We start from the raw sequence: 72,089 nt of genomic DNA on the forward strand, positions 1-72,089 counted from the left end.
TTTTTTTGGCGTGTCTCTGTCCAGTTCTCCCAACATCATTTGTTGAAAAGGCTATTTTAACTCCATTTTATGCTTCTTCTCCCTTTGTCAAATATTAATTGACCATAGAGGCATGGGTTTGTTTCTGGGCTCTTCATTCTGTTCCATTGATCTTTATTTCTGTTTTGATGCCAGTAGCACAGTTTTGGTTATAGTGGCCTTGTAGTATAGTTTGCTATCAGGTATTGTGATCCCTCCTACTGTGTTCTTCTTTCTCAAGATTGCTGAGGCTTTTCAGGGTCTTTTTTGGTTCCCTATAATTTTTTTGTATTAACACAAAGTTTATTCTTGTATTACTTTTTTATTTTTTATCTTTGTGGTAAATTGAAGCTTTTTATTTTTTATTTTTTTATTCTTTATTTATACAGTTTCACTTTTTCCTCCATTGCTCACACCCCACCTCACCCACCCCTTCTTCCATAATCCATTCAGCTCCCATTACCCTGTTGTCCATGTCCATGGGTCATTCATACTAGTTCCTTGACTAGACCCTTCTCCTTCTTTCCCCTCATTTCCCCCTCTTCCCTCCCTCCTGGTCACTGTCAGTCTGCTCCTTGTTTACCAGCCTCTGATTCTATTTTGCTCACTTGTTTGTGTTGATCATTAGTGTCTTGTGTTAGATGGTATCATGGTATTTATATTTCACTGTCTGGCTTATTTCTCTAAGTATAATACTCTCCATTTTCATCCTTGTTGTCACAAATGGCAGGAGTTCCTTCATTCTTTCTGCTCCATAGTATTCCATTGTGTAAATGTACCACATTTTTTTAATCCACTTATCTCCAGATGGGCACTTAGGCTATTTTCAGCACTTGACTATTGTTTTTTTTTTATTTTTATTTTTTATTTTTTTAATGTTTTTTATTGATTATATTGTTACAACAGTTCCAATTTTCTCCCCCTTGTTCCCCTCCACACAGCACCCGCCTCCCCCAGCAATCCCCCCCAAGTCCATACCCCTGGTTCGTAAAAATTAACTATCCCCCCCCTCTCAAATATTAGGACCCTTTGTAATCTTGTAAAGGACAATGGGCAAAGGTCTCAAGCTCCTCTAGCTGTTTCAAGCTGGACATGGTCGTCGTCCTACCTACCCTTGGGTCCAGAAAACCCTAATAAGAGTGGGGGTGTGGAGGGGAGGGTGGCCTTCCCACATGGGGAAGGATCGTGCAGACTCCAGGTCAGTTGGCTGTCTCCGGTCAACGGCGTGCTTGGTTTAACAGGCTGGTGTCCTTGTTGTGTTCTGGGGGCAACAGATTTGGCGAAAAGGGTTAAAAGACATCATTCAATCCATAACTACTAGATGATAAAAGGCAGGGATTAATTTTTCAATGTTCCATATCAGGGAAAAAAAAAAAAAAAAAAAAGCTTCTTTGTAAGAAGGTGTGCTAGGCACATCTCGCCTGTCCAAAACCCTTTTGCCCATTATACTTAGTTTGGGCTGAGGTAAATAGTTTAGGTTTTTCCCCCTCTCAGACCTCTGGGCCTTTTCTGTCCAAGCCATTAAGATAGAAAAGAGAAACCCGTTTTAAAGTGAAGCCCACAGACCCACCCATTCTTCCCCAACCCAGCCATTTAGTTCAGCCAAACCGTTGAGTCTCAGGAGGCAGCGCTGCAGAGAGGATTAAGTGAGGCTTATGCGTACAGATAATCACTCAGATAATGCGATCATTGTCTTATGTCATTTGAAAACAAAAAACACGTGTTAATTTATGTAACATAACCCGCAAACAAGTCTCTAAATCTGGAGAATAAACTTTTAAGACGGTTAGTTGCCCTGTTTTATACTCTACTACTGATCATTGTGATTTTCCTTGAATAATAATTTTTCTCCCTAAGGTTACCCTCCTTGTCTTTAAAGGGACTACATTAAGTCCATTTTTAATTTATCCTGTTCGTTTGCATAAACATAACAAGAGCAGCAAATGATCACTTATGATCTTTAGTTCTGCTTTGCTGGAACTTACCCAAGGAATATTTGGGGTGACCTTCAGTCTGTTCTTCAGGGCACAGAAGCTGTGCCACATACCTGGCATTCATCCTTGCCTGTACACACCTGTTTTTTCCAAGTCTTTCTGGTCTTTCCTTGTGCCTTAAGGTCCCTTCTAGCCATCTTTCAGGAAAACAACCTTCGTTCCTTCCCTGGAAAGATTGCTGTGGACCGCACAACCAACCATGGTACCAGGCCTTTTATCTCACGGGCTTTTATTACCTTTGAAAGACATTCCCAGTTCCTCAGGGCTTTCTGGTAACAATCTGAGCCCAAGTATGTTTCCTTTAGGCTTGACATTCCAGTCAAAGACTTGGTCAAAAAAAAAAAAAAAGAACCTCTGTTGACAACTGGTCTTATTAGTTCTATGCAAAGGAACTTATGTCATTACTTACTTGTTTAGAATGCCGAACTCTGGAGGGATCAAACAGGGAGAAAAATATACAACGTGAAGGAAAAGCTTTGTCCTAATATTCACTGAACTGGCATTTCCATTCTTCATATTTTCATTTTTCCCCCACTAAAAAATTTTTGTTTGTTTTTCCATTACAGTTGTCTCACTTTTTTAGCCCTCTTGTTTCCCTGCACCCTGTCCCTCCCCTCCCCCACATTTAGTCCCCACTCAGTTGCACCTGTCTGTGGGTCATTCATATATATATATATATTTTTTAACTTGACCCATCCCCTTACACCTTTCTTTTCCTCCCCCCGCCCCCCTTGTTACTGTTAGTCTACTTCTTGTTTACATACTTCTGGTTCAATTTTGCTCATTTGTTTGTGTTGTTCATTAGTTTCCTGTAATAGGTGACAGCATAAGGTATTTTTCTTTTGTTGCCTGGCTTATTTCACTAAGCATAATTTTCTCTAGTTCTATCCATGTTGTTGCAAATGGTAGAAGTTCCTTCTTTCTTTCTGCTACATATAATTCCATTGTGTAAATGTACCACAGTTTTTTGATCCACTCATCTACAGATGGGCATTTAGGTTGTTTCCAGCACTTGGCTATTGTAAATAGTGCTGCTATGAACATTGGAGTGCATAGGTTCTTTTGAATTGGTGTTTCGGGATTTTTTGGATATAATCGTAGCAATGGAATTGCTGGTTCAAAAGGCAGTTCCATTTTTAGTTTTTTAAGGAAATTCCAAACTGTTTTCCACAGTGGCTGCACCAATCTGCATTCCCACCAGCAATGCACCAGGGTTCCCGTTTCTCCGCATCCTTTCCAGCACAAGTTGTTTGTTGATTTGTTGATGATTGCCATTTTGACTGGTGTGAGGTGGTATCTCATTGTGGTTTTAATTTGCATCTCTCTGATGGCTAGTGATGTTGAGCATACTTTCATATGTCTATGGGCCCTCTGTATGTCTTCTTTGGAGAAGTGTTTTTTCAGGTCCTTTGCCCATTTTTTAATTGGGTTGTCTGTCTTTTTGGTGTTGAGTTGTATGAGTTCTTTATATATTTTGGAGATCAATCCCTTGTCTGAGATGTCATTGGCAAATATATTTTCCCATATGGTTGGTTTCCTTTTCATCTTGCTGATGTTTTCTTTAGCTGAGCAGAAACTTTTTAGTTTGATGTAGTCCCATTTGTTTATTCTTTCCTTTATTTCCCTTGCCTTAGGAGATATATCAGTGAAAATGTTGCTACGTGGGATATCTGAAATTTTCCTGCCTATTTTTTCCTCTAGGACTTTTATGGTGTCACGGCCTACATTTAAGTCTTTGATCCATTTTGAGTTTATTCTGGTGTATGGTGTGAGCTGGTAGTCTAGTTTCATTTTTTTACATGTCCCTGTCCAGTTCTCCCAACACCATTTGTTGAAGAGGCTCTTTTCACTCCATTTGATGTTCTTTCCCCCTTTGTCAAATATTAGTTGACCATATGAACCTGGGTTTATTTCTGGGTTTTCAATTCTGTTCCATTGAAATATATATCTGTTTTTATGCCAGTACCAGACTGTTTTGATTACAGTGGCCTTGTAGTATAGTTTGATATCGGGTATTGTGATTCCTCCTAATGTGTTCTGCCTCATAATTCCTGTGGCTATTCGGGCTCTTTTTTGGTTCAATATAAATTTTTGAAGTATTTGTTCTAGGTCTATGAAATATGTTGCTGGTATTTTAATAGGGATTGCATTGAATCTATAAATTGCTTTGGGTAGTATGGACATTTTAATGATGTTGATTCTTCCCATCCATGAGCATGGTATACGCTTCCTTTTATTTGTATCTTCTTTAATTTCTTTCTTCAGTGTTATGTAGTTTTCTGTGTACAGGTTTTTTACCTCTTTGGTTAAGTTTATTCCTAGGTATTTTATTTTTCTTGTTGCTATGGTAAATGGGATTTTTCTTTCAGTTTCTATCTCTGAGTTTTTATTGTTGGTGTATAAAAATGCCTTCGATTTCTTAATATTGACTTTGTATCCTGCTATTTTGCCGAATTCACTTATTAGATTGAGTAGTTTTTTTGTGGAGTCTAAAGGACTTTCTATGTACACTATCATGTCATCTGCAAATAATGACAGTTTTACTTCCTCTTTTCCAATTTGGATGCCTTTTATTTCTCTTTCTTGTCTGATTGCTGTGGCTAGAACTTCCAAGACTATGTTGAATAGGAGTGGAGAGAGCGGACATCCTTGTCTTGTTCCTGATCTCAGGGGGAATGCTCTCAGTTTTTGCCCATTGAGTATGATGTTGGCTTCAGGTTTCTCATATATGGCCTTTATTATGTTGAGGTATGCTCCCTCTATTCCCATTTTGCTGAGAGTTTTTATCATAAATGGGTGTTGTACTTTATCAAATGCTTTTTCCGCATCTATTGATATGATCATGTGGTTTTTGTCTTTCATTTTGTTTATGTGGTGTATCACGTTTATTGATTTGCGAATATTAAACCATCCTTGCATCCCTGGGATGAATCCTACTTGATCGTGGTGTATGATCTTTCTAATGTGTTGCTGGATCCGGTTTGTCAATATTTTGTTGAGGATTTTAGCATCTATGTTCATCAGCGATATTGGTCTGTAGTTTTCTTTCTTTGTTGTGTCTTGACCTGGTTTTGGAATTAGGGTTATACTGGCTTCATAGAACGAGTTTGGGAGTCTTCCCTCTTCTTGTATCTTTTGGAATAGTCTGAGGAGGATAGGAGGTAGTTCTTTCCTAAATGTTTTGTAGAATTCACTTGTGAAGCCATCTGGTCCTGGGCTTTTGTGTGCTCGGAGTTTTTTGATTACTGCTTCAATTTCGCTAGCTGTTATTGGTCTATTCAGACTTTCTGCTTCTTCTTGATTCAGTTTGGGCAGACTATAGTTTTCCAGGAATCTGTCCATTTCCTCTAGGTTGTCAAATTTCTTGACATACAGTTGTTCGTAATAATTTCTTATAATTCTTTGTATTTCTATGGTATCAGTTGTGATTTCTCCTCTTTCATTTCTGATTTTATTTATTTGGGTTCTCTCTTTTTCTTGATGAGCCTGGCTAAAGGCTTGTCAATTTTGTTTATCTTTTCAAAGAACCAGCTCCTACTTTTGTTGATCTTTTGAATTGTTACTTTAGACTCTATGTCATTTAATTCTGCTCTGATCTTGATGATTTCCTGCCTTCTACATGATTTGGGCTTTGCTTGTTGTTCTTCCTCTAGTTCTTGTAGCTGTAGGGTTAAATTTTTTATTAGGGATTCTTCTAGCTTTTTTAGGTAGGCTTGTATTGCTATGAACTTTCCTCTTAAGACTGCTTTCGCTGTATCCCATAGGTTTGTGGTTGTTGTGTGTTCATTATCATTGCTTTCCAGGAACTTTTTGATTTCTTCCTTGATGTCATTGTTAACCCATTCATTATTTAATAGCATGTTATTCATTCTCCATGAGTTTGAATGTTTTTGAGTTTTTTCCTTGAGGTTGATTTCCAATTTTAAGGCATTGTGATCTGAGAAGATGCTTGATATAATTTCAATTTTCTTGAATTTATTGAGGCTTGTTTTGTGTCCTACCATGTGGTCTATCTTTGAAAATGTTCCATGTGCACTTGAGAAATATGTATATTTTGCTTCTTTGGGGTGTAAACTTCTATATATATCGACTAAGTCCATTTGATCTAAAGTGTTGTTCAGTGCCTCAATATCTTTGGTGTTTCTTTGCTTTGAAGATCTGTCCATTGTTGACAATGGGGTGTTAAAGTCCCCTACGATGAGTGTGTTGCTGCCTATATCTTTCTTGGAGTCTTTCAAAATTTTCCTTACATATTTGGGTGCTCCTAAGTTGGGTGCATATATATTAATAAGGGTTATATCTTCTTGATGGATTTTTCCCTTAAGTATTATGAAATGCCCTTCTTTGTCTCTTTTTATGGACTTTGCTGTGAAATCTGTTTTTTCTGATATAAGTATTGCTACCCCGGCTTTTTTTTCATGTCCATTTGTTTGGAATACATTTTTCCATCCCTTTACTTTCAGTCTGTGTAGATCTTTTGTTCTAAGGTGGGTCTCTTGTAGGCAGCATATATGTGGGTCATTCTTTCTAATCCATTCAGCTACCCTATGTCTTTTAATTGGAGCGTTTAATCCATTTACGTTTAAGGTTATTACTGATAAGTACTTATTCATTGTCATTTTCCCCCTTTGTACTCGTGTTCTTCTCTGTTTCTCTCTGTTTCTTTATCTTCTTAGAGCAGACCCTTTAGCATCTCTTGCATTGCTGGTTTGGTGGAGATGTATTCTTTTAGTCTTCCTTTGTCTGAGAAACTCCTTATTTCGCCTTCCATTTTGAATGAGAGCCTTGCTGGGTAGAGTATTCTTGGTTGTAGGCCTTTGTTTTTCATTGCTTGGAATATTTTTTGCCATTCCCTTCTGGCTTGTAGTGTTTCTGCTGAGAAATCTGAGGATAGCCTTATTGGAGCTCCCTTGTATGTTATTAGTTGTTTCCCTCTTGCTGCTTTTAGGATTCTCTCTTTGTCTTTGGATGTTGCCATTTTAATTATGATGTGTCTTGAGGTGGGCCTGTTGGGGTTCATCTTCATTGGAACCCTCTGTGCCTCCTGGATTTGCGTGACTCTTTCTCTCCTCATGTGAGGGAAGTTTTCTGTCATTAGTTTTTCAAAGAGGTTTTCTATCCCTTGCTCTTCTTCTTTTCCTTCTGGAATTCCAATGATACGGATATTGTTACGTTTCATGTTGTCCTGCAGCTGTCTTAGAACCTCTTCAGTCTTGTTCAGTCTTTTTTCATTTTGTTGCATTGTCTGGGAGTTTTTGTGTACGTTGTCCTCCAGCTCGCTGATCTGATCTTCTGCTTCCTCTAGCCTGGTTTTAATTCCTTCTACTGTGTTCTTCGATTCAGAGATTGTATTCTTCATTTCCTCCTGGCTCTTATTGATAGCTTCCATGTCCTTTTTGATGCTGGTATAATTCTCAGTCAGTTCCTTATAGTTCTTCTGGAGTTCACTGTAGTTTTTCTGGAGTTCTTTGTAGTTTCCGCTGAGCTCATTTAGCTTCTCCATAATCCATATTTTAAATTCTGTATCTGATATTTTGCTCCCCTCTATTTCATTTAACACTCTTTCTGGGGATTCTACCTTTATTTTTGATGAGGGGTTGTTTCTCTGTCTCCCCATTTTTGTGATTCCTTTTGTTTGTTGGTGCTTCTTAGAATGATCAGTTCTTCCTGGATCTGCCTCTGCTAGCGTCAGATCATGTACCAGACTGGCCCTAAGCAGCCTGTTGGAGACTTCCAGGGATCTACTGCCTTTGTCTCTCTTCTTTAGTTGTTACTATACTCAATGTGTGATCAGCCATCAGGCTTAAGGACCGTGGGTGTGGCAACTTAATTCCTGTAGGCAGGGCTTTTATTTCCCCTTACTATGACACCACTTGGAGGGGGATGGTCTGTCTGCTGTACTGGGGCTGAGTCAGCACTGGCTGGTCCTGGGAGGGGGTTAGTGTAGCTTCCACTTACTCCTCCGCCCTCCTGGATCTCCGTCTCTGTTGTTCTTGATGATATTTCTTTAATCTCTCTGGTTGTATTTCAGCTACTTTTTGGTGGATCTTTTTCTCTGGTTAGTTGATTGAGAGTCACTCTGCCCACCGTGTCTTGAGATCTTTTGTGAAGGTGCTGCTAAAACATAATTACACAACCCAGGCAAGAAACCCACACCCTCCAATGTCTCCCCCAAATACAATCCCACTATAGGCTGCAAATGAGCCCGTGTTAATATACTTGTGGAGATACTGGGACTCTTATTTCGTAGGAGAAACAGAAAGGAGTTGTTTTAAATGAAGGAAGGGTAATTTTTGAGCTGGAAGTTGATAGAGTATTAATATTAGCAATTGGGATTAAGGTTATGTAAGAGAGCAATTAACACTTACACTGTCTGTTTGAAAAGGAGGGGAGGGTTACAGTGTGGAGTGTGAAAGTTGAAGTGTATAGTATTAGGATTATATAATCGGTATATACTATATGATTAGCGTGGGAGGTAGGGTAGACACAACAGACATCCAGGTAGACACACAGCCAGAAATTGAAAGAGAGGGCTGGGGAGGTTAGAAGGTAGGAAATAGATTGAGAGAGAATTTTTTAAGGATAAAAATACAGAGTAGAAAATAGCAAGACAGGAAGGGAGAGAGGAAAGAGAAAGTAGAGAAGAGAAGGGTAGGAGAGAGAACAAAAGAAGAAGGGGAAGTAGAAGAGAGGGGACTGGATTAAAATTCTTTTTTAAATTATATATTATAAAAAAGATTAGGAGATTAAAACATGATATAAAGTTGCAAGATAGAGAGAAAAGGTGAATATAGAGAGAGAGGAATAGGAGATAGGAAAGCAAGAGGATTTGGGAGGAAAAGAGCTCAGAGGAGGGAAGGAAATCAGGAGGAAGAGGAGATATTAGGGAGGGGAGGATTGAAATTGAAGAGTTGGCAAAAGATAGGATGAAGGAGAGAAATACAAGAGGTAGGGAAAGAAGTGGGGGGATGGGGTAGAAAAAGAGAAGGGGTAAGAATGGGAGAGTAAAGGGAGAGGGGGATAGATTAGAATTATAATTTGAATATTAAGAGATTAGAATATAAAGTGTAATAGGGAGAGAGAGAGATTATGTATAGGGAGAGAAGGAAAATAAGGACAAGAGATGAAAGAAAAATGAATGTAGACTGAAGGGGGACAAAATAAAGAAAGAAATTTAATAAAGTTGTAGGTGCGTAGCGCAGAGAAAGGAGAGGGTCAGAAAGGGTGAGAACTTAAAATTATAAAATTAACTGAGAATAGGATGCAGGGGAGAATGCTAAGGGGAGAGAAGGGAGGGAAGGGGAGGGGAAAAAAGGAGCGAGAATAAGAAGGGACTGACGGTAGGGGTAGTTAGAGAGAGAGTGAGAGATAAAAGAATGAGGATTTTAACTCAATTCAACTTTTATGCACAGTCTCTGGGTATTTTTGGTTTGTTTTTTTTTTGGTTTTTCCTTGCTTCCTTCCTGAGTCTGCTCCTATTCAAAATTCCATGAGTTTCAAATCTTTTCTGGTTGGTTGGCTGGCTGTGGGAGGGTTCTGCTTGATTCTGGGGTTGCTAGTCTTTTTTTCGTGGGCCTACCACCGCTCTGTTGTGAGCTGCGTTCAGTTGTCCCCTCCTGAGGCACCCTCAGCCCTCCTCAGGCTTGTCCAGCTACTCCTTCCCTCTGTTGGTCCAGCCTGTGCCTGCCAGCAATCCCCGCCCTGCCTCCAGTCCTGTCTCTATTCCCAGGCTACAGCTTCTGCTCTCTTCCCTGTCTATATGCCTGCGCACCTACCTCTCTCCCTGTCTCAAGATCGTCCTTTTGTTCTGCAGGACTCTGGCACAGTCGGTCAAAGTGCCGGGCCCAGTGGCCCTTTCCTGCCCAGGGCCTCTCCCCTAGTCTGGAGCTTTGCAGTGGCTTTCCTGCCTGTGCTCTTCTCCTTGCCCCAAAACTTTCTCTATTCCGAGCTACCGCTTCCGCTGGCTTCCCTGTCTATCGGCCTGCGCGCTCTATGTTTCTTCCCGCCACAGCACCGTCCCTTTGTTCTGTGGGATTCTAGTGTGGTCGGTCAGCGCAGCACTCTCCTTCCCCGGAGCTCTCTGCCGGTCTGGAGCTTCGCAGCAGTCCTTCCCTGCGGGCCCTTCTCCTTGCCCTAAAACCGTCTCCCCTCCAGAACCTCCACCTCCGCTCTCTTCCCTACTTACACACCCTGCACGTCCTATTTCTCTCTTAGCCCCAAACCTGCCTTTTGTTCTGTGGGATTCTAGCGCGACTAAAGAGCAAACAGTGATTTCAAGAACACAGTTCTCCCCCGGTCCGGAGTTCCGCAGCAGCTTTTCTGTGCGGCCAGTCTCCTAGCCCCAAAACTGCTCCTTTGTTCTGTAGGGCCCTAGCACAAGTGCTGGGCGCGCCCGGGATGCGGAGCTTTCCGTCGGAGGTTGCAGCTGAGGATGTTTCTCTCTAGACTCAGGTCACACAGTTTCTCCCAGTCCTGGTTGTTCACTGTTCTCTCCCTCCTCTGGCTTTTTCGGCCAAATCCTCTCCCTAGCTCCCTACAAGAATTCACTCCCGGCTAGTGAGCTCTCCGGCTTGATACTGCAAACGCACGGAGTCTCAGAATGACTCAGCCTGCAGTTTGTGATAAACCCCTCCACCCCCTCCACGCTGCTCCCATGATCTCCTCCCCGTTCACGTTATCAGATATTCCCACTCACTCAGTCATTCCTCCCCGAGTTTGTTCCTCCTGGATTGTCTCCTTAACAGGAGCGAGCTGAGAACACTGTTCCTACTCCGCGGCCATCTTGGTCCCCCCCTTGACTATTGTTAATAGTGCTGCTATGAACATAGGGGTACATAGGTTCTTTTGAATTGGTGTTTCAGGATTCTTTGAGTACAACCCTAGCAATGGGATTGCTGGATCAAGAAGAAGCTCCATTTTTTTTTTTTTTTTGAGGAAATTCCATACTGTTTTCCACAGTGGTTGCACCAGTCTGCATTTCCACCCACAATGCACTAGGGCTCTCTTTTCTCCACATCTTCACCAGCACTTGTCGTTTGTTGATTTGTTGATGATGGCCATTCTGACTGGTGTGAGGTGGTATCTCATTGTCATTTTAATTTACATATCTCTAATGGCTAGTGATGTTGAGCATTCTTTCATATGCCTATAGAACTTCTGAATGTCCTCTTTGGAGTAGTGTTTGTTCAGGTCCTTTGCCCATTTTTAAATTGTTTTGTCTGTCTTCTTAGTGTTGAGTCTTATAAGTTCTTTTTTTTTTTGTCCCAATTTTTCTCCCATTGCTCTCCCCTACCCTGTTCCTCACTCCCACAGTCAATCCCCACCCTGTTGTCTATGTCCATGGGCCTTTTATACCTGCTCAACTAGACTTTCCTTTTTTTTCCTTCATTATCTCCCTTCTCCCTCCCTTCTGGTTTGTTCCTTTTTTTTTCTTTTATTTTTTGATTTTTCAATTACAGTTGTCCCATTTTTCCCCCCATTGCTCCCCCCCACCCAACCCACTCCTCCCGCAATCATATCCCTCCCCGTTGTCCATGTCCATGATTCATTTATACATGTTCCTTGACTAGACCCTTCCCTTACTTATCCCCCTTCTCTCCCTCCCCCCTCCCCCCTATTGACTACTATTCTACTCTTTGTCCTATTTAGTTCGTTTGTGTTCTTTAGTTTCTTGTATTAGGTGATATCATGTGGTATTTTTCTTTCTTTGCCTGGCTTATTTCACTAAGCATAATTCTCTCTAGTTCCATCCATGTTGTTGCAAATGGCAAGAGTTCCTTCTTTCTTTCTGAAAATACCATGTTCTTGGATGGGAAGAATCAACGTCATCAAAATGGCCATACTACCCAAAGCAATTTACAGGTTCAATGCAATCCCTATTCAAGTACCAATGACATATTTCACTGACCTAGAACAAATACTCCAAAATTCCATATGGAACCAAAAAAGACCATGAATAGCAAAAGCAATCTTGAAACAGAAGAACACAGCAGGAGGAATCATGATACCAGACATAAAACAATACTACAAAGCCACTGTGATCAAAACAGTCTGGTACTGGCATAAGAACAGACATACAGATCAGTGGAACAGAATAGAGAGCCCAGAAATAAACCCAGGCCTCTATGGTCAACTAATCTTTGATAAAGGAGGAAGGAACATAAAATGGAGTGAGAAGAGCCTCTTTAACAAATGGTGCTGGGAGAACTGGACAGGGACTTGCAAAAAAATGAAACTAGACCACCAACTTACACCACACACAAGAATAAACTCAAGATGGATCAAAGAGTCTTATAAGTTCTTTATATATCTTGAAGATCAAACCCATGTCTGAGATTTCATGGGCAAATATGTTTTCCCATACTGTTGGTTCCCTTTTGACTTGCCTATGTTTTTTTTTGCTGAGCAGAAATTCTTTCATTTGATGTAGTCCAATTTAGTTATTCTTTCCTTTATTTCCCTTGCGTTAAGAGATATATCTGAAAAAATATTGCTACATGGGATATTTGAGATTTTTCTGCCTATGTTATTCTCCAGGACTTTTATGGTGTCATGGCTTACATTTAAGTCCTTGAGACATCTTCAGTTTATTCTGGTGTATGGTATATGTTGGTGGTCTAGTTTCATTTTTTTTGTGTGTGTGTGTGTGTGTGTCTCTGTCCAGTTCTCCCAACATCATTTGTTGAAGAGGCTCTTTTCATTGCATTTTATGTTCCTTCACCCTTTGTCAAATATTAGTTGTCCATAGGGGGATGGGTTTATTTCTGGACTCTTTATTCTGTTCCATTGATCTATATGTCTGTTCTCATGCCAGTACCACATTGTCTTAATTACAGTACCCTTGTAGTATAGTTTGATATCAGGTATTGTGATTCCTCCTACTCTGTTCTTGTTCCTCCAGATTGCTGCAGATATTTGGGGTTTTTAGGAGTCATATAAATTTTTGAAGTAGTTTTTCTAGGTCTGTGAAATATGCCATTGGTATTTTAATAAGAATTGTGTTAAATCTATAAGCTGCTTTAGGTAGTATGGACATTTTAATTATGTTAATTATTCCCATCCATGAACATAAAATATACTTCCATTTATTTGTATCTTCCTTAATTTCTTTCTTCAGTTTTTTGTAGTTTTCTGAGTACAGGTTTTTTACCTCCTTGGTTAAGTTTATTACTAGGACCTTAATTTTTGTTGTTGCTATAGTAAATGGGATTTTTTTTTCTAGTCTCTATCACTGATATTTTACTGTTGGTGTGCAGAAATGCCTTTGATTTCTGAATATTGACTTTGTATCCTGCTATTTTGCCAAATTCACTTATTAGGTCAAGTAGTTTTTTGGTGGGGTTTTCTATGTACACTGTCATGTCATCTGCAAATAATGATAGTTTTATTTCTTCTTTTCCAATTTGGATGCCTTTTATTTCTTTTTCTTGTCTGATTGCTGTGGCCAGAACTTCCAAAACTATGTTGAATAGGATTGGATGTAATGGACATCCTTGTATTGTTCCTGATCTTAAGGGAAATGCTTTCGGTTTTTGGCCATTGAGTATGATGTGGCTTCAGTTTTCTCATATATGGCCTTTATTACATTGAGATATGGTCCCTCTATTCCTATTTTGCTGAGTGTTTTCATCATAAATGGTTGTTGTACTTTATTAAATGCTTTTTCTGCATCTATTGTTATGATCATGGAATTTTTTCCCTTCATTTTGTTTATACGGTGTATTACAATATTGATTTGCAATTATACCATCCTTGCATCCCTGGGTGAATCTCACTTTATCGTGGTATATTATCTCTTTAATGTGTTGCTGGATCCAATTTGCTAATATTTTGTTGAGGATTTTAGCATCTTTGTTCATCAGTGATATTGGCCTGTAGTTTTCTTTCTTTGTTGTGTCTTGACTTGATTGTGGAATTAGGATAATATCAGCCTCATAGGAAGGGTTTGGGATTCTTCTCTGTTCTTGAAGATTTTGGAATAATTTGGGAAGTCTGTTAGTTTTTCTGTGAACGTTTGGTAAAATTCACCTGTGAAGCCATGCAGTTGAGGGCTTTTGTGTACCAGGAGTTTTTAAATTACTGCTTCAATTTTGCTTGTTTTTATAATTGTATTTAGGTTTTCTGATGCTTCTTTATTCAGCTTTGGAAAATTGCATATTTCTAAAAATATATCCACTTAGCGCAGATTTCAAATTTCTTTCCATATAGTCCATAGTAATTTCTTACAATCTTTTTTATTTCTGTGGTATTTTTGTCACTACTCCTTTTTCATTTCTGATTTCATTTATTTGCATCCTTTCTTTTTCTTTCTTGATGAGCCTGGTTAAGGGTTTGTCAAATTTATTTATCTTTTCAAAGAACCAGCTTCTGGATTCATTGATATTTTGAGTTTTTCTTTTCATCTCTATGCCATTTAATTCTAATCTGACCTTGATTTATCCTTCCTTCCACTCACTGTGGGCTTTGTTGTTTTTCCTCTAGTTCTTTTAGATATAAGGTTAGGTTGTTTATTTTAGTTTTTTTTCTTTCTATCTTCTAAAGGTAGGCTTGTAATGTTATGAACTTTCCTCTCAGGATGCTTCTGCTGTGCCTGATAGGTTTTGTCATATTATGTGCTCATTTTCATTTGTTTCAGGTACTTTTTGATTTTTTTCTTAATCTCATTGTTAACTCATTCATTATTAAATAACATTATTCAGCCCTCACGTATTTGAATGTTTTGGAGCTTTTTCTTAACGTTTGTTTCTAGTATCATGCCATTGTGATTCAAGAATATGCTTCATATAATTTCAATTTTCTTGAATTTGTTAAGGATTTTTTTTTTTACTACCCTGTGGTCTATCCTTGAAAATGATCAATGTGCATATGAGAAGAATGTATATTTTGCTTCTTTTGGTTCAAATTTTCTGTAAATATCACTTAATTCCATTTGATCTAGTGTGCCAATTAATGCTGCCATATGCAAGTTGATTTTTTGCTTGGAAGATCTGCCCATTGTTGACAGTGGTATGTTAAAATCCATTATAATTACTTTATTGCTGCCAATCTCTTTCTTAAAATCCTCTAAGATTTTCTTTATTAATTGGTGCTCCTACATTGGGTGCATATATGTTTTTAAGGGTTGTATAGTCTTTTTGGACTACTCCCTTAAATATTATGTAGTGACCTTATTTGTCTCTTGTTATGGGCTTAGTTTTGAAGTCTATTTTGTCTGGTATAAATAAGTATTGCTACCCAAGTTTTCTTTTCATGTCCATTTGTATGGAATTTTTTTTTCATCCCTTCACTTTCAGCTTTTGTAACTTTTGTTCTGAGGTAGGTCTCTTGTAGGCAGTATATTAGCATTTTGTGTTTTTTAATGCATTCACCTACCTTAGGTCTTTTGATTGGAGCATTTAGTCCTTTTACATTCAAGTTTATTATTGATAGGTGCTTAAACATTGTTATTTTCCCCTTTGTACCTCTGTTCCTCTCTCTTTCTCTTTCTTCTCCTTCTCCTTCTTCTCCTCCTACTCCTCTTACTACTACTACTACTTCTTCTTCTTCTTCTTCTTCTTCTTCTTCTTCTTCTTCTTCTTCTTCTTCTTCTTCTTCTCCTTCTCCTTCTCCTTCTCCTTCTCCTCCTCCTCCTCCTCCTCCTTCTTCTCCTTCTTCTTCTTTATCCTTTCTTCTTCAAGCAGTCCCTTTAGCAGAAATGTATTCCTTTAACATTTTATTTTAATCTAGGAAACTCTTTATTTCACTTTCAATTTCAAATGAGAGCCTTGCTGGATAGAGTAGCCTTGGTTTCAGGTCATAGCTTTTTATTACTGGGAAAATTTTATGCTAATCTCTTCCGGCCGTTAGTGTTTCTGTTGAGAAATCAGCTGATAGCCTTATCAGAGCTCCTTTGTAGGTAACCAGCTGTTTTTCTCTTACTGCCTTTAAGATTCTCTCTTTATCTTTAAATTTTGCCATTTTAATTGTGATGTGTCTTGATATGGGCTTTTTTAGTTCATCTTGATTAGGAGTCTCTGTGCTTCTTGAACTTGGTTAACTGTCTCTGTCACTAAATTAAGAAAATTATGTGTCATTATTTCTTCAAACAGGTTTATATACCTTGCTCCCTTCTCCTGCTATCCTTATGATGTGAATATTATTATGTTTCATGTCCCAAAGCTCCCTTGATCTATCCTCATTATTCCTGAGTCTTTTTTAATCTTGTTGCTCTGACTGGGTGGTTTTTTTCTACCTTGTGTTCCAACTCACTGATTCAATCCTCTGCTTCATCTTGCTTTATTTTTATTCCTTCTGTTACAGAAGTGGGGGTGTCCAAAAAACACCAGAACTTGTGGCTGGGGGATGGGGAGAAGGAAGCAGCTTTCAGAATGCCTTCACATGCCTGAGGCTAGGGGCTAGTGTCTTTTTTATGCAAATGGATTTAATGCATGAAAGGACCTGGAAGATGGGAGGGGTCTTGGACCAGGGGATGGTATGAAGAAAGCACACAGAGCCTGCGTGAGGTTCTGTGAGTGATCAGAACTGGGGACCATGCTGACTGCATTAGAGGATACAGTCAGGGATTTAAAAATAAGTGGCAGACATTTTGAGGAGGGAACTGACCATGCAGTTTTGAGAAGAGAGAACTCCATGCAGTTTACAAGGAAGCTGAGAATCCACAAGGTTCTGGATTAAAAGCTGGTGAGCACCATAACACAGACAAGACCTTCCCCAATCAGAATTAAATGATTGGCAGCTACTGGTAAAGCTGAACTGTGTCTAGAAATTAGAAAAATGGTTTCTCTAAGTTTTCTAAAATTAGCCTGGTTTGGTAGGAGGAGGAAGAAATATATGTTTGTGGGTGTTTTAAGGAACATAAGACTTAACTGCAGAAATCTGCAAATAGTCTAAATCTATATAACTATTAAATAAACAATTCTTTTTATTTTCACTAAACTCTGGTATTGAGAGTTATAATTCTGGTGGTGGGCAATTGAGTCCCTAACTAAACAGCACATGGGTGCTAGGTTTGAATTGGAACAGCCCAGGGGTTCTGTAACACTTCTACTGTATTCTTCATTTCAGATATTGCATTTTTCACTTCCAACTAGTTCTTATTGAAGGCATATATGTTGTTTCTTTTTTTTAAGTATATTTTATTGATTATGTTGTTACAGTAGTTCCAATTTTTTCCCTTTGCTCCCCTCTTCCCAGCACCCCCCTTCCCCCAGTAATCCCACCCTGCTTAGTTCATACCCATCGGTCATGCATATCAGTTCTTTGGCTTCACCCTTTCGTATATTATACTTAACTTCCCCCTGTCTATTTTGTATCAATCAATTATGCTTCTCAATCCCTCCACCATTACCCCCCTTCCCCCTCCCAGCTGATAACCCTCAAAATGATCCCCATATCTATGATTCTGTTCCTATTCTGGTTTGCTTAGTTGGATTTTGTTTTTACTTTTTAGATTCAGTTTTTGATAGTTGAGTTTGTTGTCATTTTAGTGTTCATAGTTTTGATCTTCTTTTTCTTAAATAAGTCCCTTTAACAGACTTCTGGCCAAGATGGAGGCTGAAACAGACACGCTAGGTCTCTCTCCACAACTACAAAGGAATACAACTATCTCAAAACTAGAGACAACCAGAAGTTCCAGAATATCAAGCTGCATGGATGTCCAACAAACAAAGATATAAAGAAGAAATACTCATCCAGACAGGTAGGAGGGGCTAAGCCCAGGCGGAGAGAACTCTGTGTGGTGGTGGAGGTGGCTGCAGCAGTGGTGACAGTGGCAGGCTGGCAGAAAATGCAGTCACACATTTTAAAAAGTGAGGAGGGACACTTGGGGAGCATTCCCCGCTCCTCACCAGACCACACAGCTCACGGTCCCAGCGCCAGGAAAATCAAGCCTCATTGCTTCTGACTGTGCCAACCAATGAGAGTTGGGGTGGAGGAAGAAACTGCCAACCTCTCAGCAGAGTCTGCTTGTTTAAAGGTCCTCCATGATCCTAGAATGTCCACAGACCCACCCACTCTGGAAACAATTGTCAGGGCAAGAGCTAGAGAGGCACCAGTCCCATATGAAAGTGGGAGAAGTGCCTGGAAAAGGGGCAAGTGCTGAACAAGTGGCATTGTTCCCTCTCTGACTCCTCCCCCACAATCAGTGCCACAACATGGTGAAATGGGTCACCCTGTACTGACAAATACCTAAGGCTCTGCCACTTACAACATCACAGGAATGACAGCTCCACCTAAGATATAGAGGCAAACAAATACAGGAACCTGTCAAAATGAGGAGAGAGAGAGACGTATGGCCCAAAAGGGGGAAAGCATCAAGGTTCCAATAAGAGAACTAAGCGATGAGGTGATAGCCAACCAAACAGATGCAGAATTCAAAACACTGGTGATAAAGATGCTCATAGGCTCGACAGATATGCTTGAGTATGGCAAATGCATCAGGGAAGAAGTGAAGCCTATGCTAAATGAAACAAACAAACAAACAAAAATCCACACAAAACCAGTGGTGAAGGGAAGAAAACCAGGGTTCACATTAATGATTTGGAATATAATGAGGAAAAAAAACAGTCAACCAGTACAATATGAGAAAACAAGAATTGAAAAAAATAAGGAGAGGCTTAGGAACTTTTGAGACAGCTTTAAACATGCCAACATCCAAATCATAGGGGTGCCAGAAGGAGAAGAGGAAGAGCAAGAAATTGAAAACTTATGTGAAAAAATAATGAAGAAAAACTTCCCAAATTTTGTGAAGGAAACAGACATACAAGTTCAGAAAGCACAGGGAATCCCAAACAAGCTAGACGCAAAGAGGACCACACCAAGACACATCATAATTAAAATGCTAGAGGTGAAAGATAAAGTATCTCAAAAGCAGCAAGAGAAAAGTGGAGAGTTACCTACAAAGGGGTGCCTATAAGACTGTCAGCTGATTTCTCAAAAGAAACTTTGCAGGAAAGAAGGGACTGGCAAGCAGTATTCAAGGTGATGAAAAGCAAGGACCTACAACCAAGATTACTCTATCCAGCAAAGCTATCATTTAGATTGGAAGGGCAGATGGCGTGCTTCCTGGACAAGGTAAAGCTAAAAGAGTTCATTATCACCAAGCCATTATTACATATGTCCTTTCTCATGTTGATGTAGTTCACACTAAGTTCCTGTACTTCTTACTAAGTTCCTTGAGTATCCTTATAACCACTCCTTTGAACTCTATGTCTAATGAATTGCTTGCCTCAATTTCATTTATCTTTTTCTCTGGAGATTCATCTTTTTCTTTTCATTTGGGGTTGTTTCCTTGTCTCATCATTTTAATTGTCTTTTTTTGTTTGTTTCTATGTATTAGGTTAATCTGCTTTGACTCTCTTTTGGAGTGGCCTTTTGTATTAGGAGTCCTGTGGGACTCAATGGTTCAGTTTCCTTGTTCTCCTGATCTGGATGCTCTAGGAATGTTCTCTGTGTGGGTTATGTGATACCCCCAGTTGTCTAAGAGGTTCAGCCCCAACCATGTCTTCTATGCTGTTGTATAGTTGCTAGCAGAGCAAAGCAAAACAACACAAAAACAAGCAATCTCCCCAGCACAACAACAATGCCAATGATAAGTGAGCAAAGAATAATAAAAATGGAAAGGGAAATAGAATATTAGAGAAAGGGGAAAAGGAAAAAGAGTATGAGAAGATCAAAGGAAAGAAAAGTGATTATGAGATGAGAACAGAACAGGGAAGGGAACTAATACTGGTAATGAAATGAAAGAGAAAAATTTGGAAAAGGATCACAGAAAAAATTAAGAAAAATAATAAAAGGAGAGAAGAAGAGAACAATGGAATAATCAAAGATAAAATTAGAATAGGAGATGTGAAATAAAAATTAGAACACTAAAAATAAAAAATAAAAATAAAAAGGCTATGAAAAAGAAAAAATAGCAATAATGAAAGAAGAACCAAGTAGATTTATTTCAGCAGAGGTTAATGGTTGCCTCTGATTTCTCCCTTTGGATATCTCTTTGATGTCTGAGTCTGGTGTAAACCAATGTTAGGTGCTGTCCATATCTGGCCCTTGGAAGCCTTTTGGAAGCTACAATAAATCCACAGTTTTTGGCTGATTTCCCCAAGCTGGGATGCTCCCACGGTGAGCCAAGCTGCTCTGCAAAGCTGATTTTTATCAGCAATTGTTCCCAGGATGTGTCATCAAATGTCCCAAGTCGTTGCAGGATATGTCTCTCCCTGTTTCTGCCTGTTGGCCTGCTGTCAACATTAGATTATTTGCAGACCTGACTGTTTCTGAGAGGGCTTCTGGTGGAAACAGGGGATTTTAGTTTCTGGGTCTCCTGTGCCAGGAACCTTTCCAACTTCAGGGAAGCTGGTGGGGTTTTCCTCCCTTTCCCTAGCCACTAATATGAGTCTGTCTGGAATTATTTTCCTGTACTTTACAGAGCAAGGCCTCCAGAGCCCAGATTTTGGATCTTCCAGATGCAGGGAGGGTGTTTTCGTGGCTCTCCCATAAGGGAGAAGCACCAGTCCATTTCTCAGGAATATGTATGGATTGGATGCACTTTATAACCAGTCTCCGATGACTCCTGAGAAACACCAACACAGAGCAAACCTGAAAAAAGAATGAAAAAGATGCAGGGTGGAGTGAACAGGATTTCAGAAGGTGTGGAGAGCAGAAACCCAGAGGTTGGAGGCAGTGGTATTTCACAGGGTAAGGTAGTTGAATTTCCCCTGGGAGGGGCAAAGTCTTCTCAAGAATAAAGGCTGCTGTGGAGCCCCCCAGGTATATCCCAGCCCCAAAAGTCCCACAGCCACTCCCCCAAGTTTCTCCCCAGTGACTCCCACTCCAGACTCTTATACAGTGCTGTTGGAAGAGAAAAATGGTAAATCTTTGGAAAACAGTTTAGCAGTTTCTTATAAGATTAAATATCTATCTACTGAATAACAAAGTCCATCCACCCCTACACAGTAACTCAAGAGAAATGAAAATATATGTTCATAAAAAGTACATACAAAATGATTTAATTAATATGAAATCCTGCAACAGAAAAAATTAACCTTTGATGACGGAAATCAGATATGTGGTTGCTTGAGAATGATAGGGTTGACTAGGAGGTCTTAAGGGAATTATGGGAGTGGTAATTGGAAATTTTCTGTGTCTTGACAAGTTTGTAAATTAAATGAACATATGCATTTTGCAAAACTGATGTGGCACACTTAAAATCTGAGCATTTCACTGAATGTAAATTGTAACTTGTATTAGTTTTTTATTGCTGGAAAGCAAATTACTACAAACTTATTGATTTCAAACAACAGTCTTACTTATTACCTTGCAGTTTCTGTTGGTCAGATGTCAATAATAGCACGATTGGGTTCTCTACTCAGGATAATACAATGATGAAATATAAGTCTCAGCTGGGTTGAGTTCTTATCTTGAGGTTTTGGGGGAAATATGTTTCTGAACTTACTCTTATTGTTGGCCGAATTCAGCTTATTGAGGTTTTAGGACTAAAATATCCCCTTTATTTTCTGAATGTCTGCAGATACTGCTCTCAGTTCATAGAGGCTGCTTTCTGTTCCTCACACCATGACTTTTTATATCTTAGCAACAGAGAACCTCTCTCATGTACAATTTCTTTTATACTTCAAGTCTTCTGCCACCAGCCAAATAATTTTATTTTTAAAAGGTCTGATGTTATGAGGTCAGGCCCAACCAAATATCTTAAAGCCAACTGATTTGGGACTTCAATTACACCTGTAAAATCTTTTCACCGTACTATCTGGATTAGTGTTTAATTGAATAACCAGGGGCTAGCAATCTTGTGGAAGAGACATCTTAGAAAGATGCCAACCACGTAATTGAATTAAAAATGAAGAAAGAATAAAAATATTTTCAGACCACAAAGTTGAGAGTTTCATTATCAACAGATTTTACTATAAGAAATACAAAAGGAAAATTTCAGATAAAGGGAAAAAGGAAAAGGTGGATGTCTGAATTACAGAATTAATAAATAGTGCTAGAAGTGGTGAACATATCAATTAATATAAATGATTATTTTTAAATGCCCCTATAAGATTAGACTGTTTAAAGCAAAAATAATAAGGATATATGGTGAGCTTTCTAATATATATAGAAGAAACATATGTGAAAATAATAGCACCAAAGGCTAGGTGAGTCAGAATTGGAATTATACTGTCATAAGGTTTTTACATTGTTTGTAAAGTAATAAAATAGAAATAAAAAATAAACTTTGATAAGCATGTATGTTATAGTCCCTAAAGCAACCACTAAAAGTTGATTAAAAGATGTATAACTCAATACCCAACAGAGAATATAAATTAAATTACTAACACATTATTGACTAAGAAAAATACAGGAAAGAAAAAATAATATAACACAAATAGGACAATTATAAAACAAACAGCAATAGTTTAGACTTAAAGTCAACCATATCAATAACCACATTAAATATAAATAGATTAAATAGTTCAATTAAAATAAATTGTCAGATTGTTTTTATTTATTTATTTTTTCATGTAATTTGTAATTTTATTTTTATTATAATTATTATTTTTATTTTTGGGATTTTCAATTACAGATGTCCCATTTTGCCCCCATTTTTCTCCCTCACCCAGCCCACCCCTTCTCCCACAATCATATCCCTCACCATTGTCCATGTCCATGAGTCATTTATACATGTTCTTTGACTAAACCCTTCCCTTACTTATCCCCTTCTCTCCCTCCCTCTGTTTTTTTAAAGCATATTTTACTGATTATGCTATTACAGTTGTCCCAATTTTTTTTCCCATTTTTTTACCCTCTGACCGATATCCCCCTTCCCTCCAACAATCCCCACCTTAGTTCATGTCCATGGGTCAAGCATATAAGTTCTTTGGCTCCTCCATTTCCTCTACTATTCTTAAAACCACCCTGCTTATCATGTACCTACCGATTATATTTTTTAATCCCTGTATATTTTCCTCCATTCATTCCCCTTCCCCTCCCCACTGATAAACGTCCAAATGATCTCCATATCTATTATCCTGTTCCTATTCTGGTTGTTTGCTTCATTTGTTTTTGTTATTGCTTTTTAGATTTAGTTGTTCAGTTTGTTGCATTTTAATGTTCATAGTTTTAATCTTCTTTTTCTTAAATAAGTCCTTTTAACATTTCATTTAATGAGGGCTTGGTGATGATGAATTCCTTTAGCTTTACCTTGTCTGAGAAGCACTTAATATACCCTCGAATTCTAAATGATAACTGCTGATAGAGCAATCTTGGTTGTAGGTCCTTGCTTTTCATCACTTTGAATACTTGTTGCTGGTCCCTTCTTGCCTGCAAAATTTCTTTAGAAAAATCAGCTGATAGTCTTATGGGAACTCCTTTGTAAGTAACTCTCTGCCTTTCTCTTGCCGCTTTTAAGATTCTCTCTTTACCTTTAATCTTTGGCATTTTGCTTATGATATGTCTTGGTGTGGTCCTCTTTGGGTCCAAATTGTTTGGGTCTCCGTGTTTCCAGGACTTGTATGTCTATTTTCTTTGCCATATTAGGGAAGTTTTCCTTCATTATTTTTTTCAAATAAGTTTTCAATTTCTTGTTTTTCCTCTTCTCCTTCTGGCAGACCTATGATTCTGATGTTGGCACTTTTGGAGATGTCCCAGAGTCTTCTTATTCTCTCCTCATTCTTTTGAATTCTTGTTTCCTCATTCTGTTCTGGGTCAATGTTTATTTCTTCATTATGTACCAAATCATTGATTTGAACCCTGGCTTCCTTCCTTTCACTGTTGATTCCCTGTAAGTTTTTCTTTATTTCACTTACTGTAGCCTTCATTTCTTCCCTTATGGTTATACCATACTCAATGAGTTCTCTGAGCATCCTTATCATCAGTGTTTTGAACTCTACATCTGATAGGTTGGGTATTTCCATTTCATTTAGTTCTTTTTTCTGGGGTTTTGTTCTGTTCATTCATTTGGGCCATATCTGTCTCCTGAATTTGGCAGCCTCCCTGTGTTTGTTTCTTTGTATAAGGTAGAGTTGTTTTGATCCCCTGTCTTAGTGCACCTGTTAAGTTGCATGGGACAGAGCCTTAGGCATTCACCAGTGAGGGGCAACCCCCTTCACTGCTTCGTGACTCTGTATGTGAAGGAGGGTTTGGAGAGGGGAAAATGCCACTGCCTGGCTATTGGAGGCTTGTTTGGAATTTGCCCCATTTCCAGTCAATTCACTCCCTTCCCATATGCAACTGGTGCCCCTCTAGCTGTTTTCCTGGTGGTATTCTCCAGATTGAGTGGGTTTGCATACATTCTAGGTCCATGCAAGCCATTTAACAGACTCTCCTGAGAGACCAGCAGTTTCTTCCACCACCCCAACCCCCACTGATTTTCACAGGCTTTATTTTTCTAGCGCTTGGACCCTGGGCTAAGTAGTCTCGCCTGGGGCCAGGATCGCTCACTCTCAAGGTATTCCTCGCAATCTTTATCCACCACATGTGAATGTGGGACCACGCATTCCACTGACCGCCTCTGCCACCACCTCACTGCTGCTGCCTTGCTGCTGCCACACGACATCTTCTCTGCCCCAGATCCACATCTCTACCCCTCCTAACCATCTGGATGAATATAGCTTCTTTAAATCCTTGGTTTTTAGACTTCAATACAGTTCAATTGCCAGGAAGTTTTGGGTGTTTTTTCTTTTGAGTTTAGTTGTGATCCTTCTTTCATTGTGGAAGGTGGCCAGGTGTGTCTATCTATGTCCCCATCTTGCCTGGAAGTCCTCATATTGGTTTGTAAAAGACCCAGATAAATGTAATTTAAAAGCTATACACTTTTTTAAATTTTATTTTTTGATTTTTCAATTACATTTGTCCCATTTTTCCCCCATTGTTTCCCCCCACCTAGCCCACCCATTCTCCCACAATCATATCCCTCCCCGTTGTCCAAGTCCATGAGTCATTTATACACGTTCCTTGACTAAACCCTTCCCTTATCACCCTTCTCTTCCTCCTCCCTCCCCCCCTATTGACTGTTATTCTGCTCCTTGTCCTATTTAGTTCATTTGTTTATGCTATTCTTTAGTTTCCTGTATTAGGTGGAAAACATATGGTATTTTTCTTTCTTTGCCTGGCTTATTTCACTAAGAATAATTCTCTCTAGTTCCATCCATGTTGTCGCAAATGGCAGGAGTTCCTTCTTTCTCTCAGCTGCATAGTATTCCATGGTGTAAATGTATCACAGTGTTTTGATCCTCTCATCTACAGATGGCCCCTTAGGCTGTTTCCAGCACTTAGCTATTGTAAACAGTGCTGCTATGAACATAGGGGTGCATAAATTCTTTTGAATTAGGGTTTTAGGATTTTTGGGGTATAATCCTAGCAGTGGAATCGCTGGTTCAAAAGGCAGTTCCACTTTTAGTTTTTGGAGGTAATTCCATACTGTTTTCCATAGTGGCTGCACCAGTCTGCATTCCCACCAACAGTGCAGTAGGGTTCCCGTTTCTCCACATTTTCGCCACACTTGTTGTTTGTTGATTTGTTAATGATGGCCATTCTGACAGGTGTAAAGTGGTATCTTATAGTGGTTTTTATTTGCATCTCTCTGATGGCTAGTGATGTTGAGCATTTGTTCTTTGTTGATTTGTTGATGATGGCCATTCTGACAGGTGTAAAATTGTATCTCATTGTGGTTTTTATTTGCATCTCTCTGATGGCCAATGATGATGAGCATTTTTTCATGTGTCTATGGACCTTCTGTATGTCCTCTTCAGAGAAGTGTTTGTTCAGTTCCTGTGCCCATTTTTTAACTTGGTTGTCTGTTTTCTTGATGTTGAGTCGTATAATGTCCTTATATATTTTGGAGATCAGTCCCCTGTCTTTGATGTCATTGGCAAATATGTTTTCCCATATGGTTGGTTTCCTTTTCAACTTGTTGATGTTTTCTTTTGTTGAGCAGAAACTCTTTAGTTTGTTGTAGTCCCATTTCTTTATTTATTCCTTTATTTCTCTTGCCTTAGGAGATGCATCCTTGAAGATATCGTTACATGGGATATCTGAAAATTTTCTGCCTATGTTTTCCTCTAGGACTTTTATGGTGTCACAGATTAAATTTAAGTCTTTGATTCATCTTGAGTTCATTCTGGTGTGTGGTGTAAGTTGGTGGTCTAGTTTCATTTTTTTGCACGTCCCTGTTTAGTTATCCCAGCACCATTTGTTAAAGAGGCTCTTCTCACTCCATTTTATGTTCCTTCCTCCTTTATCAAATATTAGTTGACTGTATAGTCCTGGATTTATTTCTGGACTCTTTATTCTGTTCCATTGATCTATATGTCTGTTCTTATGCCAATACCAGACTGTTTTGATCACAGTGGCTTTGAGTATTGTTTGATGTCTGGTATTGTGATTCCTCTTGCTGTGTTCTTCTGTTTCAAGATTGTGTTTGCTATTTGGTTCCATATGAATTTTTGGAGTATTTGTTCTAGATCTATGAAATACGTCATTGGTATTTGAATAGGGATTGCATTGAATCTGTAAATTGCTTTGGGTAGTATGGCCATTTTGATGATGTTGATTCTTTTTGTCCAAGAACATGGTATTTGCTTCCATTTATTTGTATCATCCTTAATTTCTTTTTTCAATGTTACATAATTTACAGAGTACAGGTCTTTTATCTCTTTGGTTAAGTTTACTCCTAGGTACTTTATTTTTCTTATTGCTGTAGTAAATGGTATTTTCTTTTTTGTCTCTGTCTCTGATATTTTATTGTTGGTGTACAGAAATGCCTTAGAATTCTGTATATTTATTTTTTATTCTGCTATTTTGCCAATTTCAGTTATTATATCGAGTAGTCTTTTAGTGGAGTTTGTAGGGTTTTCTATGTATACTATCATGTCATCTGCATATAATGATAGTTTTGTTTCTTCTTTCCCAATTTGGATGCCTTTTATTTCTTTTTCTTGTCTTATTGCTGTGGCTAGGACTTCCAACACTATGTTGAATAGGCGTGGTGAGAGTGGACATCCTTGTCTTGTTCCTGATTTCAGGGGGAATGCTTTCAGTTTTTGTCCATTGAGTATGATGTTGGCTTCAGGCTTCTCACATACAGCCTTAATTATGTTGAGGTATGCTCCCTCTACTCCCATTTTGCTGAGTGTTTTCATCATAAATGGGTGTTGTACTTTATCAAATGCCTTTTCTGCATCTATTAATATGATCATGTGAGTTTTGTCTTTCATTTTGTTTTGGTGATGTATTATATTTATTGATTTGCGAATATTAAAACATCCTTGCATCCCTGGGATGAATCCCACCTGATCGTGTTTTATGATCTTTTTGATGTATTACTGGATCCTGTTTGCCAATATTTTGTTAAGGATTTTAGCATCTACGTTCATCAGTGATAATGGCCTGTAGTTTTCTTTCTTTGTTGTGTCTTGACCTGGTTTTGTAATTAGGGTAATACTGGCTTCATAGAAAGAGTTTGGGATTTTTACCTCTTCTTGGATATTTTGGAATAGTTTGAGGAGGGTAGGAGTTAGTTCTTCCCTAAATGTTTTGTAAAATTCACCTGTGAAGCCATCCGGTCAGGGCTTTTGTGTGCCGGGAGATTTTTGATTACTGTTTCAATTTCTTTTTTCTTCTTCTTATTGTTCTGTTGAGACTTTATACTTCTTATTGATTCAGTTTTGGAAGGTTATATGTTTCTAGAAATTTGTTCATTTCTTCTAGGTTGTCAAAATTCTTGCCGTACAGTTGTTCGTAGTAATTTCTTACAATCCTTTGTATTTCTGGGTTATCAGTCGTGATTTATCCCTTTTTGTTTCTGATTTTGTTTATTTGGATCTTCTCCCTTCTTTTCTTGATGAGCCTTGGTAAGGGCTTGTTGATTTTGTTTATTTTTTCAAAGAACGAAGCGTAGTTTCGTTGATCTTTTGAACTCTTTGTTTGGTCTCTATGTCATTTAATTCTGCTCTGACCTTGATGATTTCCTTCCTTCTTCTTGGCCTAGGCTTTGTTTGTTGTTGGTGTTCTAGTTCTTGTAGCTTTAGGGTTCTATTTTTTATTTGAGATTCTTCTATACTTTTCATATATTCCTGTAATGCTCTGAAATTCTCTCCTAGGACAGCTTTTGCTGTGTCACAAAGGTTTTGGGCTGTTGTGTGTTCATTATTATTAGTTTCTATAAATTTTTTTTTTTGTCTATGTCTAGACCATGCACGTGAGATGAACTGGTTATTCCATCTCCATTCACAGTGGCCCAATAATACTGTATCCCATGCGTATAACTGCCCATGTCACTGAAAAGACTAAGCAGAGAAATTTCTTGATTTCTTCTTTGATGTCATTGTTAACCCATTCATTATTTAATAGCATGTTATTCATTTTCCATGAATTTGAATGTCTTATATTTTTTTCTCTGTGGTTGATTTTTAGTTTCAATGCATTGTGGTCTGAAAAGATGCTTGATATGATTTCAATTTTCTTGAATTTGTTGAGGCTTCTTTTGTGTCCTATCATGTAGTCTATCTTTGAAAATGTCCATGTTCATTTGGAAAGAATGTATATTTTGCTTCTTTGGGGTGAAAAGTTCTATATATATCAGTTAAGTCCATGTGATTTAGATAATGGAGCAGATGAGGGCGGTGCGCTGTGCGGGGCCGCACTGCCCTGCGGGACAGGATTCTTGGCGGGGAATGGGGCAATTGTGTGCAGCTATTCCTGCGCTGGGAGCTATGCAGGAGATCGAGGCCGACTGCGCCGTAGCGTTCGCCAAAGCCCAAAGATGGGTGGAGGCAGCAACTGAGAAGAATTTTGAAACAAAGGATTTTCGAGCCTCTTTGGAGAATGGTGTTCTGTTGTGTGACTTGATTAATAAGCTTAAACCTGGTGTCATTAAGAAGATCAGTAGACTGTCCACACCAATAGCAGGTTTGGATAACATGAACGTTTTTTTGAAAGCTTGTGAACAGATCGGATTGAAAGAAGCCTAGCTTTTCCATCCCGGAGATCTACAGGATTTATCAAATCGAGTCACTGTCAAGTAAGAAGAGACTGATAGGAGAGTGAAAAATGTTTTGATAACATTGTACTGGCTGGGAAGAAAAGCACAAAGTAGCCCCTACTATAATGGTCCATATCTTAATTTGAGAGCATTTGAGAATCTTTTAGGACAAGCTCTGACTAACGCACTTGAAGACTCCAGCTGCCCGAAAAGAAGTGGCTGGGACAGTGGTTACCGTGACATCTGGTGTGCTGACCGGGGAGAATTTCCTGTGCCTCCAGGCAACCATAAGAGAGAGGATTCATTTGAAAGCTTGGACTCTTTAGGGTCTAGGTCATTCACAAGCTGCTCATCTGATATCACACTGAGGGGGGGGACGGGAAGGTTGCGAAAGTGACACAGATTCTGAATTTACATTCTAAATGCAGGATTTTAATAAAAATGATATGTCCTATCGAAGGATTTTGGCTATTGAACCAAAGTCTGCTTTACCGTTCAATCGTTTCCTACCCAACAAAAGTAGACAGCCATCCTATATGTTAGCACCCTTGAGGAAGAAGAAGCCGGACAAAAATGAGGATAACAGAAGAAGCTGGACAAGTCCAGTCTGTACAGAAACAGATGGAACATTTCCAAGACTCTTTCAAAAGATTTATGGTGCAAATGGGAGCAAGTCCATGAGTGATGCCAGTGCAGAGGATGTTCAAAACTGGCGTCAGCTGCGTTACGAGGAGATGCAGAAAATAAAATCACAATTAAAAGAACAAGATCAGAAATGGCAGGATGACCTTGCAAAATGGAAAGATCGTCGAAAAAGCTACACTTCAGATTTGCAGAAGAAAAAAGAAGAGAGGGAAGAAATTGAAAAGCAGGTGCTCGAGAAATCTGAGAGAAGCTCTAAGACATTTAAGGAAATGCTGCAGGACAGGGAATCCCGAAATGAAACGTCTACAATTACATCAAGGAGTAGAATATATTCTGATGATGATGTATTGAACGAAGACAAGCTTCCCCCGACATTAACGATGTCAGAAGCAAGTCACCAGAGTGAGAGAGTAGAAGAGAAGGGAGCAACTACTCTTATAGAAATTCCTAAACAAGATTCTACAACTTGGGTGAAAAGAGAGGACACTCTAACAGCTGGAATTCAGCGTCCTTCTGAAAGCGCCACGGAGGAACAACGCCCAGCCTCTGTCTTCTCAGCGTTTGCTGAGTACACAAATGGAGTCGAGTCGAGTTTCAGCTTCTCTCCAGAAAACTGATACAGCTAGGTTGACATCTGTGGTCACACCGAGACCTTTTGGCTTTCAGTCAAGGGGAATCTCATCGCTCCCGAGATCCTACACGGACCAGGCTGCCAGTGCTAATGCCACATTGTCTTCAACATCTGGCCCCAGTTCAATGTCCGAGCTTGGAGAAGGGAGAAACTCACCACAGATAGAGATCTCCAGATCAAAGGATCAGTTCAGTGATATGAGAATCAGCATAAACCAGATGCCTGGGAACGGTCTTGACTTTGGGTTTACAGTAAAATGGGATATTTCCAGGATCTTCATAGCATCAGTTGAAGCAGGCAGCCCAGCAGAATTTTCTCAGCTACAGGTAGATGATGAAATTATTGCCATCAACAACACTAAGTTTTCATATAAGGACACAAAAGAGTGGGAAGAAAGTATGGCTAATGCTCAAGAAACTGGAAACCTAGTAATGGATATCAGGCGGTATGGAAGTCTGGTTCACCTGAAACAAAGTGGATTGATGCAACTTCTGGAATTTACAACTCAGACAGAGCTTCAAATCTATCAGTAACGACTGATTTCTCAGAAAGCCTTCAGAATTCTAATACCGAGTCCAAGGAAATCAATGGAATTCCTGATGAAAGCAATACTTTTGAACTAAAAGCATCTGAACCTATTTCTTTGAAAAACTTAAAAAGGAGATCACGATTTTTTGAACAAGGAAGCTCTGATTCTGTGGTTCCTGATCTTCCAGTTCCAACCATCAGTGCCCCCAGTCACTGGGCTTGGGATCAAGAGGAGGAGAGGAAGCGGCAGGAGAGTTGACAGAAGGAGCAGGACCGCCTGCTGCAGGAAAAATATCAACGTGAGCAGGAGAAACTAAGGGAAGAGTGGCAAAGGGCTAAACAGGAGGCCGAGAGAGAGAATTACAAGTTCTTGAATGAGGAGCTAATGGTCCTGAACTCAAACAGCATTTCTCTGACCCCACGGGAGCCCGCTGTTGCCACCTTGGAAGCCACCTGGGGTGAAGAGTCCAAGTCTTCCTACAGGGAAGGAACCCGAGCAGGAGAAGAAGAGAGGAGACAGTGGCAAGAGGACCAAAGAAGGAAGCTGCAGGAACAACTCACTCTGGAGAAAGACAGAGAACTGAAGGAGCGGCAGGATCGGGAAGAGCAGGAGCAGAAGCGGCAGCAGGCAGAGGCTGAGGAGCAGAGGCGCCGTGCAGAGGAACAGAAGCCCGATGCAGAGGAACAGATGGGCCAGGCGGAGAGGGAGAGGGAAACATCAGTCAAAATATACCAGTATAGAAGGCCTGTTGATTCCTATGATATACCAAAGGAAGAGGAAGAATCTCCAGGTTTGCTTCCTAGTGACAGGAACAAATCCAGGTTCACTACTGAGCTGGATGATCACCCCACAAACAAAAATGGAAGCAGTAAATATTTAGACCGAGTTGGAGACGGTAGCTCATCACAGAGGAGCTCCAAGAAGGAACAAGTCCCATCAGAAGCAGAGTTGGAGAGACAACAGATCCTTCAGGAAATGAGGAAGAGGACGTCCCTTCACAACGACAACAGCTGGATCCAACAGCGTAGTGCCAGTGTCAACAAAGAGCCTATCTGTCTGCCTGGGATTATGAGAAGAGGTGAGTCTCTAGATAACCTGGAGTCCCCAAGATCCAGTTCTTGGAGACAGTCCCCTTGGCTCAATCAGTCTACAGGAGTCTATGCTTCTTCCTCTGTTCAAGACTTCAGTCGTCCACCACCTCAACTGGTTTCCACATCAAACCGTGCCTACATGCGAAATCCATCCTCCAGCATCCCCCCTGCTTCAGCTAGTCCTGTGAAGACCACCACTGCACCTTCCCCTACACCACGCAGCCATGTCCCTTCAACTGCACCGTCGGGCTCCCAGCTACACAACAGTGTTCTGCCTGTGAGCGTGACCTCGGAGGCTCTTCCTCAGGAGCCGAAGTCAGAATCAGAAACAACCAACTGTACTGCAACGACTGCTATCTCAGATTCAAATCTGAACGGCCCACCGCCATGTGATGTAACCCTCCATACGAAAGCACTGTTGCAGATAGAAGAAGAGTTGGTTGCTGCTGATGTAGATCTATAAATATATGTTGTATATCTTTTTTTCTCTCTTTTTAAAAATAAAAGAATACCCCTCCTTTTTTTTTTTTTTTTGTCTCTGTAGATGACATCAGAGCACTGTAGTCTTGGTAGAACCTGTATTTTTGTTGTTTATTTATAAGAAGGTAATTATGTATGGGGGAAAAGTGCAGTATTTACTTTTCTGAGTTCAGCATCTTAAAAGCACAAGGGAAAAAAAGAGGCTGATAATCTTGTTTGACTTTCTAATGGTGTTTGGAAGAGGGTTATTTTATTGTTTTTTTTTTTAAGGTTCTGAAACATTATTTGAAATTGTTAATATAAATATATAATTGTCTTTCCTCTGTTTATTGTAATGTATGGTAAATTACTACAGAATCATATGGAAAAATTCACTAGAAAGCACCCCCAAATTTGCTTTCTCTGTCTTTCTTTTCAACTATATATTACAATTTGAAAATTTTAGTTTATATAAAATTTTATTTGCTTGATCAAGGGAGCTCCATTTTCTTCAGAATTGTCCCTAAGCAGTTCCCATTAGAAAGCTGCTGCTTGTCATGAATGAAAAATCCTTATAGTTTGTATGCCAGGGATTTTCCCCAGAAACTAGTGAGCCTTTCTGTTTCACTGCATTTGTAAATAAAATTGTTGACGCATTTAAAAAAAAAAAAAGAAAAGAATGTATATTTTGCTTCTTTGGGGTGAAAAATTCTATATATATCAGTTTAGTCCATGTGATTTAGTGTGTTGTTCAATGCCTGTATATCCTTGGTGTTTCTTTGCTTTGAAGATCTGTCTATTGTTGATAATGGAGTGTTGAAGTCCCCTACTATGAGTGTGTTGTTCTTAATATCCTTCTTGCAATCTTCTAATATTTTCTTTATGTATTTGGGTGCTCCTACATTGGGTGAATATATGTTTATCAGTGTTATATCTTCTTGATAGTATTAAGAAATATCCTTCTTTATCTCTTTTTATTGCCCTTGCTTTGAAATCCGTTTTGTCTGATATGAGGACTGCTACCCCGGCTTTTTTTTTCATGTCCGTTTGCTTGGAATATCTTTTGGTATCCCTTTACTTTCAGTCTGTGTAAATCTTTTGTTTTGAGGGGTGTTTCTTGTAGACAGCAAGTATGTGGGTCCTGTTTTCTTATCCATTCCGTTACCCTATGTCTTTTAATTGGAGCATTTAATCCATTTACATTTAAAGTTATTATTGGCCTGTATTTATTCATTTTCCTTTGTACCTGTGTTCCTCTCCTCTTGTTTTCTTCTTTTTCTTAAAACATTTCCTTTAGCATCTCTTGTAATACTGGTTTGGTGGAGATGTATTTTTTTAATCTTCCCTTGTCTAGGAAACTCCTTATTTCACCTTCCATTTTGAGTGAGTTGTAGGCCTTTGTGTTTCATTGCTTGAAATATTTTTGACCATTTCCTTCTGGCTTGTAGTGTTTCTGTTGAGAAATCGGTCAATAGCCTTATCAGAGCTCCCTTGTATGTTATTTGCTGTTTTTCTCTTGCTGCTTATAGGATTCTCTCTTTATTTTTGAATGTTGCAGTTTTAATTATGATGTGCCTTGGAGTGGTTTTTTTGGGTTCGTCTTCATTGGGACTCTCTGTACTTCCTGAACCTGCATAACTTTTTCTCTCATCAGATTGGAAAATTTTTCTGTCATTATTTCTCCTATCAGCTTTTCTATTCCTCATTCTTTTTCTTCTCCCTCTTTTATTCCGATTACTCGAATGTCATTTTTTCTCATGCTATCCTGAAATTCCCTTAGATCTTGTTCATATTTTTTCAATCTTTTTTTATTTTGTTGTATTGTCTGTTAATTTTTTTCTACATTGCAGTCTAACTCCCTGATCCGATCTTCTGCTTTGTTTGGCCTGCTTTTTATTGAATCTACTGTGTTTTCCTGTTCAGAGATTGTATTCTTCATTTATTCCTGGTTCTTATTAATAGTTTCTATGTCCTATTTTATGCTGGTGTAGTTCTCCGTAAGTTCCCTGTAATTTTCCCGGAGCTGTTGGTAACTTCCTTGGAGGTTGTTGTAGTTGTTTTTGAGGTTGTTGAGTATATTGAGCTTCTTCACCATCATTGTTTTGAATTTCATGTCTGACATTTAGATTATGTCTATTCAATCTACCTCTCTTTCTGGGGATTCCTCTTTTCTCTTCGTTGAGAGGTTGTTTCTGCGTCTTACTATGTTGGATTCTTCTTGTTTGTTTTTGTTTTTGGTTTTGTCTGCTTTGCCTTCCCACCTTTGTGGTATGAGATTCTTTATAGGAGATCTGGGAGTTTCAGTGGTGCAGTTTCTTTGATCTCCTGAGCCTGATGTTCTTGGGTTACCGTTTATGTCATTTTTTAATGCTGTCTGGTTATATTTCAGATGCTCTCTGGTGGGATCTTCCCTCTGGCTATCTGATTGAGAGTTATACTGTCCACTTTGTCTTGAGTTCTTTTGTGGAGATGCTGTTGAAAACATAAACACACAGCCCCTGCAGGAGACCCACACCCTCAAAAATATCCCCCACCCTCTATCCCTCTATTGTCAGCAATTGAGCCAGTATTAATATAAATGTAGAGAGGTTAAGGCTTTTATACTATAGGAAGAATAGATAAGAGTTGTTTTTAAAGAGGAAAAATATGATTTTTGAGAGAGGGGATGATACATTAGTAATAGTAGCAAGTAGTGTCGAGGCTATGCAAGACAATAAGTAATATTTGCATTGTATGTTAATAATAATAAAAGAAAAAGAGGAAAGAATGCAGAATATAGTAAGAAAGTGGAATTGTATAGTATTAGAATTATATAGTAGTTATATTCTATTAATTTAATGTGAAAGGGAGGCTAAACAAAACAGACAAACAAATAAACAAAAGTTAAAGAGGAAGTATGAGAAGGAGAGATGGTATGAAACAAATTAAAGGGATAGTTTGAAAAAAATTTTAATAAATGTAAAAATTAAAATTAAAAATAAGAAATTTAAAAAATAAAATACAAATAGAAAAGTAAAATAGAAATAAAAATTTAAAAATATATATACACAAAAGGAAAGTTTTTACTGAGTTCAGCTTTTGTGTTTCGTGTTCTTTTTCAGGATCCACAGCTGGTCTAATGAGGCCGGCAGAGGTTCCTGATCTTCATAGGTTTGGCGCCTGTTTGGAGCCAGCCAGGGTGCTTGTGCGTGCTCAAGGCGGCCTGCGCGCTAGCCTCAGGCTTGCCGAGCTGCGCCCCAGAGTTGGTCTCTCGTCCCTTGGGGCGGGGCCCCGACACTTGTGCACAGTGGAAGTGAGCATCTGTGAGTCACTGCTGCCTGCTGTTCCCGCGCCACAGCCACACCCCATTCCATCACCCGCCTGGGCCAGCATGAGCAGAGCCCGCGCAAGTGGCCTGAGCTCCGGCCTGGCACCCACTGGAGCTGGCCAGGTGTGTCTGCGCACAGTCTTCTGCTTGCCCAGCGGGCCCTCCCTGTGCCCATTGAGGCACTGATCTTATATCTGTTGGGGTGTGTCCGAGGAGCACCCAGATGTGCAACTGGCGACCTAGTTGCGCGTCTGGGCCAGTTTCAGCTACACACTTTAAATATAAGGATATTAATACATCAAAAATATAAAGATGCAAAAGACATACAATATATACAGTAATTGTCAGATAAAGTACTCTTCAACGACAGGACTATCACCAGAGATAAAGTTATGTCATAATGATAAAAGTTTTAATTCCTCAGAAAGACATAATACTAATTGTTTGTGTACTTTATAACAGATTAAATAATCAAAGGAACATATTTACATAACTGAAAGAAAATTAAACAAACTCGGTCATCAATCAAGATTTAACACTGTTCTCACAGTAAGAGACCATATTAGTGACCATATTAGACTAACTTGAGGAAATTGACATTGATAGGACACTATGTTCTACAACTGTACAATACACACTCTTTTTTTAAAGTATATTTTATTATGTTATTACAGTAGTCCCATTTTTCCCCCTTTGCTTTCCTCTGCCCAGTATCCCCCTCCCCCCAGCAATCCCATCCCACTTAGTTCATGTCCATGGGTTGTGCATATAAATTTTTTGGCTTCACCCTTTACTATATTATTCTTAACTTGCCCCTGTCTATTTTGTACCAACCAATTATGCTTCTTAATCCCTGCACCATTTCCCCATTTCTCCCCCTTTCCCATCCCAGCTGATAACCCTCCCAAATGATTCCCATACCTATGATTATGTTTCTATTCTCATTTGCTTAGTTGGATTTTGTTTTTACTTTTTAGATTCAGTTGTTGATAGCGGTGTACTTGTTGTCATTTTAGTGTTCATAGTTTTGATTTTCTTTTTCTTAAATAAGTCCGTTTAACATTTCATATAATAATGACTTAGTGATAATGAACTCTTTTAACTTTACCTTGTTGGGGAAGCACTTCATCTGCCCTTCCATTCTAAATGAAGGCTTTTCCGGATAGACTAATTTTGGTTGTAGATCCTTGCTTTTCATCACCTTGAATACTGCTTGCCAGTCCCTTCTTGCCTGCAAAATTTCTTTTGAGAAATCAGCTGGTAGTCTCATAGGCATCCCTTTGTAGGTAACCTCTTGCTTTTTTTTTTTTTTTGCTGCTTTTAAGATTCTCTCTTTATCTTTCACCTTTGGCATTTTAATTATAATGTGTCTTGGTGTGGTCCCCTTTGCGTCTAGCTTGTTTGGAATTCCCTGTGCTTCCTGGACTTCTATGTCTATTTCCTTCACAAAAGTTGGGAAGTTTTCTTTCATTATTTTTTCACATAAGCTTTCAATTTCTTGCTCTTCCTCTTCTCCTTCTGGCACCCCTATCATTTGGATGTTGACATGTTTAAAGTTGTCCCAGAGGTTTCTAAGCCTCTCCTTACTATTTTCAATTCTTGTTTCCTCATTCTGCACTGGTTGACTGTTTTTATTTTTTCTTTATGATCAAAGTAATGATTTGAACCCCAGTTTCCTTCCCTTCCCCATTGGTTTTGTGTGTAGTTTCATTCATTTCACTTAGCATAGTCTTCACTTCTTCACTTATGCATCTGCTGTACTCAAGCATATATGTCAAGCCTGTGAGCATCTTTATCACCAGCGTTTTGAACTCTGCATCTGTTAGGTTGGCTATCTCCTTGTCGCTTAGTCCTCCCACTACAACCTTGATTCGTTCCCTGTTTTGAGCCATACTTCTCTGTCTCCTCATCTTGACAGGCTCCTGTATGTGTTTTCCTCTGTGTCTTAGGTAGAGCTGTCACTCCTCTTACATTGTAAGGGGAAGAGCCTTAGGTATTCATCAGTATAGTGTGACCTATTTCACCATGTTGTGACACTGTATGTGGGTGAGGTGTCAGAGAGGGAACAGTGTCGCTTGCTCAGCACTTTTCCCTTTTCCAGGCACTTCTCCCACTTATGTATGGCACTGGTGCCTCGCTAGCTGCTACCCTGGCTATCTTTCCCAGAGTGGATTTGTCTTGGACATTCTAGGACCATGGGGACCCTTTAAACAAGTGAACTATGCTGATAGACCCGCCGTTTCTTCCTCCTCTCCAACCTCCACTGGTTTTCACAGTCAGAAGCAAGGAGGCTTGATTTTCCCCAGCACTGGGACCATGTGCTGTGCAGCATGGTCAGGACCTAGGAACATTCCCCACTCTTAAAACAGATGACTGCACTTTCCGCCAGCCTGCTGCTGTTGCCACCACTGCCGCCACCACACCATGTCCTCTCTGCCCTGGCTTCACCCATCCTACCTGTTGGATGAATATTTCTTCTTTACATCTTTGTTTGTTGGCCTTCCATGCAGCTTGATTTTCTGGAACTTGTGGTTGTCTCTACTTTTGAGGTAGTTGTATTTTTTGTTAGTTGTGGAGGGAGACCCAGTGTGTCTGTCTAGGCCTCTATCTTGGCCAGAAGTAATACACACTCTTTATAAGAAATCATGGAATAGTTACTGAAACAGATTAAATGCTAAGTCTTAAGATAATTATCAATGGAATTCAAAAATTTAAAAGCATATAATTGTAAAGCTATATGTACACCTCTCTTTATTGTAACATTATTCACAATAGCCAAGACATGGAAATACCCTAAGTGCACTTCAGTAGATGGTTGGATAAAGATGTTGTACAATATACATGGAATACTACTCAGCCATAGGAAAAAAATGAAAGATTTCCATTTATGAAACGTGGGTGGGTCTTAAGACTATCGTGTTAAGTGAAATGAGTCAAGTGGAAAAGGACAAGAATCATATTATTTCACTACTATATAGGATGTAAAACAAATAGCAACAAGTAAAAAGACAAAACAAATAATCAAACTCATAGACACAGAGTATGAGTATTTATGGTGGTTACAGAGGGGAATTTGAGTGACGGGATAATGAAAAGGATAAAGGGGGTTAAACATATGGTGGCAGAAGGAGATGACTTTGATGGTGAACAACAGTAGACTATGCAGATATTGTATCATAAAGTTCTATATCTGGAACTTATATAATGTTATTAACCAATGTTACTGTAATAAATTTAATTTAAAAATAGGTTTCAAAGACTGAAATATTAAAATAAGTAAAAGTCAATTTTACTATATTATTATTTTTTAAAGATAATAAATAAATCTGAGAATAAATCCAGTCACTCACATGCTATACTACTACTTTCTGAATTCCATACCTATCGTTTTTTTGGTTTATCCATATTTTTTGCTAATGCTTACCCTCAAATAACTTCCTAAGAAAAGGCACATGATGTGGGGTGGGATTAAATATTATTTGATTAATAGTTTGGTTGGATACAGGAGTTTTGGTTGAAAGTAATGTTTTCTTCCAATATTTATAGTGTTGCAGTGTTCCAGAAGTACATGAGTTCCAGAAAAAAGAAAAAGAAAATGATAAGAAGGAAAAGAACCATGAAAGAAATCTTCCCCTCTGGCAGCTGTCTGTCTGTTCTCTAGTGACTCCGTCTCTAGTTTGTTTGTTAGTTTATTTTGTTCATTTAATTTCACATATAAGTGAAAACATATGTTATGGGGGTTGAAGGACTGGGTGAAAAAGGTGCAGGCATTAAACGCACACACACAAAACCCTCATAGACACAGACAACTGTCTGGTGATTATCAGAAAAAAAGGGAGGGTGAGGAGATTGAAGAGGGTAAAGGGGGGGATAATTGGTGATAGAAGGAGACAACTTGAGGTGGTGAATACACAATACAATAAAGAGATGATGTATTATAGAATTGTTCACCTGAAGCCTATATAATTTTATTAAGCAATGTAAGCCCAAAAAATTCAATAAAAAAGAAAATAAAATTACACTAACATGATCATGAAAGAATAAAATAAAGTATAAAACAAAAAGCCAAATTTTGCATTTCCTGTGAAAAATCCCCCAGTGGTCTTCCTTTACATTTACAATAAAATACAAACTTCTTATCATGGTTTCAAGACCATCTGCTTCCCTCCTGAACCTCATTTCCTACTGTTATTTTATTTCTTTATTTATCTGCAATCATCTGGGCTTTCATTTTGGTCCTTTGGATTTCACAGTTTCTTTCTTGTCTTAAGGCTGTTCCCTTTGCTTGAAGTTCTTTTCTCCAGGCTTTTCCCAGGTTGACTCCTTCTCATCATTCTATTTGCTTAAATCAGTATGATCTTTCTTGATACATGATCCTATGATTTTAGAGTCAAATTAGATAAACAGATCTTTTGACCAGCTTTTCTAAAGCTTCTCATCAGATTTTTATATTACATTACTCTGTTTTCTTTTTTTGTTGTTGTTTTTTTAAATGTATTTTGTTGATTATATTGTTACAATAGTTCCAACTTTCTCCCCTTTACTCCCCTCCACCCAGCATCTCCCTCCCCCAGCAATCCCCCCCAAGTCCATACCCATGGTTCATACATACAAGCTTTCCCACTTCACCCATTCATATATTCTTCTTCTTCTTCTCTCTCTCTTTTTTTTTAGTAAATATGTGATTAATTATTTTAACAATAAAAAATAACTATCCCTCCCTCTCAGATATTAAGACCCTTTGTAATCGTGTAAAGGACAATGGGCGAAGGTCTCAAGTTCCTCTAGCTGCTTCAAGCTGGACATGGTCGTCGTCCTACCTACCCTTGGGTCCAGAAATCCCTATTAATAGTGGGGGTGTGGAGGGGAGGGTGTCCTCCCCACATGTGGAAGGATCGTGCAGACTCCAGGTCAGATGGCGGTCTCTGGACAATGGCGTGCTTGGTTTAACAGGCTGGCATCCTTGTTGTGTTCCGGGGGCAACAGATTTGGCAAAAAGGGTTAAAAGACATTATTCAATCCATAACTACTAGATGACAAAAGGCAAGGATTTATTTTTCAATGTTCCACATTAGGGGGAAAAAAAGAAAAAAAGGGCTTCTTTGAAGGAAGGTGTGCTAGGCACATCTCACCTGTCCAAAACCCCTTTGCCCATTATACTTAGTTTGGGCTGAGGGAAATAGTTTACGTTTCCCCCCTCTCAGACCTATGGGTCCTTTCTATCCAAGCCATTAGGATAGAAAAGAGAAACAAGTTTTAAAGTGAAGCCCACAGACCACCCCATTCTTCACCAACCCAGCCATTTAGTTCAGCCAAACCGTTGAGTCCCAGGAGGCAGCGATGCAGACAGGATTAAGTGAGGCTTATATGTACACACAATCACTCAGGTAATGCGGTCATAGGCTTATGCCCTTTGAAAACAGAAAACACATGTTAATTTATGTAACATAGCCCACAAAAAAGTCTCTAAATCTATAAGACTGTCTTATTGGGAAGACATCCAGTTGCAAGGCACTTGACATTCTACTTGCCTGCAACTTAAATATCTTTGATGATATCACAGACATGGTTTAATTTTCAAGTGAAAACATATTTTAAATGAAAAGAAACTTTTAAGACGGTTAGCTGCACTATTTTATAGTCTACAACTGATCATTGTGATTTTTCTTGAATAATGATTTTTCTCCCAAGGTTACCCTCCTTGTCATTAAAGGGACTACATTGTCCATTTTTAATTTATCCTGTTCATTTGCATAAATACAACAAGAGCAGCAAATGATCACTTATGATCTTTAGTTCTGTTTTGCTGGAACTTACCCAAGGAACATTTAGGGTGACCCTCAGTCTGCTCTTCAGGGCCCAGAAGCTGCTGGGCCACATACCTGGCATTCATCCTTGCCTGTACACACCTGTCCTTTCCAAGTCTTTCTGGTTTTTCCTTGTGCCTTAAGGTCCCTTCTAGCCATCTTTCAGGAAAACAACCTTCGTTCCTTCCCTGGAAGGATTGCTGTGGACCGCACAACCAACCATGGTACCAGGCCTTTTATATCGCGGGCTTTTATTACCTTTGAAAGTCATTCCCAGTTCCTCAGGACTTTTTGGTAACAACCTGAGCCCAAGCATGTCTCCTTTAGGCTTGGCATTCCAGTCAAAGACATGATAAAAAAAAAAAAAAGGTAGCTCTATTAACAACTGGTCTTATTAGTTTTATGCAAAGAAATTTATGTCATTACTTACTTGTTTAGAATGCCAAACTCTGGAGGGATCAGATAGGTAGAAAAATATGCCACGTGAAGGAAAATCTTTGTCCTAATATTCACTGAACTGGCATTTCCATTCTTCATATTTTCATTTTTCCCCCACTAAAAAAATTTTATTGTTTGTTTTTCCATAACAGTTGTCTCACTTTTTTCCCCCTCTTGCTTCCCTTCACCCTATCCCTCCGTTCCCCCACATTCAGTCCCCACTCAGTTGCCCATGTCCGTGGGTCATTTATACATGTTCTTTGGCTTGACCCTTCCCCTTCTTACCCCCTTCTCTCCCTCCCATCCACACCATTGTTACTGTTAGTCTACTTCTTGTAGCTCTGGTTCAATTTTGCTCATTTGTTTGTGTTGTTCATTAGTTTCCTGTAATAGGTGACAGAATAAGGTATTTTTCTTTCATTGCCTGGCTTATTTCACTAAGCATAATTCTCTCTAGTCCATTCATGTTGTTGCAAATGGTAGAAGTTCCTTCTTTATTTCTGCTACATAGTACTCCATTGTGTAAATATACCACAGTTATTTGATTCACTCATCTACAGCTGGGCACTTAGGTTGTTTCCAGCACTTGGCTATTGTAAACAGTGCTGCTATTAACATTGGGGTGCACAGGTTCTTTTGAATTGGTGTTTCAGGATTTTTCGGAGATAATCCTAGTAATGGAATTGCTGTTTCAAAAGGTAGTTCCATTTTTAGTTTTTTGAGGAAATTCCAAAGACTTTTCCATAGTGGCTGCACCAGTCTGCATTCCCACCAGCAATGTACCACAGTTCCCATTTCTCCACATCCTCTCCATCACAAGTTGTTTGTTGATTTGTTGATGATGGCCATTCTGACTGGTGTGAGGTGGTATCTCATTGTGGTTTTTATTTGCATCTCTCTGATGGCTAGTGATGTTGAGCATTCTTTCATATGTCTATGGGCCCTCTTTAAGTCCTCTTTGGAGAAGTGTTTGTTCAGGTCCTTTGCCCATTTTTTTTAATTGGGTTGTTTGTCTTCTTGGTGTTGAGTCGTATGAGTTCTTTATATATTTTGGAGATCAATCCCTTCTCTGAGATGTCATTGGCAAATATATTTACCCATATGGTTGGTTTCCTTTTCATCTTGCTGATGTTTTCTTTAGCTGAGCAGAAACTTTTTAGTTTGATGTAGTCCAATTTGTTTATTCTTTCCTTTATTTCCCTTGCCTTACGAGATATATCAGTGAAAATGTTGCTACGTGGGATATCTGAAATTTTCCTGCCTATTTTTTCCTCTAGGACTTTTATGGTATCACGGCTAACATTTAAGTCTTTGATCCATTTTGAGTCTATTCTGGTGTATGATATATGTTGGTGGTCTAGTTTCATTTTTTTGCATGTCCCTATCCAGTTCTCCCAACACCATTTATTGAAGAGGCTCTTTTCACTCCATTTGATGTTCTTTCCCCCTTTGTCAAATATTAGTTGACCATATGAACCTGGGTTTATTTCTGGGTTTTCAATTCTGTTCCATTGAAATATATATCTGTTTTTATGACAGTACCAGACTGTTTTGATTACCGTGGCCTTGTAGTATAGTTTGATATCAAGTATTGTGATTCCTCCTACTGTGTTCTTCCTCAGAATTGCTGTGGCTATTCGGGCTCTTTTTTGGTTCCATATAAATTTTTGAAGTATTTGTTCTAGGTCTGTGAAATTCATTGCTGGAAGTTTAATAGGGCTTGCATTGAATCTACAAATAGCTTGGGGTAGTATGGACATTTCAATAATGTTGATTCTTCCCATCCATGAGCATGGTATATGCTTCCATATATTTGTATCTTCTTTAATTTCTTTATTCAGTGTTATGTAGTTTTCTGAGTACAGGTCTTTTGCCTCCTCGGTTAAGTTTATTCCTAGGTATTTTATTTTTCTTGTTGCTATGGTAAATGGGATTTTTCTTTCAGTTTCTATCTCTGAGTTTTTATGGTTGGTGTATAAAATGCCTTCGATTTCTTAATAATGACTTTGTATCCTGCTCTTTTGCTGAATTCACTTATTCGGTTGAGTAGATTTTTTTGTGGAGTCTATAGGGTTTTCTATGTACACTATCATGTCGTCTGCAAATAATGACAGTTTTACTTCCTCTTTTCCAATTTGGATGCCTTTTATTTTTCTTTCTTGTCTGATTGCTGTGGCTAGAACTTCCAAGACTATGCTGAATAGGAGAGGAAAGAGCAGATATCCTTGTCTTGTTCCTGATCTCAGGGGGAATGCTGTCAGTTTTTGCCCATTGAGTATGATGTTGGCTTCTGGTTTCTCTTATATGGCCTTTATTATGTTGAGGTATGCTCCCTCTATTCCCATTTTGCTGAGAGTTTTTATCATAAATGGGTATTGTTCTTTATCAAATGCTTGTTCTGCATCTATTGATATGATCATGTGGTTTTTGTCTTTCATTTTGTTTATGTGGTGTATTACGTTTATTGATTTGTGAATATTAAAACATCCTTGCATCTCTGGCATGAATCCCACTTGATCCTGGTTTATGATCTTTCTAATGTGTTGCTGGATCAGGTTTGCCAATACTTTGTTGAGGATTTTAGCGTCTATGTTCATCAGCGATATTGTCCTGTAGTTTTCTTTCTTTGTTGTGTCTTGACCTCGTTTTGGAATTAGGGTTATACTGGCTTCATAGAATGAGTTTGGGAGTCTTCCTTCTTCTTGTATCTTTAGGAATAGTCTGAGGAGGATAGGAGTTAGTTCTTTCCTAAATGTTTTGTAGAATTCACTTGTGAGGCCATCAGGTCCAGGGTTTTTGAGTGCTGGGAGTTTTTTGATTACTGCTTCAATTTCACTAGGTGTTATTGTTCTATTCAGTCTTTCTACTTCTTCTTGATTCAGTTTTGGGAAGACTATAGGTTTCCAGGAATTTGTCCATTTCCTCTAGGTTGTAAAATTTCTTGCCATACAGTTGTTTATAATAATTTTTTACAATCCTTTGTATTTCTGTTGTATCAGTTGTGATTTCTCCTCTTTCGTTTCTGATTTTATTTATTTGGGTCCTCTCTTTTTTTTTCCTGATGAGCCTGGTTAAAGGCTTGTCAATTTTGTTTATCTTTTCAAAGAATCAGCACCTACTTTTGTTGATCTTTTGAATTGTTAGTTTAGTCTCTATGTCATTTAATTGTGCTCTGATCTTGATGATTTCCTTCCTTCTACTTGATCTGGGCTTTGCTTGTTGTTCTTCCTCTTGTTCTTGTAACTGTAGGGTTAAATTTTTTTTAGAGATTCTTCTAGATTTTTTAGGTAGGCTTGTATTGCTATGAACTTTCCTCTCAGGACTGCTTTAGCTGTATCCCATAGGTTTTGGGTTGTTGTGTGTTCATTATCATTAGTTTCCAGAAACTTTTTGATTTCTTCCTTGATATCATTGTTAACCCATTCATTATTTAATAGCATGTTATTCATTCTCTGTGAGTTTGAATGTTTTTGAGTTTTTTCTTTGAGGTTGATTTCCAATTTTAAGCCATTGTGATCTGAGAAGATGCTTGATATAATTTCAATTTTATTGAATTTGTTAAGGCTTGTTTTGTGTCCTACCATGTGGTCTATCTTTGATAATGTCCCATGTGCACTTGAGAATAATGTATATTTTGCTTCTTTGGGGTGAAAACTTCTATATATATTGACTAAGTCCATTTGATCTAGAGTGTTGTTCAGTGCCTCAATATCTTTGGTGTTTCTTCGCTTCAAAGATCTGTCCATTGTTGACAATGGGGTGTTAAAGTCACCTACTATGAGTGTGCTGCTGTCTATATCATTCTTGGTGTCTTTCAAAATTTTTCTTATATATTTGGGTGCTCCTAAGTTGGGTGCATATATATTTAAAAGGGCTATATATCCTTGATGGATTTTCCTTAAGTATTATGAAATACCCTTCTTTGTCTCTTTTTATGGACTTTGCTGTGAAATCTGTTTAGTCTGATATAAGTATTGCTACCCCAGCTTTTTTTTATGTCCATTTGCTTGAAATACTTATTTCCATCCCTTTACTTTCAGTGTGTGTAGATCTTTTGTTCTAAGGTGGGTCTCTTGTAGACAGCATATATATGTGTCATGCTTTCTAATCCATTCAGCTACCCTATGTCTTTTAATTGGAGCGTTTAATCCATTTACATTTCAGGTTATTACCGATAAGTACTTATTCATTGTCATTTTTCCCCTTTGTACTCGTGTTCTTCTCTGTCTCTCTCTGTTTCTTTATCTTCTTAAAGCAGACCCTTTAGCATCTCTTGCATTGCTGGTTTGGTGGAGATGTATTCTTTTCTCCTTCTTTTGTCTTGGAAACTCCTTATTTCACTCTCCATTTTGAATGAGAGCTTTCCTGGGTAGAGTATTCTAGGTTGTAGGCCTTTGTTTTTCATTGCTTGGAATATTTTTTGCCATTCCCTTCTGACTTGTAGTGTTTCTGCTGAGAAATCTGATTATAGCCTTATTAGAGCTCCCTTGTATGTTATTAGTTGTTTCTCTCTTGCTGCTTTTAGGATTCTCTCTTTGTCTTTGGATGTTGCCATTTTAATTATGATGTGTCTTGAGGTGGGCCTCTTGGGGTTCATCTTCATTGGGACCCTCTGTTTTTCCTGGACTTGCGTGACTCTTTCTCTCCTCATGTTAGGGAAATTTTCTGTCATTAGTTTTTCAAAGAGGTTTTCTATCCCTTGCTCTTGTTCTTCTCCTTCTGGAATACCTACGATACAGATATTATTACGTTTCATGTTGTCCTGCAGCTGTCTTAGAACCCCTTCAGTCTTGTTCAGTCTTTTTTCATTTTGTTGCACTATCTGTGAATTTTTGTGTACGTTGTCCTCCAGCTCGGTGATCCGATCTTCTGTTTCCTCTAGCCTGCTTTTAATTTCTTCTACTGTGTTCTCCAATTCAGAGATTGTATTCTTCATTTCTTCCTGGCTCTTACTGATAGCTTCTATGTCCTTTTTCATGCTCGTGTAATTCTTAGTAAGTTCCTTATAGTGTTTCTGGAGTTCCTTGTAGTTTCCCTGGTGTTCTTTGTAGTTTCCGCTGAGCTCATTCAGCTTCTCCATAAACCATGTTTTGAATTCCGTATCTGATATTTTGCTCCTCTCTATTTCATTTAATACTCTCTCTGGGGATTCTACCTTTCCTTTTGATGGGGGGTTGTTTTTCTGTCTCCCCATTTTTGTGATTCCTATTGTTTGTTGGTGATTCTTAGAATGATTTGCACTTCTTGGATCTGCCTCTGGTAGCGTCAGAGCATGTACCAGACTGACCCTAGGCCGCCGATTGGAGACTTCCAGGGATCTAGTGCCTTGCCTTTGCCTGTCTTCTTTAGTTATTAATCTACTCAATCCGTGATTAGCCGTCAAGCTTAAGGACCGTGGGTGTGGCAGCTTAATTCCTGTAGGCAGGGCTTCTATTTCTCCTTAGTCTGATGCCACTTGGAAGGGAATGGTCTGTCTGCTGTACTGGGGCTGAGTCAGCACTGGCTGGTCCTGGGAGGAGGTTAGTGTAGCTTCCACTTACTCCTCCGCCATCTTGGAACTCCGTCTGTGTTGTCCTTGATGTTATTTCTTTAATCTGTCTGGTTGCATTTCAGCTAGTCTTTGGTGGGTCTTTTTCTCTGGTTAGTTGATTGAGAATCACTCTGCCCAACTTGTCTTGAGATCTTTTGTGGAGGTGCTGCTAAAACATAATCACACAACCCAGGCAAGAAATCCACACCCTCCAATATCTCCCCCAACTACAATCTCACTATAGGTTGCAAATTAGCCCGTATTAATATACTTGTGGAGATATTGGGACTCTTATTTCGTAGGAGAAACAGATAGGAGTTGTTTTAAATGAAGGAAGGATAATTTTTGAGAGCGAAGTTGATAGAGTAATAATATTAGCAATTGGGATCAAGGTTATGTAAGACTGCAATTAACATTTACAATGTGTGTTTAAAAAGGAGGAGAGGCTTATCGCGTGTAGTGAGAAAGTAGAAGTGTATAGTATTAGGATTATATAATGGGTATATGCTATGTGTTTAGCGTGGAAGGGAGGATAGACTCAACAGACATCCAGGCAGACAGACAGCCAGAAATTGAAGCAGAGCGCTGAGGTTAGAAGGTAGGAAACAGATTGAGAAAGAATTTTTCAAGAATAAAAATACAGAGTAGAAAATAGCAAGACAGGAAGGGAGAGAGGAAAGAGAGAAAGAAAGTAGAGAAGATAAGGGTAGGAGAGAGAACAAAAAAGAAGGGGAGGGAGAAGAGTGGGGACTGGATTAAAATTTTAAAACAAATATATATTATAAAAAATTAGGAGATTAAAATATGATATAAAATAGCAAGATAGAGATAAAGAGAGAATATAGAGAGAGAAGAATAAGAGATGGGAAAGCAAGAGGATGGGGGAGGGAAGGAAATCAAGAGGAAGAGGTGATATTGGGGAGGGAAAGATTGTAATTGAAGAGTTGACAAAAGATAGGATGAAGGAAAGAAATACAAGAGGGAGAGAAAGAAGTGAGGGGATGGGGAAGAAAGAGAGAGGGGTTACGAAGGTGAGGGTAAAAAGGGAGGGAAATAGATTAGAATTAAAATTTAAGTATTAAAAGATTAGAATATAAAGTGGAATAGGGAGAGAGAAAGAAAGAGAGAGAATATTTATAGGGAGAGAGGGAAAATAAGGGCAAGGGTGGAAAGAAAAGCAAATGTAGACTGAAGGAGGACAAAAAAAAGAAATTTAATAAAGTTGAAAGTGCTTAGCACAGAGAAAGGAGAGAGAGAGAAAGGAAAAGGAGGGAGGATGAGAATCAGGGGGAGGGACGGGGATTAGAAGAAGGTAATAGGAAGGAAAAGGAGAGAACTTAAAATTAAAAAATTAACAAAGAATAGGATGGAGAGGAGACATGCTAAGGGGTGAGAAGGGAGGGGAGAGGAGGGGAGAAAAGGAGAGAGAATAAGAAAGGATGGGAGGGGCAGTTAGAGAGAGTGAGAAATAAAAGAATGATAGAATTTTAACTCAATTCTACTTTTAGGCACAGTCTCTGGGTATTTTTGGTTTGTTTGTTCTTTGTTTTTCCTTCTTTCCTTCCTGAATCTTCCCCTATTCAAAATTCCTTGGGTTTCAAATCTTTTCTGGTTGGTTGGCTGGCTGTGGGAGGGTCCTTCTTGATTCTGGGATTGTTAATCTTTTATTCTTGGGCCTACCGCCGCACTGCTGTGAGTGCCTTTAGTCGTCCCCTCCTGTTGCACCCTCAGCCCTCCTCAGGCTTGTCCAGCTACTCCTTCCCACTGTTGGTCCAGCCTGTGCCTGCCAGCAATCCCTGCCCTGCTTCCAGTTGTGTCTCTATTCCCAGGCTACAGCTTCTGCTCTGTTCCCTGTCTATATGCCTGTGAACCCTACCACTCTCCCTGTCTCAAGACCGTCCCTTTGTTCTGCAGGACTCTGACACAGTCGGTCAAAGCACCGGGCCCAATGGCCCTCTCCTGCCCAGGACCTCTTCCCTGGTCTGGAGCTCTGCAGCGGCTTTCCCATGAGGGCTCTTCCCCTTGCCCCAAAACTGTCTCTATTCCAAGCTACAGCTTCCGCTGGCGTCCCTGTCTGTAGGTCTGCTCACACTATCTTTTCCCACCCCAGCACCCTCCCTTTGTTCTGCAGGATTCTAGTGTGGTCGGTCAGCACAGTGCTGTCCTACCCAGAAGCTCTCCGCCAGTCCGGAGCTCCACAGCAGCCTTTTCCTGCGGGCCCTTCTCCCCGCCCTAAAACCGTCTCCACTCCAGAACCACCGCCTCTGCTCTCTTCCCTACTTACACGTCCTGCGTGCCCTATTTCTCTTCTAGCCCCACAACCGCCTTTTGTTCTGTGGTATTCTAGCTTGATTTCTCAAAGCGCCGGGGGCATGCACGGCTCTCTTGCTCAGGAGCTATCTCCCCCGATCCAGAGTTCCACAGCAGCTTTTCTGTGCGGCCTGTCTCCTTGCCCTAAAACTGTCCCTTTGTTCTGTAGGGCCCTAGCGCAAGTGCTGGGCGTGCCCGGGACGCCCAGCTTTTGGTCGTAGGTTGCAGCTGAGGAGGTTTCCCTCTAGACTCAGATCACACAGTTTCTCTCAGTCCTGGTTGTTCACTGTTCTCTCACTCCTCTGGCTTTTTCAGCCGAATCCTCTCCCTAACTCCCTACAAGAATTCACTTATCAGTGTGCCCCTAGCAGGGGGAGCCTCCAAGCAGCTCTTGGCTAGTGAGCTCTCCGGCTTGGTACTGCAGATGCACTGGGTCCCAGAATGACTCAGCCTGCAGTGTGTGTCAAACCCCTCCACCCCCCTACACGCTGCTTTCACGCTCTCCTCCCTGTTCATGCTATCGGAGATCCACACTCACTCAGTCACTCCTCTCCACATTCGTTCCTGGAGTGTCTCCTTAACAGGAGCGATCTGAGAACACTGTTCCTACTCTGCCGTCATCTTCCCCCTTTTTTTGCTACTCTGTTTTCTTTATAGAATTTAATACTGTCTGAGATTACCTTGTTTAATTATATGCCTTGTGTTTTTTTAAATTACTAGATTGCTTGTCCTTTCTCTATTGTGTACTCAATACTTGTCTTTTCCACTTTTTTTTTTCTCTATCATGTTCTTAGTGCTTAGAATTTCATGACTGTGGTAGTTGTGAAGAGCCCACTAATGTTAAAAAACTGCTTGTTGAGAAGGGTTGAATGGAACACGCTGCAGACTTCTACAAATTTCTGGAAGCCAAAAATTCAGATGAAAGAATGGTCAGTGGTAAAGTAGAAAATATGAGGCCAAAGTTTAGAAAACACTTGGAGGGGAAGTGTAGTAGATGGAGTTGGGATATCTTCCCATGGAAACCTTAGAGTTGGAGTGAGAAATTAGCTGAAAATTGGGAAATTGATGAAGGACTGTGTATGGAAATAATGACTTCTTCCTCCCAAATTTTCCATTTCTCCACATTAGAATGTTATAAACCTGAACTTTCAACTTCAAATGAAGACTGTCTGGGAAAAACCTGAATAGTTAGTATGGGAGTTATGGGAGTTAGTGTCTCCGGAAAAAAAGAAAAAAAATCTCATTCTGGAAACTAGAGTTCCCAAACCTATCAGCTAATTCACTGCCTGCTCTGAAAGAAAAGCCTGTTAGACAGAGATCCTTACTCATGTATACAAAGTTCCTAGTCAACCTTTCTATTTTCTCATTCAAAAATATGGATGAATAATCACCAGTCACAGGACAACTGAGGAAAACCTCTAACCTGAATGAAAAAAGATAAAATTAATAAAAAATTATCTTTGAGGAAATAGAATATATGGAACTGAAGATAACTCTAAAGCAACTACCACAGTCATAAAATTCTAAAACATCAGAAATAAAAATAAGGGAGGTAAGATGGCGGAGGAGTGAGGAGAGGTTGCGGTTTTAGGCTCCGGAGACCCGTCTGCAGTTTGGTCTAATTGCAGACAGAACATCTCAGTGAGCAGCTGGACATTGGCGGGAGTTGAGCCAACGCACTGCTGGATTAGAGAAAATCCATCTGGGAACAACCTGTTTAGTGAGAATAGCGGAGAAAAAGGGGACAAAACGGGATTCCTGACTGGGGCGGCTGCCCGAGCTGTGGCGGGAAGCACACAAAGGATTTTTGGCGACCACAGGCTACCCCAGAGAGGAGTCAGGCGGAGAGCAGATCTCTGCCTGCTGGCAGAGACGGGACTCGACCAAGTGGCATTGGCGCTGAAGGACAGGAGACAGCGTGCTGCTGGGCAAGTGAGAACATAATTCTCCTTTATATTTTTCTATAGTGGACGGTGGAGACGGGAGGAAAGTTTGGGGGTGGTAGGCCGTTCTGGAGGAGCCCAGGCGCAGAGGCCCACTCATCCACTCCTCAACCCTACCATTGGGTCGCGGGGGCGCACATAGGGAAGTGCTCTCATTCACTGGCCCAGGTGCGCGGGGCCGTGAGTCCAGGCATCCCTCGGACACTCCCCAACGAACATAAGATCAGTGCCCCAACGGGCACAGGGAGGGCCCACTGAACACGCAGAGGACTGTGCACAGACACCCCTAGACAGCTCCCGTGGGCGCAGGGCCCCAGGCCGGAAAGCAGACCACTAGCGCAGGCTCTGTTTGTGCCCGCCCAGATGGGTGAGGGAAGGTGGGAAGCTGCAGCACGGGAACAGCGGGAGGCGGCGACCCACGGACGCTCGATTCCACTGAGCACAAGTGTCCCTGGCCCTGCCCTAAGAGGCGAGAGACCAACTCCCGGAGCTCAGCTCAGCGGGACTGAGGGCACGGGGCGGCGCGCGAGCGCAAAAGCACCTCAGCCCGGGGTCAGTTGGCGCCAATCCCGGGGAAAGCGCTCGGGCCGCCCGCGCGGGCAGGGACACCTCGGCGCGAACGGGGAACCGCCGCGGCCCAGCGAAAGCAGGAGCCAATCCCGGGGAAAGCGCTCGGGCCGCCCGCGCGGGCAGGGACACCTCGGCGCGAACGGGGAACCGCCGCGGCCCAGCGAAAGCAGGAGCCAATCCCGGGGAAAGAGCTCGGGCTGCCCGCGCGGGCAGGGACACCTCGGCACGAACTGGGAACCACCGCGGCCCGGCAGCAGTGGGCTCCAACCGCGGGGCAAACTCTCGGGCCGCCCGAGAGCGCAGGGGCTTGCGCGGAAGGGCACCTCAACTGGCTCCAGCAAGCAGCAAGGGAGCGCGCCGTGCCGGCAACCGCGGGCGCGCACCATAGCGGCAACCGGGGGCGCACATCAGTCCTGCAAAAAACAAGAACCTCTGACCTGCCACACTAGACCAGCTGTGGACCCAGTAAAAGAAGGCAACACACCAAGGCTAAAACGGAGTAAAAACATCGATTTTTTTTTTCCAAATTTTTTCTCCCTTGTTCTTTCTTTCTTCTTAATTATTTCTTTTTTTTCCTTCTTTCTTTATTCTTTTCCTGGGGTTTTTTTGGGGGGGTTTATATTTTTTTTTAATTTTTTTTTCTCTCTTTTTTCTTTCTTTCTTTCTTCTTTATTCTTCCTTTTCTATCTTTCTTTGTTCCTTTCTTTCTTCCCTTTTGGGGTTTTTTTTAGGGGGGGTTTTGTGGTAAATTTTTTATTTTCTTCTCTTTCTCTCTTTCTTTTCTTTCTTCTATTTTCTTGGGGATTTTTTGGGGGGGTGTTTTTCCTTCACCTCTTCCAATAATAACAAACTTTATCTCTAACGTGTTGCATATAACCTCTCCTTCTCATCCTTTCTCTTTAATCGTGGTTTATTCATTTGTGTGTCTAGCTTAGCCCCCCTATCACTCTAAATAATATAATATAATTACTATATAAACCCAAATACAATACAATCCCACTTTCTTACTATACAATGTATTTTTCTAACCTTTTCTTCTATTTTTATTAACATACAATGTAAATATTACTAACTGGCTTGCACAGTTTCAACTATTATTAATCTATCAACCCCTCTATCAAAAATTATATTTTTCCTCCCCCAAAACAACTCTTATCTATTCTTCTTATAGTGTAAAAGCTCAAATCTCTTTACATTTATATTAATACGGGCTAGTTGGCTAACGATAGCAGGATAGAGTGGGGGATACTTTCTGAGGGTGTGGGTCTCCTGCCTGGGCTGTGTGTTTATGTCTTTAACAGCATATCCACAAAAGAACTCAAGACAAAGGAGATAGAGTGACTCTCAACCAAGTAGCCAGAAGGAAGATCCTATCAAAGAACATCTGAAATATAACCGAACAGCATAAACAAACGACATAAAGGGTAACTCAAGACCATCAGGCTCAGGATATCTAAGAGACTGCACCACTGAAACTCCCAGACCTTCGATAAAGAATATTACACCACAAAGGAGGGAAGTCAAAGAAGACTACCCCCCAAAAAATAAATAAATAAATAAATAAAAACAAAAAGAATCCAACATGGTAAGACGCAAAAATAACCCCTCAATGAAAAGAAAAGAGGAATCCTCAGAAAGAGAGATAGACGAAATAGACATAGCCCAAATGTCAGACATGGAATTCAAAACAATGGTGGTAAAGAAGCTCAATATACTCGACATCCTTAAAATCAACTATGACAACCTTCAAGGAAGTTACCACCAGCTCCAAGAAAATTACAGGGAACTGGCAGAGAACTACACCAGCATAAAAAAAGACATAGAAATTGTTAACAGGAACCAGGAAGAACTTAAGAATACAATCTCTGAACTGAAAAACACAGTAGAATCAGTCAAAAGCAGACTTAACGAAGCAGAGGATCGGATTAGTGAGTTAGAAGATAATGTAGAGAAAAACTCCCAGACAATACAGCAAAATGAAAAACGATTGAAAAAATATGAACAAGATGTAAGGGAATTACAGGATAGCATTAGGAAAAATAATTTAAAGATCATCGGAATACGAGAGGGAGAAGAAAAGGAACATGGAATTGAAAATCTGATAGGAGAAATAGTGACAGAAAATTTTCCGAACCTGATGAGAGGAAAAGCTATGCAAGTCCAAGAAGCACTGAGAGTTCCAATCAAGAGGAACCCCCAAAAACCCACTCCAAGGCACATCATAGTTAAAACGGCAACATTCCAAGACAAAGAGAGAATCCTAAAAGCAGCAAGAGAAAAGCAGCAAATAACATAAAAGGGAGCTCCGATAAGGCTATCAACTGATTTCTCAACAGAAACATTACAAGCCAGAAGGGAAGGGTCAAAAATATTTCAAGCAATGAAAAACAAAGGCCTACAACCAAGAATACTCTACCCAGCAAGGCTCTCATTCAAAATAGAAGGTGAAATAAGGAGTTTCTCAGACAAAGGAAGACTGAAAGAATACATCTCCACCAAACCAGCATTGCAAGAGATGCTAAAGGGACTGTTCTAAGAAAAAAAGAAGAAAAAAACAAGAGAGGAGAGGAACAGAGGTACAAAGGGAAATTAATAAATACACGTCAATAATAACCTTAAATGTAAATGGATTAAATGCTCCAATTAAAAGACATAGGGTAACGGAATGGATAAGAAAACAGGACCCACATATTTGCTGTCTACAAGAAACACACCTCAAAACAAAAGATTTACACAGACTGAAAGTAAAGGGATATAAAAAAATATTCCAAGCAAACGGACCGGAAAAAAAAAGCCGGGGTAGCAGTTCTCATATCAGACAAAATGGATTTCAAAGCAAGGACAATAAAAAGAGACAAAGAAGGACACTTCATAATACTTAAAGGAACAATCCATCAAGAAGATATGACTTTGATAAACATATATGCACCCAACATAGGAGCACCCAAATACATAAAGCAAATACTAGAAGACCACAAAAAGGATATCAACAACAACACACTCATTGTAGGGGACTTCAACACTCCATTATCAACAATAGACAGATCATCAAAGCAAAGAAACACCAAGGATATACAGGCATTGAACAACACACTAAACCACATGGATCTAACTGATATATATAGAACTTTTCACCCCAGAGAAGCAAAATATACATTCTTTTCAAGTGCACATGGGACATTTTCAAAGATAGACCACATGATAGGTCACAAAACAAGCCTCAACAAATTTAAGAAAATTGAAATCATATCAAGCATCTTTTCAGATCACAATGCCCTGAAACTAGAAATCAACCTCAGAGAAAAAAATCAAAGACACCCAAACTCATGGAGATTGAATAACATGCTGTTAAATAATGAATGGGTTAACAATGACATCAAAGAAGAAATCAGGAAATTTCTAGAAACTAATGATAATGAGCACACAACAACCCAAAACCTGTGGGACACAGAAAAAGCAGTCCTGAGAGGGAAGTTTATAGCAATACAGGCATATCTGAAAAGGCTAGAAGAATCTCAAATAAAAAACCTAACCACAATGCTACAAGAACTAGAACAACAACAACAAACAAAGCCTAGGGCAAGAAGAAGGAATGAAATCATCAAGATCGGAGCAGAACTAAATGACATAGAGCCTAAACAAACAATCCAAAAGATCAACAAAACTAGGAGCTGGTTCTTCGAAAAAATCAACAAAATCGACAAGCCTCTAGCCAGTCTAATCAAGAAAAAAAGAGAGAAGACACAAATAAACAAAATCAGAAATGAAAGAGGAGAAATCACGACTGATACCACAGAAATACAAATGATAGATAGAAATTACTTCAGACAACTGTATGACAAGAAATTTGACAATCTAGAAGAAATGGACAAATTTCTAGAAACATACAACCTTCCAAAACTAAATCAAGAAGAAGTGGAAAGTCTCAACAAACCAATAACAAAAAAGGAAATTGAAACAGTAATCCAAAATCTCCCGGCACACAAAAGCCCTGGACCGGATGGCTTCACAGGCGAATTCTACAAAACATTCAGGGAAGAACTAACTCCTATCCTCCTCAAACTGTTCCAAAAAATCCAAGAAGAGGGGAAAATCCCAAACTCTTTCTATGAAGCCAGTATTATCCTAATCCCCAAGCCAGGTCAAGACACAACAAAGAAAGAAAACTACAGGCCAATATCACTGATGAACATCGATGCTAAAATCCTCAATAAAATATTGGCAAACAGGATCCAGCAATACATCAAAAAGATCATACATCATGATCAAGTGGGCTTCATTCCAGGGATGCAAGGATGGTTTAATATTCGCAAATCAATAAATATAATACATCACCTAAACAGAATGAAAGACAAAAATCACATGATCATATCAATAGTTGCAGAAAAAGCATTTGATAAAGTACAACACCCATTTATGATGAAAACACTCAGCAAAATGGGAATAAAGGGAGCATATCTTAACATAATTAAGGCTATATATGAGAAGCCTGAGGCCAACATCATACTCAATGGACTAAAACTGAAAGCATTCCCCCTGAACTCAGGAACTAGACAAGGTTGTCCACTCTCTCCACTCCTTTTCAACATAGTGGTGGAAGTCCTAGCCACAGCAATCAGACAAGAAAAAGAAATAAAAGGCATCCAAATTGGGAAAGAGGAAGTGAAACTTTCATTATATGCAGATGACATGATAGTATACCTAGAAAATCCTATAAACTCCACTAAAAGACTACTCAATATAATAAGTGAATTTGGCAAAATCTCAGGGTACAAAATAAATATACAGAAATCTAAGGTATTTCTGTACAGCAACAATAAAATAGCAGTGACAGAGACAAAAAAGAAAATACCATTTACTATAGCAACAAGAAAAATAAAGTACCTAGGAGTAAACTTAACCAAAGAGATAAGACCTGTACTCTGAAAATTACATAACATTGAAGAAAGAAATTAAGGAAGAAACAAATAAATGGAAGCAAATACCATGTTCTTGGATGGGAAGAATCAACATCATCAAAATGGCCATACTACCCAAAGCAATTTACAAATTCAATGCAATCCCTATTAAAATACCAATGACATATTTCACAGACCTAGAACAAATACTCCATAAATTCATATGGAACCAAAAAAGACCCCGAATAGCAAAAGCAATCTTGAGACAGAAGAACACAGCAGGAGGAATCACAACACCAGATATCAAACAATACTACAAAGCCACTGTAATCAAAACAGTCTGGTACTGGCATAAGAACAGACATATAGATCAGTGGAACAGAATAGAGAGTCCAGAAATAAACCCAGGCCTCTATGGTCAACTAATCTTTGATAAAGGAGGAAGGAACATAAAATGGAGTGAGAAGAGCCTCTTTAACAAATGGTGCTGGGAGAACTGGATAGGGAACTGCAAAAAAATGAAACTAGACCACCAACTTACACCACACACAAGAATAAACTCAAGATGGATCAAAGACTTAAATGTAAGCCGTGACACCATAAAAGTCCTAGAGGAATACATAGGCAAGAAAATATCAGATATCTCACGTAACAATCTCTTCACGGATACATCTCCTAAAGCAAGAGAAATAAAGGAAAAAATAAATAAATGGGATTACATCAAACTGAAGAGTTTCTGCTCAGCAAAAGAAAACATCAGCAAGATGAAAAGGAAACCAACCATATGGGAAAACATATTTGCCAATGACATCACAGACAGGGGGCTGATTTCCAAAATATATAAAGAGCTTATACGACTCAACATCAAGAAAACAAACAACCCAATTAAAAAATGGGCAAGGGACTTGAACAAACACTTCTCCGAAGAGGACATACAGAAGGTCCATAGACACATGAAAAAATGCTCAACATCATTAGCCATCAGGGAGATGCAAATAAAAACCACAATGAGATACCATTTTACACCAGTCAGAATGGCCATCATCAACAAATCAACAAACAACAAGTGCTGGCGAGGATGTGGAGAAACGGGAACCCTACTGCACTGTTGGTGGGAATGCAACCTGGTGCAGCCACTATGGAGAACAGTATGGAATTACCTCAAAAGATTAAAAATGGAACTGCCTTTTGAACCAATGACTCCACTACTAGGATTATACCCGAAGAATCTTGAAACCCCAATTCAAAAGAACTTATGCACCCCTATGTTCATTGCAGCACTGTTTACAATAGCTAAGTGCTGGAAACAACCTAAGTGCCCATCTGTAGATGAGTGGATCAAAAAACTGTGGTACATTTACACAATGGAATACTATGCAGCAGAAAGAAAGAAGGAACTCCTGCCATTTGCAACAACATGGATGGGACTAGAGAGAATTATCCTTAGTGAAATAAGCCAGGCAAAGAAAGAAAAATACCATATGGTATCACCTAATACAGGAAACTAAAGAACAACACAAACAAAGGAACTAAATAGAACAGAGAGCAGAATAGCAGTCAATAGGGGGGAGGGGAGAGGGAGAGAAGGGGGATAAGTAAGGGAAGGGATTAATTAAAGAGCCTGTATGAAAGACTCATGGACATGGACAACGGGGAGGGATATGATTGTGGGAGAGGGGGTGGGTTGGGTGGGGGAGAGAAATTGGGGGAAAAGGGGACAACTGTAATTGAAAAACCAAAATAAAAAAATTAAAAAATAAAAAAATAAATAAAATAAAAAAAAAGGAAATAAAAATAAGATCCTAAGAATTTTTAGTAAAAAAAATCAAAAAAACAATTTACCCTCAAATGAACAAGAATAAGATTGACACAGAATTTATCAATACCAGGTGCTATAAGAAGATAGCACTATACCTACAAAGTTCTGTGGGATAAATATTTTGAGTCCAGAATTTTAAACCAAGTAAATATATCAGCTAAGTAAGATGATAGAATAATGACATTTTCAGATATAAAAAGATTGAGAAAGGTAACCTCTTAGGCATCTTTTCTTAGACATTATATTACTTGTCACAGCAAAATGAAAGACCAAAGAAAAAGAATGTTGTGGGATCCAAGGAGAAGTAGACCTCAAACAGAATAGTAAGAAACAAAAATCCTAGGACAGTCATAGACAGTCATACTGCAGCAGCCCATAATGAAAAATAAAGGTAGAACTATGGGAAAGCAGTCACTAGCATTGGTATATTACTGGCCAGGGCAGTAGGAGTTATTTTATCTGGCTGTAGGCAATAAAAAAATAGAGAATTTAAGGACTATAATGAAACTGAGTAAAAGTTGCTGTTTTATTATCACCACTTACCATCAATTCTAAAAAATGTCAGTGATAAAATACTCTTCCCTAAAAAATTTTTGTTGGTTTAAATTCAAAATAATTGTTGCAGTTTCTGATGAGTCATGGTGACTGCTCCCATTACACTGACTTTGGTATGCCTATAGTGCCCAGCAATAAAGGGTTGGTACTAGTATTATGATTGAATTTTTTAAACAACTTGAGTATATGATCAAGGAAATTGGTGCAGTATAAAAATAAGAGAATGTATTTTAATTTGATCTTCAAAATACAGAGTGGGGAAAAAGTAAGTTTACAGTTGTAAGTACATGAAACAGAATTTATTTTGTATAATTACTTTTCATTATTGCATTATTTTCCATATGAACACCTGTAAACCCCATGTTGCCCAACCCTGTATTCTTAGTCGAATGGTAGAGTAGCATAACACTGGCCCTTAAAGAAGCAATTATAATTCCAGCACACTATGTGGCTATATACTAAACACCATAGTTATAATCACATAAAAATGCTTATTGATATTCACCTTTTAGAATCAATCTGACAAATTACAGAACACTTAAATATGGTTACCTAATGGAATGAAAATGTCATCAATTTTAACAATAAAGAATAAAGGTATAGCTGACAGTGGTTAAAGGTAGGAGATGGTGAAGAGCTGTGAGAAGAGTAGAAGTGTTAATGTCTTTATCTTACAAAATCGGGAATCAAAATACATGCTACCAGAAATAGAAGTTTAATTTCAGTTAACATTTTTGGGTAATGAGTGGTAAAACTGAGAATAGGGATGTAGATACTCCTCCTGCAGGGTTTCAGGCATCACATCCAATAAGGGAACTCTGTAGAACAGTCTTACCTGGTCCAAGATACCCCTGCTGGGTACATTTCCACAGGGGGAAGAAAGAGATACTCCAAAAGGGGCCATTTTGAACTTTTCTCAGCCATACCAAGCCACACTGTTACTTCAGTTTCTATCCCACTAAAACCAGTTGGACAGAAAGATCAGAAATTTTCACAGCTAGGGGTTTTCTGGGCCCTGCCCAGCTTGGCTCACAAGCAACCTGGGGTCTGTATGGGACAGAGTTGTTGATGGTGTCTCCTGTAGAGGCTGTGGTCTGAAAATTAAGCAAGAATTGAGCACCTGGAATACTTGGCAGTGAGGCAAACCTTCCTGAAGAATACAATCCTCAGGTAAGGGAAAGATATGTCCAGTCCCCTCTTGTAGGGTTGCAGGCTCACCTCCAATGGGGAAACTATGCAGAACAATCCTGTCAGGTCCAAGATTCCCCTGCTGGATGCATTTACACAGCAGGGAGAGAGATAAACTAAAACTGGGGATTTTCAAAGTGTGAGAATTTTGGAAGAAATTGCCTGGGACCAAAACAGAGAGCTTAGCTTCCTACTGAAGTCTTAGATTGAAAAAGAAAGTTTATTCCACACTTGCTGTCCTGTCATGCCCCACTCCAATGGGAGGCTCTTTCAACCATCCCCTGAAGACCAGAGCTGCTGAACCCACTCCTGCAAAGGGGAGAGTTGAATGTACCCATCCTGAACCAATAGTGAGCCCACATGAGGAAGTAAGAGCCTGAATCTCTGGCAAAGACTGAAAAGTTTGCCTCTGAATAGGGACTACTCTCCCCTCACTGAGTCCGCTACAGACTGTAATCTCAACAAAGTGGAAACCTACTTCAACAGACTTGGTCTCAGCTTACAGATCCTCATCAAAAGGCCCTGGAGAGAAACCAGGCAACCACAGGGAAGGGCAGAGAGGCTGAAAGAGGGAAGCCAACCCTGAAGAGCCTCAGCTCTTATATAGAGCTATCCTCATTCAAAGCAGGAAAGAGCTGACCCTTTTACACAAACTGGCCCCTCAAATGAGACAAACAGCTAACTTTTTAGAAACTATTCACTAATGGACCAACCTGTGACAGACCAAGACGAGTGGCACAGGGGCAGAAAAACACACCCACAATTTTTACTAAGGTCTGAACAGCTCTTTCCAAGAAAGATCCAGGGCTCCCATCCTCTCGATTGCACAAGAAGCCCTCTCAGAAAAGGATGGGTCAGCAGCTAGACTAAAACTAATGGCAGGACTGCAGTTAGAAGCAGGTGGGAGCAGTACCAGTGGTGCTTTCAGTCAATAGTTGACCCACCGCTGGGTATTGTGCCAATAAAAAGCCAGCCTTGAATAGCAGCGAGGGCCATTCCAGAGGTAGCCAAACCTGAAGGAGACAGCCACAGACTGTGGATTGCTCGGAGCTTTGAACAGGCTGCATAAACCTTGGTGGAGACAGAATCTGACATTGGTTTACACCAGCTTCAAGCAACACCAGAGTCTTATCCAGAAGGAGAACCCAGCAGGCAAACACTAAACTCTGTTAAGACAAATTTCACTTTGTTCTTTTTTATTATTTGGGTTAATATTTCCTTTGCATGGCTTTTTAACATTTTTCCTTTTTTTCAATTTTGTTTCTTTCTTTAAAAAATATTTTTAGTTCAAATCTCATATTTTATTCTTCCCTTTTCTTATTCTGTGTACCTTCTTCCTTCCTTTTATTATTATTTTTTGTTTTAAATTTTATTTTTTTCCTTTCTTCAACCTCTTGTGATTCCTTGTTTCTGTTCCATACTTTTATTTCTCCTCCCTCTATCCTCTCACAATTATTTTTCTTTCCTTTAGTCATTTTATATTCTCTTGTTCTTTCTTTTAATATTCTTACTCTCTTTCTACTTTTATTAATCTTTGATTTGAAACTGATATTGCTGTTGTGGTCAAGGGTTATTTTTTCTTTTGTGGGTTTTGTTTTCTGTGTTGTTTTGTTTTGTTCTGTCATCACCTGTACAACAGAATATAAAAGAAGGTGGGGGTTGAAGCAGTAAGCCAGCGTGAGGGGAGAACACACTAATGAAAGGGCCAACAACCATCAAAACCCAAATATAATAGGAGAGCCCACATAAACTGCATGAAGGGCATTCCTAGAGCATCCATTTCAGGAGTTCTAGGAGACAGTACTACTGAGTCCCAAAGAACTCCTACCACATAAGGCCACCTCACAAACACATAGAATCAAAGCAGATCAATCTAATACATAGAAAGAAACAAAAATAGTCAGCTAAAATGGGGTGAAAAAGAAACAACCCTGAATAGAAAGGAGAGGAGGAATCCCCAGAATACAGAGCTAAATAAAATTGAGGCAAGCAAATAATCAGACATAGAGTTCAAAGTAATGGTTATAAGGATGCTCAAGTAACTTAGTGAGAACTACAAGAAACTATAAGAACTAGAAGGAACCTAGTGGGAAATGCATCAGAAAAAGAACATAGAGTTATAAATTAGAATCAGATGGAAATAAAGAATACAGTATCTGAATTGAAAGATACACTAAAAGGAATTAAAAGCAGAACAGATGAAGCAGAAGATTGAATCATCAAGTTGGAAGACAAGGTAGAAAAAACATCAAGTCAGAGGAATAAAACAAAACAAAACAAAACAAAACAAAAACACTTAAAAATAAAGAGGATAGTTTAAGGGAGCTTCGGGACAACATAAAAAGTACCAATTTTCACATCATACAGTTACAAGAAGGAGAAGACAGGAAGCAAGGGATAAAAAACCTGTTTAAAAAAATAATGACAGAAAATCTTGCTAACCTGCTGAAGGAAAATGTCGTTCAAGTTCAGGAAGCACAGAATTGCAATCTATATGAACCCAAGCAGGCCTACACCAAACATCACAATTAAATGGCAAAGTTTAAAGACAAGGAGAGAATTTTAAAGGCAGCAAGAGAGAAACAACTAGTTACTTACAAGGGAGCTCCAATATGGCTGTCAGCTCATTTCTAAACACAAGCAATACAGGCCAGAAGGGAATGGCATGAAATATTCCAGTAATGAAAAACAAAAAAACTGCAACAAAGACTACTTTATCCAGCAAGGCTCTCATTTAAAATGGAAAGTAAAATAAATAGCTTCCCAGAAAAATAAATGGCCAAAGGAGAATGTCTCCACTAAACCAGCATTGTAAGAGATGCTAAAGGGACTGTTCTAAAGGGAAGAAATAGAGAGAAACACAAGTACAAAGGGGGAAAATGGCAATGCATAAGTACTTATCAATAATAACCTTAAAGTTAAGTGGATTAAATGCTCCAATTAAATGACATAATGAATAAGAAAACAATTTGCGTATATGTTGTCTACAAGAGACACGCCCCACAACAAAAGAGTTACACAAGCTGAAAGTGAAAGGATGGAAAATTTTATTCCATATAAATGGACATAAAAAAAAAGCTGGAGGAGCAATATTTATATCAGACAAAATAGATTTTAAAACAAAGGCGATAACAAGAGACAAAGAAGGTTGCTATGTAATACCTAAGGGAGTAGTCTAACAAGAGGATACAACCCTTGTTAACATATATGAAACCAATGTAGCAGCACTTAAATATGTTAAAAAAAAGGTCTTGGAAGACTTTAAGAAAGAGATTGACAGCAATACATTCAAAATAGGTGAATTTAGCACCCTACTATCAACAGTAGATATACTTTCCAAGCAAAAAAAAAAAAAAAAAAAAAAAAAAAAAAAATCAGCAAGGATATAGCATCATTAAATGGCATTCTAGATTAAATGGAGGTAATTGATATTTATACAACATTTCACCCAAAAGAAACAAAATACACATTCTTCTCATATGCACATGGGTCATTTTCAAGGATAGACCATACAGTAAGACACAAAAAGTCTTTACAAATTCAAGAAAACTGAAATTGTATCAATCACCTTCTTGGGTCACAATGGCTTGAAACAAGAAACAAACAAAAGAAAAAACTTAGACTTCTGGCCAAGATGGAGGTGTAAATGCACACACCGTGTCTTCTCACAACCAAGAAATAATTTACAACCACTTCAAAACTAAAAATACCCAGAAAATCCAGAAAATCTAAACTGAAGAGAAGTTCAGCAAAGAAATAAAGAATAAATAATCAGCCAGAAAGGTAGGAGGAGCAGAGCAGGGATGAGAGAAAGAGAAGCAGAGCAGCAGCTGTGGAGACTGTGCTTGATAGGCAGTGGTGGCTGGGAAGAGCAGCTAGCTGTACCCAGGGTGAAAAACACAGTCATACAGTTTAAACCCAAGAACCAATCCTAGCCACAAACCAGTCCGCAAAGCTTGTGGTTCCAGTGCCAGGGAAAATACAGCCATATTGCTTCTGACTGTGAAAGCAAGTGGGAGCTGGAGGGGAAGAAAAAGCTACTAGACTCAAAAAGGAAGCAGTTTGCTTAGTATAGGAACGGGAAGAAATGTCTGGAAAAGTGGCAGCAACCGGCGCATCCTTTCAGACCCCTCCCCCACATACAGTGCCAAAACGTGTTGAAACGGGTGCCAGCACTAATAAGTACCTAAAGCTCTACTGCCTATAACATAAGAGGTGCAACAGTCCCACCCAAATCACAGAGGCAGACACAGAAAGCTGTCATGATGAGGAGACAGAGAAGTACGGCCCAGAAGGGGGGGCATATCAAGGTTCTGATGACACAACTAAGCAACAGCAGAAAGTACAACTAACAGATGAGGAGATAGTGAACTTAATAGATGCACAGTTTAAGGCATTGGTGATAAAGATGCTCACAGACTTGACAAAAAAGATTAAACTGGGCAGGGAAAGGATGAAAGATATCCTGGATGAAATGAATAAAAATCCATACTAAAAAAGTGGTGAAAGAAAGGAAACCAGGGTTCAAATCAACAAATTGAAACATGAGGAAGAAATAAATAGTCAACCAGCACAGAGGAGGAAATGAGAATTAAAAAAAAAAAAATGAGGAGAGTCTTAGAAACCTCTGGGACAGCTATAAACATGCCAACATCTGATTCATAGGGTTGCCAGAAGGGGAAGAGGGAGAGCAAGAAATTTAAAAATTATGTGAAAAAATAATGAAGGAAAATTTCCCTTATTTGGGGAAGGAAATGGACATACAGATCCAGGAAGCACAGAGAGTCCCAAACAAACTAGACCCAGGGAGGACCACATCAAGACACATCATAATCAAAATGCTAAATATTAAGGATAAAAGGAGAATCTTAAAAGCAGCAGGAGAGAAGAGGAGAATTACCTACAAAGGGATACCTATAAGACTGTCAGCTGATTTATCAAAAGAAACTTTGCAGGCAAGAAGGGACTGGCAGAAAATATTCAAAGTGATGAAAAGCAAGGACCTATAACCAAGATTACTCTATCCAGTAAAGCTATCATTCAGAATGGAAAAAGAGAGAAAGTGCTTCCTAGACAAGGTAAAGCTAAAAGAGTTCATCATCACCAAGCCATTATTATATGAAATGTTACAGGGAGTTTTTAAAGAAAAAGAGGAACAAAACTATGAACATTAAAATGACAACAGTATCACAACTATCAACAACAGAAATTAGGGAATGGAAACAAAGGCAAACTAAGCAGACAACCAGAGTGGGAACAGAATCATGGGTATGGGGAGCATGTGGGGGTAGGTCAGCTTGGAAGAGGAAGAGGAGAGAGGGAAAGAAATGGTACAGGCATTAAGAAGCATAGTAGGATGGTGCAGAATGGACAGGGGGATGTAGAGAAAAGCTTATACATACGACCCATGGACATGGACCAGAGTGGGGGACTGCTGGAGGGAGTGGAGTTGCTGGATTGAAGGGATCGAAGGGAAAAAAATTGGGGCAACTATAACAGCATAATCAATAAAACATACAAAAAAAGAGAAAAAAACAAAAACATTCTAATACATGGAGGCTTAATAATATGTTATTAAGTAATGACTGGGTTAACAATGAAATTAAGGAAGAAATTAAAAAGCATCTGAAGTGGTTAGAAGATGGCAGAGGAGTGAGGGGAGGCTGCTTTTTCTGGTTCCTGAGACCCATCTGCAGTTTGGAATGATTGCAGACAGTACATCTCGGTAAGCGTCTGGACACTGGCAGGAGTTAAGCCTTGGCACTGCTGCATCAGAGAAGACCATCTGGGAACAACCTGTTTGGTGAGGATAGCGGAGGAAAGAGGGATGAGATGGGATTTCTGACTGAGTTGCTTCCCAAGCTGCGGATGGAAATAAACAAGACTTTTTAGTAACCACAGGCTTCCTCAGATAGGAATCAGAAGGAGAGTGGGTCTCTGCCCACTGGCAGAGCCAGGAGTGGGCCAGGTGGCATCTGGCGCTGAGAGACAAGAAGCAGCGTACTGCTGTGTATGTAAGAACGTGTTTTTTCTTTATATTTTTCTCTTGTGTGCTGCGGAGAGGGGAGGAAAGTTTTGGGGTGATAGGACATTCTTAAAGAGCGCAGACGCAGAAGTGCACTCGCTCATTTTCCAACCCTCCCCTTGGGTCAGGTGGGTGCGTACAGGGAGGTGCCCTCATTCACTGACCCAGGCGTGCAGCCAGGTTGCTGGCTGCACGTTCTGCTGCTCCTCAGAGCCACCCCAACAGGCATAAGATCAGTGCCCCAATGGGCACAGGGTCAGTCCGGTGGGTATGCAGGAGACCGTGTGCAGACACACCTGGTCCACCCCAATAGGCGCCAGGCTGGTGCACAGCACACTTGCACAAGCTCTACTTGTGCCTGCCCATGCGGGTGCAAGAACAGTGGGCAGCGGTGACTCACAGACACCCACTTCCACCATGCACAAGTGTCTGGGGCCCTGCCCCAAGGGGCGAGAGACCAACTCCCGGGGCGCAGCGGCAGGCCTCCGTGCCCGCGCACATGCGCGCGCACACAAGCACCCCGGCCAGCTCTAACAGGTGCGAAATGAACACACCAGCAACCACGGGTGTGCGGGTGCTACCTGGGCACACAACCAACACCGTACCGCAGGCGCACACCGCTGCCGCCAGGATCAGGAACCTCTGGCTCGCCTCAATAGACCAGCTGTGGATCCATAAAAAGAAGATGGCATACAAAGGCTGAACTGAGTAAAAACTTTCTTTTTTTAAAAAAAATTATTTCTATTTTAGTTTATTTATTTGTATTTTATTTTATTATAATTTTTTAAATTTTCTAATTTTTATTTTAATTTTAATTTTTACTTTTATTTAAAAAAAATTTAAACTATCTCTTGAATTTGTTTCTTACCATCTCTCCTTCTCATCCTTCCTCTTTAATTTTTGTTTATTTGTTTGTCTGTTTTGTTTAGCCTCCCTTTCACACTAAATATATAGCATATAGTTACTATATAAATCTAATATTATACAATTCCACTTTATTACTATATTCTACATTCTTCCCTCTTTTTCTTTTATTATTATTAACATACAATGTAAATATTACTTACTGTCTTGCATAGTCTTGACACTACTTGCTATTATTATAAATCTATAATCCCCCCTATCAAAAATCATATTTTTCCTCCTTAAAAACAACTCTTATCTATTCTTCCTATAGTATAAAAGCCCTAACCTCTCTACATTTATATTAATGCTGGATCATTTTCTGATGATAGCAGGATAGAGGGTGGGAGATATTTTTGAGGGTGTGGGTTTCCTGCCTGGGCTGAGTGTTTATGTTTTTAACAGTATCTCCACAAAAGAACTCAAGACAAAGTGGACAGAGTGACTCTCAATCAAATAGCCAGAGGAAAGATCCCACCAGAGAGCATCTGAAATATAACCAGACAGCATAAAAAAAAAATGAAATAAAGGGTAACCCAAGAACATCAGGCTCAGGAGATCAAAGAGACTGCACCACTGAAACCCCCAGATCTCCTATAAAGAATCTCATACCAAAAAGGTGGGACGTCAAAGCAGACAAATCCAAAAAACAAAAGCTAACAAACAAGAAGAATCCAACATGGTAAGATGCAGAAACAACCTCCCAATGAAAAGAAAAGAGGAGTCCCCAGAAAGAGAGGTAGATGGAATAGACATAGCCCAAATGTCAGACATGGAATTCAAAATAATGTTGGTGAAGAAGCTCAATATACACGACAACCTCAAAAAAACTATGACAACCTCCAGGGAAGTTACCAACAGCTCCAAGAAAATTACAGGAAACTTACGGAGAACTGCACCAACATAAAAAAGGACATAGTAACCATTAATAAGAACCAGGAAGAAATGAAGAATACAATCTCTGAGCTGAAAAACACAGTAGAATCAATCAAAAGCAGGCTAAACGAAGCAGAGGATAGGATCAGTGAGTTAGAGGACAATGTAGAAAAAAATTCCCAGACAATACAACAAGATGGAAAAAGATTGAAAAAGTATGAAAAAGATTAAGGGAATTACAGGATAATATGAGATGAAATAATTTCTGGATCATCGGAATAAAAGAGGGAGAACAAGAAGAATGAGGAATAGAGAAACTGATAGGAAAAATAATGACAGAAAATTTTCCTAATCTGATGAGAGAAAAAGTCGTGCAAATTCAAGAAGCACAGAGAGTCCCAATAAAGAGGAACCTCAAAAGGCTCACTCCAAGACAAATCATAATTAGAATGGCAACATTCAACGACAAAGAGAGAATCCTAAAAGCAGGAAGAGAAAAATAGTAAATAACATACAACGGAGCTCTGATAAGGCTGTTGACTGATTTCTCAACAGAAACATTACAAGCCAGAAGGGAATGGTCAAATATATTTCAAGCACTGGAAAATAAAGGCCTACAACCAAGAATACTCTACCTAGCAAGGCTCTCATTCAAAAGGGAAGGTGAAATAAGAAGTTTCTCAAACAAAGGAAGACTAAAAGAATACATCTCCATCAAACCAGTGTTGCAAGAGATGCTAAGGGAAAATGTATAAAGAAAAAGAAGAAAAAAAGAGGAGAGGAACACAGGTACAAAGGGAAATGAATAAATACATGTCAATAATAACCTTAAATGTAAATGGATTAAATGCTCCAATTAAAAGACATAGGGTAACGGAATGGACAAGAAAACAGGACCCACATATTTGCTGTCTACAAGAAACACCCCTCCAATCAAAAGATTTACACAGACTGAAAGTAAAGGGATACCAAAAGATATTCCAAGCAAACGGTCATGAAAAAAAAAAGCTAGAGTAGCAGTACTCATATCAGACAAAATGGATTTCAAGGCAAGAGCAATAAAAAGAGATAAAGAAGGACATTTCATAATACTTAAGGGAACAATCAATCAAGAAGATATAGCACTGATAAACATATATGTACCCAACAAAGGAGCACACAAATACATAAACAAATTACTGGAAGACCACAAGAAGAATATTAACAGCAACACACTCATAGTAGGGGACTTTAACACTCTATTATCATCAATGGACAGATCTTTGAAGCAAAGAAACACCAAGCTATACAGGCATTGAACAACACACTAAACCACATACTTAACTGATATATATAGAATTTTCCACTCCAAAGAAGCAAAATATACATTCTTTTCAAATGTACATGGGACATTTTCAAAGATAGACCACATGATAGGACACAAAGCAAGCCTCAATAAATTCAAGAAAATTAAAATTATATAAAGCATCTTTTCAGACCACAATGCATTGAAACTAGAAAACAACCTCAGAGAAAAAAAATCAAAGACAGACAAATCCACGGAGAATGAAAAACATGCTATTAAATAAAGAATGGGTTAACAATCACGTCAAAGAAGAAATCAAGAAATTTCTAGAAACTAATGATAATGAACATACAACAGCCCCAAACCAATGGGACACAACAAAAGCAGTCTTAAGAGGGAAATTCAGAGCAATACAGGCAGAGCTGAAAAGGCTAGAAGAATCTCAAATATAAAATCTAACTCTAAGCCTACAAGAAGTAGAACAACAACAACAAACAAAGCCTAGGCCAAGAAGAAGGAAGGAAATCATCAAGATCAGAGCAGAATTAAATGACATAGAGACCAAACAAACAATTCAAAAGATCAAAAAAGCTAGGAGTTGGTTCTTTGAAAAAAGAAACAAAATCGATAAGCCTTCAGCCAGGCTCATCAAAAAAAGAAGAGAGATGACCCAAATAAAGAAAATCAGAAACAAAAAGGGAGAAATCATGACTGATACCACCGAAATACAAAGGATTGTAAGAAATTACTAGAAACAGCTGTGTGGTAAGAAATTTGACAGCCTAGGAGAAATGGAAAAATTTCTAGAAACATATAATTTTCCAAAACTGAATCATGAAGATGTAGAAAGTTTGAACAGATCAATAACAAAGAAGGAAATTGAAACAGTAATCAAAAATCTCCCGGCACACAAAAGCCCTGACTGGATGGCTTCAGTGGCGACTTTTACAAAACATTTAGGGAAGAACTAACTCCTACCCTCCTCAAACTATTTTGAAAAATCCAAAAAGAGGTAAAAATCCCAAACTCTTTCTATGAAGCCAGTCTTACCCTAATTCCAAAACCAGGTTAAGACAAAACAAAGGAAGAGAACTACAGGACAATATCACTGATGAACATAGATGCTAAAATCCTTAACACGATATCAGCAAACACGTTCCAGCAATACATTAAAAAGATCATACACCACGATCAAGTCGGATTCATCCAAGGGATGCAAGGATGGTTTAATATTCACAAATCAATAAATACAATACACCACCTAAGCAAAATGAAAGACAAAAATCACGTGATCATATCAATAGATGCAGAAAAACCATTTGATAAAGTACAACACCCATTTATGATGAAAACACTCAGCAAAATGGGAATAGAGGGAGCATGCCTCAATATAATTAAGGCTATATACGAGAAACCTGAAGCCAACATCATACTCAATGGACAAAAACTAAAAGCATTCCCCCTGAGATCAGGAACAAGACAAGGATGTCCACTCTCACCACTCCTATTCAACATAGTGTTGGAAGTCCTAGCCACAGTGATCATACAAGACAAAGAAATAAAAGGCATCCATATTGGGAAAGAGGAAATAAAACTATCATTCTATGCAGATGACATGATAGTATACATAGAAAACCCTATAGACTTCACTAAAAAACTACTTGATATAATAAGCCAATTTGGCAAAATAGCAGGAATAAAAAATAAATATACATAAATCTAAGGCATTTCTGTACACCAACAATAAAATACCAGAGACAGAGAGAAAAAAAAGATATCGTTTACTATAGCAACAAGAAAAATAAAGTACCTAGGAGTAAACTTAACCAAAGAGATAAAAGATCTGTACTCTGAAAATTATGTAACATTGAAGAAAGAAATTAAGGAAGATACAAATAAATGGAAGCAAATACCATGTTCTTGGATAGGAAGAAACAGCATCATCAAAATGGCCATACTACCCAGAGCAATTTACAGATTTAATGCAATCCCTATTCAAATACCAATGACATATTTCATAGATCTAGAACAAATCCTTCAAAAATTCATATGGAACCAAAAAAGACCCCAAATAGCAAAAGCAATCTTGAGACAGAAGAGCACAGCAGGAGGAATCACAATACCAGACATCAAACAATACTACAAAGCCACTGTGATGAAAACAGTCTGGTATTGGCATAGGAACAAACATACAGATCAATGGAACAGAATCGAGTATCCAGAAAGAAATCCAGGACTATACAGTCAACTAATATTTGATACAGGAGGAAGGAATGTAGGGGTACCAAATATTC

The 72,089-nt window shown here is 39.2% G+C and overlaps 1 non-coding gene and 1 pseudogene across 1 annotated transcript; one reads left to right on the forward strand and one right to left on the reverse strand.

The window, feature by feature from the left end:
- Positions 1-28,184: 28,184 nt before the first annotated feature.
- LOC149990984 (small nucleolar RNA SNORA20) lies at positions 28,185-28,314 on the reverse strand. Its single transcript, XR_016508808.1, has one exon. It is a non-coding gene; the product is annotated as a small nucleolar RNA SNORA20 (small nucleolar RNA).
- A 403-nt stretch (positions 28,315-28,717) lies between these two features.
- On the forward strand, positions 28,718-32,391 carry LOC149990985 (LIM domain only protein 7 pseudogene; annotated as a pseudogene).
- Positions 32,392-72,089: the final 39,698 nt, after the last annotated feature.

Source organism: Furipterus horrens, unplaced genomic scaffold, assembly GCF_987537825.1.
Source record: "Furipterus horrens unplaced genomic scaffold, mFurHor1.1.pri manual_scaffold_17, whole genome shotgun sequence".
Taxonomy (NCBI): Eukaryota; Metazoa; Chordata; class Mammalia; order Chiroptera; family Furipteridae; genus Furipterus; species Furipterus horrens.